This window comes from Balaenoptera physalus (assembly GCF_965194825.1).
Source record: "Balaenoptera physalus genome assembly, chromosome: 9".
Classification (NCBI taxonomy): domain Eukaryota; kingdom Metazoa; phylum Chordata; class Mammalia; order Artiodactyla; family Balaenopteridae; genus Balaenoptera; species Balaenoptera physalus.
In genome coordinates this window covers 40315238-40387326 of record NC_138888.1, presented here as the reverse complement: position 1 = coordinate 40387326, position 72089 = coordinate 40315238, and the positions used below count along the sequence as shown (strand labels likewise).

General features: G+C 36.7%; 1 protein-coding gene and 1 long non-coding RNA gene across 2 annotated transcripts; one reads left to right on the top strand and one right to left on the bottom strand.

Annotated features, from left to right (window-relative positions):
- Positions 1 to 12693: 12693 nt before the first annotated feature.
- LOC309666944 lies at positions 12694 to 19889 on the bottom strand. Its single transcript, XR_014267395.1, has 3 exons — positions 19778 to 19889; positions 14548 to 17920; positions 12694 to 14511 (listed from the first exon to the last, which is right to left on the bottom strand). It is a non-coding gene; the product is annotated as an uncharacterized lncRNA (long non-coding RNA).
- A 116-nt stretch (positions 19890 to 20005) lies between these two features.
- Positions 20006 to 32877, top strand: GJA1 (gap junction protein alpha 1). Its single transcript, XM_082474863.1, has 2 exons — positions 20006 to 20189; positions 29960 to 32877. The coding sequence occupies exon 2, from the start codon at positions 29976 to 29978 to the stop codon at positions 31122 to 31124; it is 1149 nt and encodes a 382-aa protein (XP_082330989.1). The 5' UTR covers positions 20006 to 20189; positions 29960 to 29975; the 3' UTR covers positions 31125 to 32877.
- The last annotated feature ends 39212 nt before the right edge of the window (positions 32878 to 72089 follow it).

The following is a 72089-nucleotide window of genomic DNA, read 5'->3' as shown; positions in this document are numbered from 1 at the left end:
CAACAATATTCTGAATAAAAATTCCTGCCATAAAATAAGCATTCCAAAAATATTTTTATGAATAAGTGAATTCCAACAGTTCTTAGAACTAATTATTATTTTAATAGGGTTTTCCTCATTTTTTCTGCACATTTTTTATAGAGGTGAGATCATACTCTATAAATTATCTCATATTCTGCTATTATGGTTTTCTATTTTAAAATGTTCTTTCCTCATAAGCACTAAAAACCATTTGAAAATATTATTTTAATGACTCCCTAAAATACTTTATATTCCTTAATTTACAATTTCCCTGTTGTTGGACAATAAGATTGTTTACGTTTTCTTGTTTTCTGTTTTTTAGCATTAAAACTAAAGCTGTAATAAACACTGATGTAAATCTGCATCTATTATTTCTTAACATTGATTCATAGGAGTGTTATTAAAGGGTGAAATTATGTAGTAAGTATCTATTGATTTTTCCTGACTGGCCTTTTTTCCCCTTCTTTTGGTGGCAGCACCTCACTTTGTATCCCAAGATGTTTGAGTAAAGTCATCTCTATCCCTCCTGGCTGCAGTTACTCATTCAGGACTGAATGGGAGACCCAACACAGGCACCGAGATTCAGCCCTGGTTTTTCTAAGAACTACTGTGGAAGAGTCATTCCCTTTCATTAGGGATTGCTAATGTGATCTGATACAAGCCCAATTTTCTAGTGCCACTGGAGAGAGCCTGCCTTGGTATGAAGCTAACACAGAAGAAAGGCAGAAGCTAGAGATTTAAAAAGACAGATTCCTAATAACAGAATTTCAGTAACAGATTCCATCCTAAAACTAGGATATAATAATTTCTTTTCTGACATAAGCAGGTGTAAGGTGAGAGTTTCTACAACTTGCAATCCTTAGAGACCAGACTAGTTAAAAGAGTGTAGCATGTTTAAGATTGATGCTTTATTGCTACTTTCAAGAAATTGTAATTTATATACACAGTACCATTTAATGAGGGTATCATCATATCTTATCAGTGTTTCATATTGCTATTTTTAAATCTCTACTAATTTTATAGGGGAAATGCTATTTTATTTTAATCTATATTTCTTAAACTAGTGGTGGTAATTTTTTAAATGTGTTAACCATTTTGATTTGTTTGTTAATCTACTTTTCCCATTTATATATGATGATTATTGATGGGGTTTTATGCAACCTCTATTAGTTTTATACAAAGTTTTCTAGCTTTTCTTTTCCATATGTGTTACATTTTTAAAAATCTATTGCTTAACTTTTAGATATGTAATATCTATTTTTTCCCCTAGTGAAATTTCTCCAGTTCAAACTTGAGAAAGAGAGAGATTGGGTCAAGATTGCAGAGTAGAAGGACATGCACACATTCCCTCTTGCGAGAACACCAGATTCACAACTAACTGCTAAAGAATCATCGACAGGGAGACACTGGAACTCACCAAAAAAGATAACCCACATCCAAAGACAAAGGAGAAGCTGCAATGAGATGTTAAGGGGGGCTCAATCACAGTAAAATCAAATCCCATAACTGCTGGGTGGGTGACTCATAAAGTGGGGAACACTTATACGACAGAGGTCCACCCACTGGAGTGAAGGTTCTGAGCCCCACGACAGACTCCCCAACCTAGGGGTCTGGCAATGGGAGGAGGAATTCCCAGATAATCAGACTTTGAAGGCTAGTGGGATTGATTGCAGGACTTTGACAGCACTGGGGGAAAAAGAAACTCCAATTTTGAAGGGCACACACAGGGTACTGTGCGCATCGGGATCTGGGGGAAGGAGCAGTGACCCCGTAGGAGACTGAACCAGACCTACCTGCTAGTGTTGGAGGGTCTCCTGCAGAGGTGGGGGGTGGCTGTGGCTCACCACAGGGACAAGGACATTGGCAGTAGAAGTTCTGAGAAGTACTCCTTGGTGTGACCGCTCCCAGAGTCCACCATTAGCCCCACCAAAGAGACTGCAGGCTCCAGTGCTGGGTCACCTCACAGACAACCAACAGGGAGGGAACTCAGCCCCACCCATCAGCAGACAAGAGGATTAAAATTTTACTGAGCTCTGCCCACCAGAGCAATACCCAGCTCTACCCACCACCAGTCCCTCCCATCAGGAAACCTGCACAAGCCCCTTAGATAGCCTCATCCACCAGAGGGCAGACAGCAGAAGGAAGAAGAACTACAATCCTGCAGCCTGTGGAACAAAAACCACATTCACAGAAAGATAGACAAGATGAAAAGGCAGAGGGCTATGTACCAGATGAAGCAACAAGATAAAACCCCAGAAAAGCAACTAAATGAAGTGGAGATAGGCAACCTTCCAGAAAAAGAATTCAGAATAATGATAGTGAAGATGATCCAGGACCTCGGAAAAAGAAAGGAGGCAAAGACCGAGAAGATGCAAGAAATGTTTAACAAAGCGCTAGAAGAATTAAAGAACAAACAAACAGAGATGAACAATACAATAACTGAAATGAAAACTACACTAGAAGGAATCAATAGCAGAATAAATGAGGCAGTAAAACGGATAAGTGACCTGGAAGACAGAATGGTGGAATTCACTGCTGCAGAACAGAATAAAGAAAAAAGAATGAAAAGAAAAGAAGACAGCCTAAGAGACCTCTGGGACAACATTAAATGCAACAACATTCATTATTATAGGGGTCCCAGAAGGAGAAGAGAGAGAAAAAAGACCAGAGAAAATATTTGAAGAGATTATAGTCGAAAACTTCCCTAAAATGGGAAAGGAAATAGCCACCAGAGTCCAGGAACCACAGAGAGTCCCAGGCAGGATAAACCCAAGGAGCACCACGCCGAGACACATAGTAATCAAATTGACAAAAATTAAAGACAAAGAAAAATTATTGAAAACAACAAGGGAAAAACAGCAAATAACATACAGGGGAACTCCCATAAGGTTAACAGCTAATTTCTGAGCAGAAACTACAAGCCAGAAGGGAGTGCTGTGATTTAACCCATTTAAAGTGATGAAAAGGAAGAACCTATAGCCAAGATTACTCTGCCAGGCAAGGATCTCATTCAGATTTGATGGAGAAATCAAAAGCTTTACAGACAAGCAAAAGCTAAGAGAATTCAGCCCCACCAAACCAGCTCTACAACAAATGCTAAAGAAACTTCTCTAAGTGGGAAACACAAGAGAAGGAAAGGACCTACAAAAACAAACCCAAAACAGTTAAGAAAATGGTCATAGGAACATACATAGCGATAATTACCTAAAATGTGAATGTATTAAAGACTCCAACCAAAAGACACAGGCTCACTGAATGGATACAAAAACAAGACCCATATATATGCTGTCTACAAGACACCCACTTCAGACCTAGGGACACATACAGACTGAAAGTGAGGGGATGGAAAAAGATATTCCATGCAAATTGAAATCAAAAGAAAGCTGGAGTAGCAATACTCATATCAGGTAAAATAGACGTTAAAATAAAGAATGTTACAAGAGACAAGGAAGGACACTACATAATGATCAAGACATCAATCCAAGAAGAAGCTATAACAATTATAAATATATACGCATGCAACATAGGAGCACCTCAATACATAAGGCAACTGCTAACAGCTATAAAAGAGGAAATCGACAGTAACACAATAATAGTGGGGGACTTTAACACCTCACTTACACCAATGGAAGGTCATCCAAAATGGAAATAAATAAGAAAACAGAAGCATTAAATGACACAATAGACCAGATAGATTTAATTGATATTTATAGGACATTCCATCCAAAAACAGCAGATTACACTTTCTTCTCAAGTGTGCATGGAACATTCTCCAGGATAGATCACATCTTGGGTCACAAATCAAGCCTCAGTAAATTTAAGAAAATTGAAATCATATCAAGCATCTTTTCTGACCACAACGCTATGAGATTAGAAATGAATTACAGAGGAAAAAACGTAAAAAACACAAACACATGGAAGGTAAACACTACGTTACTAAATAACCAAGAGATCACTGAAGAAATTAAAGAGGAAATCAAAAAATACCTGGAGAAAAATGACAATGAAAACACGACAATCCAAAACCTACGGGATACAGCAAAAGCAGTTCTAAGAGGGAAGTTTATAGCTATACAAGCCTACCTCAAGAAACAAGAAAAATCTCAAATAAATAATCTAACCTTACACCTAAAGGAACTAGAGAAAGAAGAACAAACAAAACCCAAAGTTAGCAGAAGGAAAGAAATCATAAAGATCAGAGCAGAAATAACTGAAATAGAAACAAAGAAAACAATAGCAAAGATCAATAAAACTAAATGCTGGTTCTTTCAGAAGATAAGCAAAATTGATAAACCATTAGCCAGACTCATCAAGAAAAATAGGGAGAGGACTCAAATCAATAAAATTAGAAATGAAAAAGGAGAAGTTACAACAGACACCTCAGAAATACAAAGCATCCTAAGAGAATATTACAAGCAACTCTATGCCAATAAAATGGACAACCTGGAAGAAATGAACAAATTCTTAGAAAGGTATAACCTTCCAAGACTGAACCAGGAAGAAACAGAAAATTTGAACAGACCAATCACAAGTAATGAAATTGAAACTGTGATTAAGAATCTTCCAACAAATAAAAGTCCAGGACCAGATGGCTTCACAGGTGAATTCTATCAAACATTTAGAGAAGAGCTAACAGCCATTCTTCCCAAACTCTTCCAAAAATTGCAGAGGAAGGAATACTCCCAAACTCATTCCATGAGGCCACCATCACCCTGATACCAAAACCAGACAAAGATACTACAAATAAAGAAAATTACAGACCAATATCACTGATGAATATAGATGCAAAAATCTTCAACAAAATACTAGCAAACAGAATCCAACAACACATTAAAAGGATCACACACCATGACCAAGCAGGATTTATCCCAGGGATGCAAGAGTTCTTCAATATATGCAAATCAATCAATGTGATACACCATATTAACAAATTGAAGAATAAAAACCATATGATCATCTCAATCAATGCAGAAAAAGCTTTTGACAAAATTCAACACCCATTTATGATGAAAACTCTCCAGAAAGTGGGCATAGAGGGAACCTACCTCAACATAATAAAGGCCATATACAACAAACCCACAGCAAGCATCATTCTCAATGGTGAAAAACTGAAAGCATTTCCTCTAAGATCAGGAACAAGACAAGGATGTCCACTCTCACCACTATTGTTCAACATAGTTTTGGAAGTCCTACCTTCGGCAATCAGAGAAGAAAAAGAAATAAAAGGAATACAAATTGGAAAAGAAGAAGTAAAACTCTCACTCTCACTGTTTGCAGATGACATGATACTATACATAGAGAATCCTAAAGATGCCACCAGAAAACTGCTAGAGCTAATCAATGAATTTGGTAAAGTTGCAGGATACAAAATTAATGCACAGAAATCTCTTGCATTCCTCTACACTAATGATGAAATATCTGAAAGAGAAATTAAGGAAACAATCCCATTTACCATTGCAACAAAAAGAATAAAATACCTAGGAATAAACCTACCTAGGGAGACAAAAGACCTGTATGCAGAAAACTATAAGACACTGATGAAAGAAATTAAAGATGATACCAACAGATGGAGAGATATACCATGCTCTTGGATTGGAAGAATCAATATTGTGAAAATGACTATACTACCCAAAGCAATCTACAGATTCAATGCAATCCCTATCAAATTACCAATGGCATTTTTTACAGAACTAGAACAAAAAATCTTAAAATTTGTATGGAGACACAAAAGACCCCGAATAGCCAAAGCAGTCTTGAGGGGAAAAAATGGAGCTGGAGGGATCAGGCTTCCTGACTTCAGCCTATACTACAAAGCTACAGTAATCAAGACAATATGGTACTGGCACAAAAACAGAAACATAGATCAATGGAACAGGATAGAAAGACCAGAAATACACCCATGCACCTATGGTCAACTAATCTATGACAACGGAGGCAAGGATATACAATGGAGAAAAGACAATCTCTTCAATAAGTGGTGCTGGGAAAACTGGACAGCTACATGTAAAAGAATGAAATTAGAACACTCCCTAACACCATACACAAAAATAAACTCAAAATGGATTAGAGACCTAAATGTAAGACCGGACACTATAAAACTCTTAGAGGAAAACATAGGAACAACACACTTTGACATAAATCACAGCAAGATCTTTTTTGATCCACCTCCTAGAGTAATGGAAATAAAAACAAAAATAAACAACTGGGACCTAATGAAACTTAAAAGCTTTTGCACAGCAAAGGAAACCATAAACAAGATGAAAAGACAACCCTCAGAATGGGAGAAAATATTTGCAAACGAATCAACGGACAAAGGATTAATCTCCAAAATGTATAAACAGCTCATGCAGCTCAATATTAAAAAAACAAACAACCCAATCCAAAAATGGGCAGAAGACCTAAATAGACATTTCTCCAAAGAAGACATACAGATGGCCAAGAAGCACATGAAAAGCTGCTCATCATACTAATTATTAGAGAAATGCAAATCAAAACTACAGTGAGGTATCACCTCACACCAGTTAGAATGGGCATCATCAGATAATCTGCAAACAACAAATGCCGGAGAGGGTGTGGAGAAAAGGGAACCCTGTTGCACTGTTTGTGGGAATGTAAATTGATACAGCCACTATGGAGAACAGTATGGAGGTTCCTTAAAAAACTAAAAATAGAACTACCATATGATGCAGCAATCCCACTACTGGGCATATACCCAGAGAAAACCACACTTCAAAAAGACACATGCATCCCAATGTTCATTGCAGCACTATTTACAATAGCCAGGTCATGGAAGCTACCTAAATGCCCATCGATGGATAAATGGATAAAGAAGATGTGGCACATATATACAATGGAATATTACTCTGCTATACAAAGGAATGAAATTGGGTCATTTGTTGAGACATGGTTGGATCTAGAGACTGTCATACAGAGTGAAGTAAGTCAGAAAGAGAAAAACAAATATCGTATATTAACGCATATATGTTGAACCTAGAAAAATGGTACAGATGATCCGGTTTGCAGGGCAGAAATTGAGACACATATGTAGAGAACAAATGTATGGACACCAAGGGCGGAATGCTGCGGGGGGATGGTGGTGGTGGTGTGATGAATTGGGAGATTGGGATTGACATGTACACACTGATGTGTATAAAATTGATGACTAATAAGAACCTGCTGTATAAAAAAAAATGTGATAAAATGTATTCTATTGGAAAGAAGCAAAAATAAACCATGTTTACTGTCTAAATTATATAATAATTTAATGATATTTAGATCTGTTGCAGATGTATTTATTATTACAGATTGTATTTGCTTTATCAATGTCTTTGCTTTGGTAATCAAAATAAAATAAAATATAATAAAATAAAGTAAAATCTGGGAAAAAGAAAATGGAACGCTTCATGAATTTGTGTGTCATCCTTGTGCAGGGGCCATACTAATCTTCTCTGTATCATTCCAATTTTAATATATGTGCTGCCGAAGTGAGCACTAGACTTGGTTTTATCATTTAGTACTGTGACTTCCGGCAAGATACTTAACTTCCCAGAATATCTGTTTGATCGTCTGTTAAATAGATATATAATGCTTACCTAATTTAAGTAGTATGAGGATTAAATGAGATAGCATATTGACATGGTAAAAAGGAAGACGGGATTATGTTCCTGTGTTACATAGCAATCTTTCTTTCTAGATTTCATTGACATCTACTTGTCATTGTTCAATAATGCCAGGACTGTAGTGAGAGAGTCAAACACATTACCAAACCAGTCAGTTATAACTAGCAGTCAACTGATTAAGCTTTTTGGGGGGTGAGAGGAAAATTTTATTTATTTTTTTCAGTAAAAATAATTTTTCTGACCATCCTGGTCTTAAAAAAAAATGGATTCATGATTATTCTTCAGAGGAGCCTCTCCTTTAAATGCTCTGGTTCTAAACATTCCATTAGCTCAAGATTGGTAATAGATTTTGTGTGCCAAGCAAATTAAAATGCAGCTTTTTTTTTTTTTTTTTTTTTTTTTAGTTTTAAGACACCTTTTATAGAAAAAGGCAATTTTAAAAATCTTATGGGAGCAGTTCCACTTCTAATGATGATGGAATAAGATCAAACCAGACTGAATCCTCCACAGAAAACAACCATAAAATCTGGACCTAATACAAATAGCAGCTATGTGTAGCACTGGAAAGTAAACAGAAAAAGATCGACTATAGTGGATTATACTGGTCTAGAAAAGTGGAGTTCCCATTTTTTGAAACTTTCAGCCTGAGACCAAGTGCGAATGGTGCTGAAGGCAGTGGGGACATGATGGAAAATGGCCTGGTAAACCAGAATACTGAAGCCAGAAAACTGTGAGAATAGGTAAACTCTGGAAGAAAAAAAATCACAAAGAGGGTTATCAAATTCTTCCTACCCATATCTTTGACTGACCCATTAACCACACATGCATGAAACATAGAAAGCATCTTGGCCAGTAGTAATCGAACTGAACGGAGACTAAAGCTGCCACCCAAGAAACAAAGTTTGCATTTTCAATTTTGCATAGATTGATAATTGAAAGGATTTATCAGACTCCACAGAGCACACAGTTGGCCCTCTCTATCTGTGGTCTCCACATCTGTGGAATCAACCAGTCATGGATTGAAAATATTCAGAAAAAAAGAAATTCCAGCAAGTTCCAAAGAGCAAAACTTGAATTTGTCTTGTACAGGCAACTAGTTGCATAGCATTTACATTGTATTTATAACTATTTACATAGCATTTGCATTGTATCAGGTATTAGAAGTAAATGTACAGATGATTTAAAGTATACCAGAGGATATGGGTAGGTTATATGCAAATACTATGTCATTTTATATAAGGTACTTGAGTATCATTGAATTTTGGTATCTGCTGGGTATCCTGGAACCAATCCCCCGTGCACACCGAGGGATGACGGTACTCATGTAAGACTTTTATTAAAGGCAGAGGATATGGTACGGCAAGAGGAAAAAAAGTTAAAAAAAAAAGCACTGAGGGTGCTTGAAACCTCCAGGCACGGCTCCCCAGGGTCTGTTATGTTCACAAAATGAATATGTATTTCACCTTGGGATTGAATTGCCAATATTTCTCTGATAAATCTTGGTTTCAGGAGAGCTGCCCAAAAGTTTCCAGCAGGCTCTTTTATGCTCTTCTGGGTATAAAAGCCAAGCCCAAAAGTTTAAACGGTCATGCCAGGTGTAATTCATCAATAAACAAGCTGATCTTGGGTGCCTCCAGGGAAGTTTTGAACTTAAAACAGGATATTATAAATCATTAGTTAGCTGACTGATCTTTTCTTGGCCAGGATAAGGTGCCAAACTTCCAGATGTCCCTGGAGATAAACATAGAGCTGTTCTAGTCCAGATCTAAAATAATTTTATCCTACACAAATTCCAATAAGATAATTGCCTGCTAAAACAAAAGAAATGACACACATCAGGGGAAAATAATAGAATCCAGAATCTCAACAACTTAACGTTTATAATTCCTAGGGTATAATGAAAAATTGCCTGACATATGAGAAACCAGATAAATGGAACATATTGCCAATAGAAAAGAAAACCAATTAAGAGCAACTCTGAGATGACACAAGTGTCGGTAGTAGAAATTAAAGGTTTTAAAGTGGCTATTTTAACTTACCTCAATGAAGTAAAACAAAATATATTCACAATTGAATAAAAAGGTAGGAAATCTCAGCAGAGAAATAAAAATGGTAAAAGAAAAACCAAATGGAAATTTTAGAACCAAAAAATATAATATGTTAAAAAAAAATCACCAATGGTTGGACTTAGAGGAATGGAGATGACAGTAGAATGAATTTGAAGATAGATCAAAAGAAATTAGCCAATATGAAGAGGAAAAAAAATAGAGAGCCTCAGAGATCTGTCAGATGATAGCAAATGGTTCTATATGCATAATGGTTCAAAAAGGATATGAGAATGAAACTATAATAGAAAAAAAATTAATTGAAGATATTAATGGCCAAAATTTCCCAAATTTGATGAAAGACAGAAATTTTCAGTTACAGTACTTGCACTATTGAAAATGAAAGATAAAGAGCAAATTGTGGAGAAGCAAGAGAAAAATGACATTTTACATATAAGAGAATAATAATCCAATTAATCAGCTCATTTCTCATAAATTATGAGGCCAGAAAAGAATGGAACATTATGCATGAAAATACTTAAAGAAAAAACTGTCAACCCCAGATTCTATAACCAGTAAAAATATCCTTGAAAATAAAGGCAAAATAAAGAATAAAGAATAAAAATCTATAGAACCATCTTAATGCCATCTCAGTCAAAATCCCAACAGTTCAATTTTCTTGTTTATCTTTTAAATACCTTGTGTGTATGTGAAAACTGAGAAGATGATTTTAAAAAATCATATGGAAATGCAGAGCCAAGTACAGCCAAGACAATCTTGAAGAAGAACAAAGCTAGAGTACTTATACTATCATATATCAGGACCTATCATAAAAGTATAGTAATTAAGGGAACATGTTATTGGTGCAAAGATAAACAAACTGACCAATGGAACAAAATACAGAGTTCAGAAGTAGACCCAGACATGTATGGTCACCTGATTCATAACCAAGATAATACTGGGAAAAGGATGATCTTTTTAATAAATGATGCTGAGTAGACTGAATTTCTATAGCAACAAAAATGTATTCTGACCCCTCATTTATACCATACACAAAATCAATTTCACAGGTATTGTAGATCTAAATGTGAAAGATAAAACAGTAAAACTTTTAGAAGGAAACATGAGAGAATATCTTTTTTTTAAAAATATTTATTTATTTATTTGGCTGTGCCATGTCTTAGTTGTGGCACAGGGGATCTTCGTTGCCTTGTGCAGGATCTTTAGCTGTGGCATGTGGGATCTAGTTCCCTGGCCAGGGATGGAACCCAGGCCCCCTGCACTGGGAGTGCAGAGTCACTGGACCACCAGGGGAGTTCCGAGAGAATATCTTCTTGATTTTAGTTGGAGGAGGCAAACATTTCTTTAAAAGATTCTAAAAAGTACTAACTGTAGAGAGAAAATTTGATAATTTAGACTATATTACATCTACAATTCTTTTTTTAATCAAAAGAAACCATTAAGCAAGTAAAAAGGCAACCCAGAGAAAGAAAAGCTATTCACAATACACTTACCTGACAAAGGACTCATAGACAGAATAAATAAAGAACTCCTACAAGATGACAGACAACTCAAAAGACCTGCACTAGAATGTTCAGAGGATTTTTATTTATAAAATCCTCAAATTGGAAATTACCCAAAAGCCCATTAACAGTAGAAAAGTTAAATAAATTGTGATATAGTCATACAAGGGGATATTACACATCAATAATAATGAATGATCTATGACGGCCTGCAGGAATATGAATGAAAATGAAAGAAGCCAGACACACAAATAAGTTAACACACTAGCATTATTTTAATAATCATAATAAAGTTTTTAATAATCCAAAAAAAAAAAGCCAGACACACAAAATAGTACATTCTTTAAGATTCAACTTAATTATTAAAGAGAAAGGGAAAAATAGGAAAGAATTAATAGTGATTATGCTTATGGAGGAAGTATTAATGAGAGGAAGGGCCTTCAAGGAAAGCTACAGGGATGCTACTGATGTAATTTCCACTTCTTGATATGACTGCTGGTTAAACAGGTGTATCTGATTTGCAAAAGTACTCCAAACTTTACATTCAGGATGTGTTCCCTCTTCTTTAAGTATGTTATACATCAAAAAGTTCGTATGAAACAAAAGAGAGGCAGAGGGAATTAACCAAAGCAAAATTAACTAGCAAGTCAGTGGCAAAAGAGGAGTTCTAACTTCCAGCCTGGAATGCAGAATCTTTCACTCAGAGGCTGGGGACAGAGCAGGGGCTGGACAAAAAGGCCATTATCAGAAGGACCATTTGGCCTGGGCCTCCTATTCAGGAAGGGCCCCCAATGTGAAGTTTTTACATCACTTCCAAATAAGATTATACATATAGCTAGGAGATAAACTGACATTTTGAAGAGCATGTTCATCAAACATCTTTAAACATTACCAGCTCACCCTACCTTATGATAAACTATTAAGCAACTGTATACTGTTTTAGTAGATCCTGTAATTTATGATATGAATAGCAAAGCTATACATCTTTATGGGGGCTTATATTAAAGTTATTAATTAGTTAATTTAAATTTCAAAGTATATCAAGCATTTTATAATATGGCTTTGGCATGTCTTCTTTTTTTTTAATACATTTATTTATTTTTATTGATTGATTGATTGATTGATTGATTGCTGCGTTGGGTCCTCGTTGCTGCCCGCGGGCTTTCTCCAGTTGCGGAGAGCGGGAGCTACTCTTCGCTGCGGTGCACTGCGGTGCACTCCTTTTTGTTGCGGAGCACGGGCTCTAGGCGCACGCTTCAGTAGTTGTGGCTCTCGGGCTCTAGAGGGCAGGCTCAGTAGCTGTGGCTCACGGGCTTAGTTGCTCTGTGGCATGTGGGATCGTCCCAGACCAGGGCTCGAACCCGTGTCCCCTGCATTGGCAGGCCGACTCCCAACCACTGCGCCACCAGGGAAGTCCCATGTCGTCATTTTTAAGGATATCGGAAGCCCCTCCAAATGAATCTGACTTATTAGAATTGCCTGTACGTAAAACCACAAAAATATTAAAGAAATAATAGGGTTTCCATAAATGTTTCTTGAATCTGAATCCAAAATTGCAGTTTTCATTGCCTAATTAAGGTCTAAAATAAGATTGATTCTATGTCCTATCTGGTTTAGTGGTCAATTAATTACAAATTTCTGTTAAAGCTGGCTATATTTTAGAATTTAGTCTAAACACACAATATGCTATCTTTTTATGGATGAGTGTAATCGAAAAGTCTGATTCACAAACCTGTAGTCTTTTCCCCCAATGGATAAACTGTTTCATAAAAAGCCAAGAAAGTTACTGAAACTCTTTATATAGAAATCCATAAAAGGACAATCATATCACTGAGCTATATCCATTGCCTCTATTAATGCTTTGGAATTTAAAACAAAAACGAAGAAAAACTTCTATTATCTATTATCTATAATAATCAAAGCTTGATTTCTTTCACTTTCCACATGTTAATATTTTGAACTTTAATATTTAAAATCCATTCATACTTTATTCAGGAATGAAAATAAAAGAACTACTAAAATTATTGAGGGGAAATCAGTTATTGGAATGAATCCCATCCAATAGATTTAAAAAGTCACCTGAATCTTCCAAACACATCAAGTTTGCTGTTTTGACTGGAAATTTTATAAAACAGGATTGCCAGGAGAATACTGAACACCAACTGTTGCTGATGCTTGCAAGATCAGAAGTTAGGTGATAACAACCTCCTATCGGTATTTCAACATGAGTGGCCCAAGGCCAGGAAAATGACAGGGGTGCAGGGGTGGGCTGAAGAGGGTCAGCATGAAACATAAAGGAAAGCCCACTGAATATGAATCAATCTGAACTTCACATGATGTAGGATTCAAGTTACTTATGAAGCAAATATTTAGAAAGCATTGTGAAGCATTAAGAACACATATTAACTTCAAACAAAAAGCATTGAAAATAGCCATGCTATTTTTAGGGGTAGATATATAACGTCTTGAGATGGGGCCACTCAAATGTAAAACTGTTAAAATATCCCTATATGTTCTTAAGATGCTCCAATTCTTCTGGTATCTCCTTTCAACTCATGGCTTTTGCTTCCATCTCTTAACACCAGGAAGCCAGGAGCTAATTCCATTTTCCAGTGTACTAAGTTGCACTATATAAGCAATACACAGTTTCCCTGTTTTATGATGTCTGTAATTTACTTTTAAAAACTTCAGCAAAGATGCAGTACTATAAACGTGTGTGTTGGTTGGTTGCATACAGAGTTAGTTACATGTAGAGTATGGGTACTTAATCAAGAATTCATGGCTTGGCATGGGTGGCAAACATACATCAAAAAGGCCACCTCAGAGAGGGCTACAAGTGCGTCCGTATTCGTGTCTTTGAAACACACCAGATATTTGCTAATTAGCATCCTGAATGTCAGATATGGATTTTTACCGATGAAATTAGTGATTTGTTAATTAGCATAATGAACGGTAGAAACAGGCTCTCCTTGGTGAAATGAGTGGTATTCAATTTACGTAGATTGGCTATAATCTAGAGATCTTTGTGTGAACAGAATTTAAGAAACTATTTACTTGACCCCCAAATGGTCATGTATCCAGTCATTGGTTGGGAGGATATCCGGTGGCTGAGTCTTTCTATTACGATCAGGTGCTGTTTCTGGAATATTGTCACTTCTGCTTTAAAAGAACTTTTCGGGCTTCCCTGGTAGTGCAGTGGTTAAGAATCCGCCTGCCAATGCAGGGGACACGGGTTCGATCCCTGGTCTGGGAAAATCCCACATGCCACGGAGCAACTAAGCCTGTGAACCACAACTACTGAGCCTGCTCTCTAGAGCCCGCGAGCCACAACTACTGAGCCCACGTGCCACAACTACTGAAGACCGGGCGCCTAGAGCCCGTGCTCTGCAACAAGAGAAGCCACCACAATGAGAAGCCCGCGCACTGCAACAAGTAGCCCCCACTCGCCACAACCAGAGAAAGCCCACACGCAGCAACGAAGACCCAATGCAGCCAAAAATAAATAAATAAATAAATGTATTTAAAAAAAAAAGAACTTTTCATGCAAGGTGGTAGTCTCAGCACCTAAAAAGAACAGAGAGTTGGGACTTTCTAGAGAATACAAAGCAAGTTGTATGAAATGTTTAGAGTCTGCTTACTAATAGGTGTTTATTAAATAAGTATCTAAACGTGAAGCCAAACTTGGTCTAAGGCTTGTTTTATTTTGAGCCGGTACTGGTGTCATGAGGGAGTAGCTTTAATATACCTCAGTCTTTTGTGATGTGCACTAATAGGTGCCAAAAAGAACTAAAGGTCAGTTCTATCAAATTTAGGTGAGTTCACAGGCCCCTTGATTCATTTCTGCTCATTCCCGTAAGAATTTATATCCTCAGTCTTTTCAAACTGTCTTTGTTAAGACACAATGATAAACTAATTTTTGTTAATTTTTCTTTTACCCTTTCCAAGAATATACTTTCATCTCCATTTTCACCTTCTTAAAAACTCAAGTGTCTTAATCCAAAGGTGGAACTTAATGATGGAAAACCTAGCCTCTACAGGGAATGAGTAGGTTGATGGTTTCGGTCTGAAAGAGCTTTGCATGTCCTTAAGGTGTACTTCACTGGGTGATAATATTCTGACTTTATATTGAGCTGACCTTGGCCTCTAGCGTTTTGTTGTAGGTAACAACATGAATCTCCAAGAATTTAAAAAGTCACCTAAAACTTCCAACAGATTGGACCTTGTTTTTATATCAGTAACTACTTTCCTGCATAACTAACAAACCCTCACTAGCATAGTTCCTGAGACATAAATATTTGCTAAATGAATTAATGTAAACATTCACAAATGATCCAAAAAATTAACCATGCTTAATAAAAAAGGTGAAAATATTTAAAGTATTAAATAAATGGTTTACCAGTTACTTCTTCTGATGCTGATTTTCACTCTGTACAGAAGGTGGAGCCAAAGACATATTTATCTACTGGCTGGGAGTCTCCCATTAAACAAAACAAAACAAAAAATTCTTCCCTTGACAAATACTTTGTGTGTGTAGCCTCACAGAAAAATTCACTTGGAAATAGGTGTAGGCCAGAGAATAAGTTCAGATTTTACCCAGGTTGAGACAACCTTTTATCCTCAAACCCCTCTCAAGGATGACAGAATGATAATAAATGGCAAGCAAGTTTCAGTTAAGTGAATACTCTATAGAGTTCCAAAGTAAATTGTCAGACCCCAGAAATATATCTATTGAAAAAGGATTCTAGCACAAGTGGGTAATATGTTGGGAAATCTACACTATTCCAAAGGAAATATGATTGATCAACAGTCACTTTAAGAACCCATTTCCTGGCTGGTTTTACCAGTTTGGGTAGAGTATTTCTGAATTTGCATACTTTTGGGGTTGCAAATTAACTTTTTCTCCTTCCTTACAGTCCAATAAACATTAGATAAAATGGAAATTTGGTACCTGGTTAGAATTATTCTGATGTTAATGAAAGGAAATCCATAAGGCAATGCCATCTTAATCCAATACAAAATCATCCTAGACCCTCCCAGTCTTTGATAATCCTTTTATTCTTCTACAGCTGCCTTTGGATTCCCACAGAGGTATTGCAAATTTCAACTCTGATCAACTTGTTCTAATCTGAGAGTCAGCTGATAACCTCATCTTTATTTGAGAAGTTACTTTTAAACCCTAGCTTTCTAAAGCACATACTCTCTACTTTAAAGCATATTTTTTCCTTTATGGTCTTCATTCACTCGTTTGAAAGGAGTAACTGCCCTTTTTTCCAAAGTTAAGACTCCCCCAAGTACCAGGGTGATATTTTCCTTACAAATAAACCCACTTTCCTTTACCTGATTCTACCTTGCCTCTTTCTTCATTCTTTTTCTTTGCCTGTATTAAATAAGGAAATCCACTGAGGCTGTGTGAGTGCTGTCTTTTTGGCACACTACCTACATACTATCTCAGTTATATTACCTGTACCTGTGGTTTCAAATAGCAATTCTATGAGTAAAACCCCAAATCTTATAGCAATTTTAAACTGAACTCCACAGCCCATGTTTGAAACTGCCAGCCAGATATCTTCACCAAGATGTTTCAGTTCTTCATACCAAATTTTCCAAGGTTGAAATCATTAAATATCTTTCAGCAAATCAGTTCCTCCTCCGGACTTCCTTTTTGTGTGTGTGTTAGTAACATTTTCCCAATCAAAACTCCAAAATCAGTTTCCGCACTCCTCTCTTGTCCTCCCCATTCAATCTGTCATCAAGTTCTGGTAAATCTACCTTCTTGTCCTTTCTTACTCCTAGTACCCTAGTTCAGGTTCTTATAACTAACTCACTCCTCTACCATTACAATATTCTCCTTACTAATCTTCAATCTTTATCCATCAATTATTTTTTAACATCCATGCTACGCATTGAAGTGGGAGTAATCCATCAGATTCTGTGTGAGATAAGCACTCAAAATCCTTAAAAATTAATCCATTCATCTCTTAAAATTTCAAAAATTGCTATTTTGAAACAAAGGTAAAAATCAAAAAATGCAGTTGGTTTTCATATTAAGAAATACTTCGCACGATTCTGAAAAATAGTCTACTCTTCACTGTGCCAATAATGTGTGTTTCTCAATACACAAAGCAACATGGATAAAACGGAGTCCAAGGCCTGGCTCATGGTGGCACCTAAAGAAATTCTGCAGAGGACAGAACTCTAAGGGACTGTCCCTCATCTCTCAAAGAGCAGTGTTGCCTAGCACATCAGGCCGCATCCATTTCTTCTGCATAGACAGGGCCTGGCAGTCAGAGAATACACAGTTCTGAAAAGTCAGTGTTTATATTAATGAAATGGCATTGGCATTTTTGAGAATATGAGAAAAACATTTAAAAAAACCTATCCCACAATTTTTGCAAAAGATTCCAATGGAGATAAGCTTCTAAGGTCAGATAAATGGGATGCTTTAAAAAATTGTATATTATTGGTCAAAATACAACTCACCAGCACTGCTACAGTATGAAGTATAATAGGAGTTGCTGCTAGACATTTGGAGAAGCTTCGAGGGGTCCATGAAAGGTAACTGTTGTCAATGTGCCAACAAGGAAGCCATTCAGTGGCCCAGCTCTTCTTGAGCACTCTTACTCATAGGATCAAATCTTGGTGGCATTATTCCAAAGGAAGAGAAGATCACATAGAATGTCTTCATCTTTTATGAAAGACTTTGTGGAAGTCACTTTAGAAATAAAAGATATAGTACAGTCCATGTTAGGAGAACTTATTATTTAATTGCTGGCTAATGCTATGACTAATCTCTTTGGCTTAGAAAATGGTTTAAGCAATTTCCATGAGTAACTTATTTTGGTATAAAGAAGTTCTTTCTTTCTCTTTCCAGTTGGTCACATAAGCAATAGACTAAAAAGAAAAGGTTCCAGAATACTTAAATAACAATTTCATTTTATACACCTAACAAAACAGAATTGGAAATAAACACAATTTTTCATTAAAAAAAAAAACCCTGTTATAGAATAGCCAATTGCAACTTTTCTTTCATGTAACTAATTCTGAATTAGCATTTTAGGAAATTTTAAAAAATAAAATGGATGATTTCAGTAATAATTGTACTTGATAAATCCTTTTACAAAAGTAAACCAAATATTTACGTAAATTTAATGAAGCATAGACTTTTTTTTTTAAGGGGGAGGGAAAGCAGATTTTCTTAAAATAAAAAGAATAAATTACATTTTCGTGAATGTGTTCTGAATCATGGGAAGTAATTTTTAGTTAGGACAAAACAATAAACTCATTTGAAGGAAAGGACAATATAAATACAAGACCAAAACAATATTTATGGATTGCTGAGCTTGAAGACTTGAAAGTCAGATTATAATTTCTGGTTTTTTTCCCCTTCTTTAACATAAAGAAAAATGCACCCTTAGAAATAGCATAGCCAGCACATAAGAGAGCAAAACTGTGTCTTAACACTACAACATTTCAAAAGGTGCTTTATTAACCATTTCAATGAAATGAAATTTAGGGAGAGGTATCTATCAGAAAACATTTGCCATCCTCTTCTTTTCTGATATCTGTACTACTGAGAAGAGTAAAGAGTATTAAGGCTGGATGAGTTTGCTTTGTTTCCAGAGAATAATGGCCAAGAGATTTCCCTGCCCAACCTCAGGAGAATCACTGAAGCCAGTTTATGGGAATTGTCCTACCACAGCCCTCTAGTATGGCATCTGGAGTGTCCTCAAAGGATCTACCCACTCTAAGATTGAGGCCACATGACTCAGGCTATTATAAACCCTAATGCAGAGGGTTGAAGAGGGAGGACCATGGAAGTGGTGTAAAAGCACATAAAAATTATATGCAGACCTCTGCTCTCATCAGGCAGAAAACTATCCAGTGGGTTTTAGAGAGGGAGATGGTCTCAAGGAAGGTTGATAGTTTCGGGACCCACCTAATGCCAACTTAACATATGAGTATTTCATAAAAATATCTTGACATTTCACTACAAAAGAGATTTCATTTTTAGTGAGTTGGCATGAATGGGGCTGAGATATAAATGTTCAGTTCCCTGGAGATCTGGCAGAGGTCAGATATCAAGATTTTCACAGTCAAAATGTATAATATACAGCTGTCACTATTGTTATATGAAACTACATTGTTTTTGCTAAACTGCAGTAAAGAATAAAATTCAAAGCAGTCAAGGGGATGGAAGGTGGATTTGGGATGGGCATACCACCATAAAATGTTCATTTTTGAAATTTCTCTCTCCCATCTCCATTTCCTTTGTTCACTGTCCCTACTTAAACTAAGAGGAGAGGAATTAGCTCAGATAACTCACTCACACCCACCTTTAACTTCACCTTTAACTTCACACACCTTGGCCAACAGGAAACAAGTATGCCTTGGCTATACTCTTTTCCACCACATTAATTTACTGTAATATTACAGTAAGTAAAAGTTTAGAAAAGGTAGTAATATTCTAAAATACACTGCTTTTTATCATCCCTGGACTTTTGGTGAAAAAAGCACTAACTAAAACCCATAATTGTTGTTGTAAGGAGCAACTACAAGTAGTGGAACTCACGTCTCTAATGCTATTTCATTTCTCTCGTCAGCAGATTTAGAGCACAGCTTTATCCGGGCTGGCTACTCCTCTTTGCCTCTTCTCCCTCACCCGTCCACATTCGCCGGCTTCCTCTCCACTCTCCTGCCCGCCTTTCCTCTTCCCCGCCCCTTTCTTCTAGGCCCTCCTCCTTGTTGAGTCAGTGGCTTGAAACTTTTAAAAGCTCTGTGCTCCAAGTAAGAAAAAAGCTTTTATGAGGTATCAGCACTTTTCGTTCATTAGGGGGAAGGAGCGAGGAAAGTACCAAATAGCTGAAGACTTTTAAACTTTAAATAGACAGGTCTGAGGGCCTGGACTTGCTTTTGCATTTGACTTCATCCTCTGAGGAGTTCAATCACTTGGCGTGCCTACTTCACTTCTTTCAAGAAAAAGAGTAAGTTTTTTAAAAGACCTTTACCTATTCCTTTCTTTTTCTACAAGAAAAACTTTTCTAAAGTTTTAAAATTTGTTAAATGTAGCTTTCATATGATATTGTAAAGGGAATGATGAACTTGAAAGTGTCTATAGTTTTAAACTTAAAATTGAACTTACGGTATTTACTTTTTGACTGTTAAAAAGTTTTCTTTTAATAATGCAACAGGTAAATAAGATTCAGATCTTTCTGATTAGGATTAGAATATTAGAATAAAGTTACTGGATATTTGGTTCTCCATTTTAGAGGATAATTTTACTTTTTTGGGTAATCAGTAATAGTCTAGGTGCTTTGTAACTTTGAGGGGGGCGGGGTTAGGGGGCCTAGTTTGGGGGTTTGAATGACAACAGCAGAAAAATCAAAGTGCAAATTTGCTTAGTGTGCTTGCTATAGAATTCTACTCTTTGTACTTTTTCATATGGAAATCTTGATTGATGTTCTATAGCCTTGCAAAGCAAACTTCTTAACAAAGTGCTTTGTTAAGACCTTGCTGCTTGACTTCCACGTGGTCCCTTCCTAGAATTTTACCCGGTAAACAAAAAGGTATAAAAATCAGAGCTGTAATATTGAGGTTCTTAAAGCAACAGTAAAGGGTTACTTTGTATTAGCAACCACTATGCAAAAATCTTGAGAACCTCAGGAGAGCCACCACTGAGTCGACCACGCTGGCAGTTCAGGAGGTGAAATCCCTTGAATGGGTGGTGGTTACTTAACAAAGCATTAACAGAGAGAGAACGGACGTTTAGAAGAGAGTATATGCCAGGGTGCATTTCCAAAACGGTCTCCGAAGACAGGGGCTCCTAGAAAGAATAGGAAACGAAATTTCTTAAATCGGAGCCTTAGAGGGAGCTACCTCCCCCCAGCCCCACGCCCCCGCAGCCTTCCGCTTGTCGGAACCTGTAGCAGACTTCAGAGCTCTTGGGCAACTTTTTTGAGTTTGAGCCGCAGGGTGCGGTGCTGCCAGTAGGCAAAGATAACACTGATTTGTTATTTAAAAGGACTCAATTTCTTACATGTTCTTATGGGTAACACACATTCTGTTAGCCAGAAATGCAACCGTGCGTTTTCGTGTCCGGTAGGGATTTTGTCTGTTCTAACTCCACAGACTAATTAGTTTAAATTCTTGGTGTGACCCTGCAGTTTGAAGTATTTGCACCAGAGAATGCTGAAAAGCAAATAAAAATGAAAGCTTTGCGGAACGAGGACGGGGGCCTGGGGCCGGGAGGGCTCGGGCCGCCTCCTGCCATCTTATCATCTGCCCGGCTCGCCCGGGGCTCCTGCACTGCCGAGCCTCCGCGCTTTGGGAACGTTTGCTGAGAAGTTTCCCTCAAATCCTCACAGTCAAACCCAGCGCAGGTCCGAGTTCCGCCACTGGAAAGGAAGGGGGAGGGGGAGAGAGGTGGGGGGGAGATGGACTGTGGCCAAATGGTAAAAGAAGAGCAAGTGATTAATTGAATTAAATGTGTCAATCTAATTTCCCTTCCAAAACCCGCACCCGCAGTGTCCTTTTTTTTTTGAACTTGTTGAATCCTACTGTATCAACCATAAAGAAATCTGAGTACCTTGGGAATTACCGTGCCTAAATGGCACTTGTAACTCTTCTAAGTTCTCAAAACTTCCCAAGAATAAGGATGGGGTGGGGAGAGCAGAGGAAGCCCCATAATGAAATGAGTAAAGAGCTAATGACGTGTCCAGAGGCAGATCAGTACAGAATTCGGAAACTCAAATCTTGAGTTCCCAGCAGCGGCTCGCCCACCCTATCCTCTTGGCTGGCCATCCAGATGTTTACAGAGCATCTCTGATAAAGCTTATCAAAAGCTCTCCTTGACCAACCTCATCCTCACCCTAGGGCGTGCCTGTGTTTCTCTCCAGGAGTACAAAGTGGGGGTGGGAAGAGGAGAGCTATAAACTGTTGGAAAAATAGACGTGGCTTTATTTGGAGGTGGGTTTAATTTCTTCTGCTTCCCAAACCAAGCTGGTAATGAAAAGATGCTTAATCTCACGCTCTGATAATTGGGCACACTTGAACTCAGTCTAAAATGCCTCAGGCAGTTTGAAGAGTAGATTATGAAAATTTTTTTAAAAGCCTAACTTATACAAGGATTGCCAAGAATAAAATCTTGCAGTAATGCAGTGACCTCATTAAATTAACTCTGTCTCAAAGAATGAAAAAAAGCCAGGTAGAAAACCCTTCAGGAGAAAGGGTAATTCTTCTATGTAGGCCAGATTGCCAGAAGGTTATTCTGTCCTAGCAGTGTGTCTGTCTGGTGCTTTGTAGTTTCCAAAGTCAGTATCGTTATCACCTGTCCTTTGCCTGGAAAATGCAGTGGTAATGCTTTAATCCTACTCTCTTCACTGTTTAAATATGTTCCACATTTTTCTACTACCTTTTATAATTTATCACTGCCGCCCCATCCACTCAATTCCTGGCCCTTTACAGTGTAATTCTTACATTGCTGACCCTGGGAAACACGGTTCCAAGCAAGCGTCTGAAAGGGTGTGTTTTCAGATACTGAGAGTTGTTTTGTTACTTACATGTTTCCAATTCCTGCATAGAGAAGAATGGAAACCTCACATTACAGTGCATTCCTTCATTTCTCTGATGATATCCAGAGGGGTAGCTTGGTATGAGCCTCAGAGCCTCTACGTATGATACCGAGGGAAGGGAATGATAGGAAAGTCACCAGTGATTAATACCTTCTACTCCACCTTTCCTGTTCTGATCTGACTTCCCTTCAAGATTCTCAATTGTCTGAATAGATTGTTGGAGCGTATTCACACACGTTAGTTAGTTCAGCTCTGGGGAGACAAGTTATTAATTATTAATTATCTAGTGTTTACCACTAATGTCAATATTCAGTATAGATAAGTCAAGTTTAAAAAATATCCCCAGAGTTTCTCCTCAATGGGAGTTCCCCCCAACCTCCTTCGGGTAACTACCTAAATTCTCCACTTTGTCTCCACTTTGCCTGTCTAGATTCACCATTTGGCTATGTATGTACATACTGTCTTTTGCCAAAGTTAAAACACAAATCAGGGTGAGATATATGTAAAATTTTTTCTTTAAGAATTTCTTAACTTTCAATAACCTTCACATCCAAGTTTTCCTAGCTTTCTAGGCAGATACATTCTATAGTATATGACTTTTTCCATGATTTAGAGGAGATGCCTCCAAATAGCAACACAAAGACCCTCTTCATGGTCTTTTCTCCCTATTAATTGATAAAGGGTAAATTCCTCCTTCTCATAAATCTCTTTGAAGTTGCTAAAATAGCAATATTGTACTCATTACAGGGGCATCTAGAAAACTAATTTTGATTACCATTAGGAAAACGTTAATCACTTCTTAGTTGCTATTTTGCTAAAGAAAGGATGCCAAAGTTAGAAAATAAGTGGGCTATATCTATATCTAAAAATCATTTAAAGAGTAATAGCTAAATTTTACTGAGCTTTTATTAAGAGCTTCATGTGCATGAGTTACTCATTCAATGCTCACTAAGGAAAATAGACTGTTCTTAATCAATACACTTGTGAGGGCTCTAAGAGTGTGTTTATATGATGACAAAATAACTAGGCTGTTCAATAAAAATAGTAAATTTGGAGGTGACATTTGGGGGAAGCACCAAAACTGATAGAAATAGCGTTATTTTAAAGTCCATCCGATCACAATCTAAGAAGATGGCTTTTAGCCTGCAGCTTCTGACTTAGGCTCTTTCCTCTAGCACCCCTCAAGTGACCATTAGAAACTTCCGTTAGTAGGGGAGTTGAGTGATAGCTATTGGACTACGGAGGGGATTGTCTCTTTGGATGGAGTCCCTCACTCCTCGACTCCCATCTCATCTCATCATTCTGTGGAGGCTGATGTATGCCGACTGGGTGATGAAAAAGGGTGAGGGCCAAGGAAAGAAGGCTTGTTAGTGTGTACCCCACCCCACCTCCCTCAAAAAAGCAATGCCACACATCAGATACCTGCAGAAATGTAGCAGTATTTCAGTCTTTACAAAGGAATCTAAGGCTAATCAGGGAGCCATGAGACAGAATTTTAAATAGAACAGAGGTTTACACGGAATAGGTTTGATACATCACAGAGTTAGGCTAACTACCCAGGTATAAGGAAACAAAGGTTGTATATTACCTGATGAACTGGGAATATACATTTTCTATGGTACCTGATTCACATCACTTAACTGCCTAACATACACTCAAACTATATAGAGATGTTATATTAACCAGGGTTGGTATCAGCTGTTACTCTTCCCTTCAGAGCCCCAATCTTACCCCAAGATTTATCATTCTTGAAATAAACACAAGTTTTAACAGGTTATTTCTTCTATTGCAAGACACTGTGGGGTCTCTTTCAGCGACAATTGAATTGTGTAGTCCAGTCAGAATTAGAATACTGCAGAATTGGACAAGTTTTCTTTTTTGGTGGTGTTGTTTTAAAATCTTAACCTGTGAAACAGCATAATAGTGAAACTGCATATATATCTATGATACCTGGTGCAGTTCTGCAAGAATCCCAAATCACTATGCCCTTGTGTAATAAATTCAAGACCTTGTTTAAGAAATTCTTTGTTAAAGAGCCTGTTTTCTTAATTCAGTCATATTGCCTGTTCAGGAATCATTTAAAGTATGCTGTTTCAGACAGTTCTCTGTTACAGCAATTATCACTTGAGAATTTAAATGTCCGTGTAATATGAGATGCTGACAATACCACTTTTTTTGTTTTTTTTTTTTACTGTGGAAGTCTCTTTTTAATTAATTTGAAACCTCAGAAGTTTGGGATATGTAACTATAATTAAGAGAGTCCCAAGGAGATAGTAAACAAACAAACAAAACTGGTGAAACCTGGTACCTTTCTGTGTACAAGCCGCTTTTAATTCATTCAATAGATATTCAATATCTCTTAACTCTTTTAAGCACTGGAGATACAGCAGTGGACAAAGGAAACTCCCTAATGGAGCTCACATTCTAGCTGAGGAAAGCAGATAGTGATAAGTCCTTGTCATGGAGGCAGACAAACAGTAAACAAGTAAATACATAATATATCAAGTAGAGCTAAGGGCCATTGAAAAACAAAAACAGAACAAGGGGAGTAGCAAGTGACAGGCCTAGAGTGCTGGCTGATGAGGTGATACCAGAACAAGCCATGGGCATGGAACCGAGCTGATCAAGGCAGATCAGCTTGTTAGTTTTTCAAGACTGACTGAGGAGAGTAGATTGGCGAGCAGGGTAACTAGGCTCTTGTCATATAACCTGAAGAAAGGTGGCATGTAACCTGATGATGGCTGAGATCAGGCTAAGAGCAGGGGTGGTGGTGAGACTCATAGTCTGTTTTCAGGGGAAGATAAAGCCTATAGAATTTGCTGACAGATTGTATGTGGATTATGTTAATTATGTGTGGCTATGAATATTACCAAAAGCACATCTGGCTGTTGTAACTATAGAGGAATGGTCACAACTGAGCCCACTCAAAGACACTGCAAGGGAGAGGGGTTCTTACAAAAATTAAAGAAAAACATTAGGAGAGTTTACAGTTTAGTTTTGGGGCTTATAGTTTTTTTTTTTTTTTGGCTGCACCCTAGGGCATGCCGGCTCCTAGTTCCCCAACCAGGGATTGAACCTGCGCCCCCTGCAGTGGAAGCTCGGAGTCTTAACCACTGTACTGCCAGGGAAGTCCCAAGGGGCTTATAATGTTTTGGTTTAGGATATTAGAAACACACACAGTACTTCCGCCCCTCCCCCCCAAAAAAAATCCATTAAGTGGATTTTTATCAGGAAGCAATCCTATTTACCTTTATTTTATTTTAATTCCCCACTCTCAACTCATTACAGTGTCTCTTCTTGGGAAAATCTTTAAAATTGGAAGTAAAATATATTCTAATTCTCCTAATAATTATTAGAACATTAATGACACAGCAACGTGACTGTAGCTTTGGCACAGTGATTTGTTTATATGGCTCTGGAAAAGGGGACGGTCAAAAGTAACTTAAAATAGAAGGTTTTTTTTTCATTTTGAATAAAGCATTTGAGTCCCTGTGCTCCTGGGGAGCAGCCGATGGAGGTGGAGGGACAGGGGGCTGTACAGTAAAGTGTAAGCTCAGTTCCCAGTTGCCCAGAGACCTCTGCTTCTCATACTAACCCTGCCCACACATCCCCTTGGCCTTTTTAGACACTCAATCCCTTTCTGCTCTCCTGACATTTCCCCACTCCTAAATATTTTGAACGAGAGACGAGACAGAGCACCAAAAAATGTCAAGAAACATTTGCCTCTTGGCCTGAAAACTTACTTCAGAATCACCTGGTGCATTTGTTTAGAAAAAGAAAAAGAAACAAAAGAATGATTCACAGCCACCCCCCACCCTCACCCCATGATATTCATTCAAACTGGTGACTGTCAGGAATGTATGTTTTTAACACATGCTGCTAAGTGATTCTGATGCCCTTCAGGAACCGCTGCAAAGGGCCCAGAGGGTCCTTGGGCGGGTCACACCTGGCGTGACTGGTTTTTGGCTTCTAGTCTAGAGGGCCATGAAGAGCAATGGAAAATGTGATCTAACATGGTACATAGAGGACACAAGAAGGACGGCCCAGCTACTGTCAAGCATTTGCTCCTAATGAGAACTTTGTACAACTCCTTAACCTAGACCTTAATCTACATATAAATTTCCACCCTGGGAACCTAGAGGTGAAGGCATGAATATACAGGATATATGCTCAACTGCCATGATTTTATCATATATCAAATAAGGAATATACCTCTCTCATACTAGTGAATGTGAATGGGGTATATAGTCTGTAAATCAATGCCAGGGATTCTATAAACATAATTATGACCTCTTCTTATAAAAGGGCATTACTTTTTCAACTAGGACTTGGAAAAATGAAAATAATGGGACAACCAGTTGATAGAACTTTTAATTCACAGCAAAGTGAATGACTACCAAAAAGATAACTATTTTTGTTATCTTTTTTTTGTTGTTGTTAACTATTTTTGTTATAGTGCTAATAACAGGTATCTACATGTTACAGGATACTAGGTGTCCAGTTGGATAATTCATCTCATTCAGATGAAAGAGTATAACTCAGTTAATGCAAATGACAACTGGGTGGCTGCTTAAAGAAAAGACAACTTGGCTACTACCTAGAGAGCTGCCCAGTGACCCAGTTCACATACTGTGGCACTGTAGGGTATTTTTGTGGACTCTCAGAATTATATGAAAGTCAAGTTTTATTTTTCCATAGAGTGTAAAGAAACTTAGTAATTAATTGCCACAAGCATCTACATATTTTACTTTGAATAATAATGAAACACTGACTAAAATGACAACTTCTCAGTGTACCTGAAGCATGTTAAGTTTTTCTTGAGCTCAATCATTGCGTGAATGTGATGAGATGTGTGCAGTTTATCATTTTATACTTGAATGTTTCTGTCATTCGTCCCCCCCACCCCCACCCCCCCCAAATTGGAGTATTGAGCAAAAGCAGATGACACTGGCAAAATATTGTAATTCTCTACACAGAATCGGGACCAATTTACACATCATCACATCGAAACTGTCTCTTGATAGAGCTTCAAAAATTCTGTTCTATTTGTTTGACCCTCACGGACTGTGCTTCTTCATTCCCAGTGTAGTGTCTTCTGCTAAATTGTAGTTTCTTTCTTTTACATTCTCTCATATCAAACTGTCCGTCAAAGCTAAATTTCTCCCTCTCTTCAAGCTTTTCCAGCTTTTCCAGCTTTTCCCTGGCTATTTAACTCTCTTTGTCAGTCCTACAAGCCTTTGTTCTTGTTTGACTGCTCTTTCCATACATCAATTTCACTGTCGCTTCACAATCTAAAATGGCCCTTCCTAGAGGGGAAGCTCCCTTTTTTATGACCACTGGCAGGGGGGCATTATTTCCTGTAACTTGCCCACCCACCTCCAGCCTTTACCATGCACCTCCAACCTTTACCCGTCACCCACCCCCCTTTCTTTGGCACCAGTCTCTGGGCCAGCTCAGACTGCTAATTTAGATAGCTGCTACAGTTTCAGTTTATGGATCAGCCATCTCTTCTTTGTTCCATCCAGGAAATCCCAGGCCAGGTTTCCAATTTATTTTTTTCTGGCCTCTATAGCCAGGAGGTACAGGCATTAGACAGAAATGTAATATTGCTTGGTGGGGAAGAAGATTCCCATGGACCTCATTTACTTCCCACAAGGAGAAGATGGCTTATAGTTTAATACCAGGTGAAAAATTCTTTATATCCAGACACAAACATATTTCTAAGAAGCCTATATAATCCTACTTTTAGTTATACTATTTAAAATTCAATAAGCTCCTGAAAAGTCTTTGCTTTGCTTGTTTTTAAGTATTAAATAATCTTTGACTACTTCATCCCATTCTGAACCCTCCAATTACTCTCTGCTGAAAATTAGACTATATTCTCTCTGGCTGCCACGTGCAGTGTTATTCATTTCTTACCAGATTTCAGCCCCCGCTAAGATTGTATATATTAAAGCACGGAAACATTTCTAACGTTAACCCAGCTTTTCTATAATTTTAAGACCAGTGTCGTGCATTGGGAGGCCTTGGTCTTGGGATTGAAAGTCTTTTTCTGGCTCTACGGATAGCTGAATATTTCCTATATACTTAAGACCTCAATTTTCATCAGTTAAAAGGACTATTGGCATTAGAAGAATAAATTGAACTAAATAACTTTTGGGATTCCTGTCATATCTGTAGACGAGGCTATTTCTCATCCCCAATAATGGGGAAGTCCTAGGCTTAAGATATCCAGGTATTGATAGGAAGTTAAATAGAGTACGTGGGCTGAGGGCCCAAAGCCCAGTAAAGGAACTTACTTGTACAGCAATCCAAAGATTAAAACCAATCATTTTTACTAGAGATAACACTAAAGTTGTCTTTTTATTTCTCAGGCTATAATTAGTATCGAGGTCAATTGAACTCTTACTTGAAATGTGATGTGCATTTAGTCTTGTTTTTTGAAAGTAGGTTCCTGCATCTAGTGACACAGTGTGTCAAAATGGTGTGTTTCAGTACAACGTATTTTCCTCTGGGCAGAAGACAGACTTCTGAACCACATAAGTCACTGCTTAAGAAGAAACAGAGAAGTATAAATGACTACACTGTAGAGTATGCACAAATGACACTTGAATTACCAAGGAGAAACATTTCAGGATACAATTAGGAATAAAGTACTATATGTAATAGGAATGAGGTTTGAAAACAGGTTGCATACGTGTGCATGGGTATCGGCATTCTTACCTCAATTCTTAGGTACCCATGCTTTTTGCATACCACATATCAGCATTTTGCTTGGGTGTGCATGCAGACACAGGCCTATCAGGTAAGAACAGTCCTCTAATTGGACCGTTCAGAGGGATAAAATAAGCAGACACTTAGCGCAGACAACTTCTCAAGTCACGTGGTAAGACAGTGGTTGAGCAAGTAATACATCTTCGCAAGGTTAAGATCGCAATTTACTCTGCACATGGGCGCTGCTGTTTCTAAGATTTAGCGTATCTCAAGAAAATTTGAGAGCTCTTTTCAGGGGAAAATGGAAGAGTTTGCACTTGTGGTTTTTGTGTTTGTTTATTTGTTTGTTTTTGAAGAGTGCTAGAAAGATAGGAGACCTTTTACAGTACTTTGACTGCTGGCTGAAAGAAACTGTATATTAAACTAACAATCTGTAGTCTATGATCATTTAGTTGTCTTTTTCTTTTCAGGTGGTGCCCAGGCAACATGGGTGACTGGAGTGCCTTAGGCAAACTCCTTGACAAGGTTCAAGCCTATTCTACCGCTGGAGGGAAGGTGTGGCTGTCAGTCCTTTTCATTTTCCGAATCCTGCTACTGGGGACAGCAGTTGAGTCAGCCTGGGGTGATGAGCAGTCTGCCTTTCGCTGTAACACTCAACAACCTGGTTGTGAAAACGTCTGCTATGACAAATCTTTCCCAATCTCTCATGTGCGTTTCTGGGTCCTGCAGATCATATTTGTGTCTGTTCCCACTCTCTTGTACCTGGCTCATGTGTTCTATGTGATGCGAAAGGAAGAGAAACTGAACAAGAAAGAGGAGGAACTCAAAGTTGCCCAAACTGATGGTGTCAATGTGGATATGCACTTGAAGCAGATTGAAATAAAGAAGTTCAAGTATGGCATTGAAGAGCACGGCAAGGTGAAAATGCGAGGGGGCTTGCTGCGAACCTACATCATCAGTATCCTCTTCAAGTCTGTCTTTGAGGTAGCCTTCTTGCTGATCCAGTGGTACATCTATGGATTCAGTTTGAGTGCTGTTTACACTTGCAAAAGAGATCCCTGCCCGCATCAGGTGGACTGCTTCCTTTCTCGTCCCACAGAGAAAACCATCTTCATCATCTTCATGCTGGTCGTGTCCTTGGTGTCTCTTGGCTTGAACATCATCGAACTCTTCTATGTCTTCTTCAAGGGTGTTAAGGATCGCGTGAAGGGAAAGAGCGATCCTTACCACACTACCACCAGCACACTGAGCCCCTCCAAAGACTGTGGATCTCCAAAATATGCTTATTTCAATGGCTGCTCCTCCCCAACCGCTCCCCTCTCACCCATGTCTCCTCCCGGGTACAAGCTGGTTACCGGAGACAGAAACAATTCTTCCTGCCGCAATTACAACAAACAAGCAAGTGAGCAAAACTGGGCTAATTACAGTGCAGAACAAAATCGAATGGGGCAGGCAGGAAGCACCATCTCTAACTCCCACGCACAGCCTTTTGATTTTCCTGATGACCCCCAGAATTCTAAAAAGCTCGATGCTGGCCATGAACTACAGCCTCTAGCCATTGTGGACCAGCGGCCTTCCAGCAGAGCCAGCAGTCGTGCCAGCAGCCGACCTCGGCCTGATGACCTAGAGATCTAGGTCCAGTCTTGAGAGCATAAAGATTCCACTCAATTGTGGAGAAGAAAAAGGTGCTATAGAAAGTGCACCTTAGGTGTTCAATTTTTTCCATTGGAGGTGGTACTCAACAGCCTTGTCACGAGGCTTAGAAAACACAAAGACATTAGAATACCTGGTTCACTGGGGGTGTTAGGGATAGGCAGGTGGAGAGGGAAGGGATGAGGGAGGTACATGTTGGTATTTAATGTAGTTGATTCAAAGAACTTAAATTTTAAATAAAAGTTACATTAGGTGATCCATAGTTAAGGGTTTTTTCTTCCTCACACACCCCTAAGAATACTTCTGTGTATGTGAAAGAGTGGGTGGGTGATATTTTTAGTTAAATACTTTTTTGTTTTACCAAGAAACTGAAATAACTTTGGCCAGGAGAAAATACTTCCTGAACATCCTACTTCTTCTCTTTATCATGAAGAAGACAAAGGATTGTCCTTATGTCCCTGCTAAAACATTCCATTGTTAAAATTTGCACTTTGAAGGTAAGCTTTCTAGGCCTGACCCTCCAGGTGTCAATGGACTTGTGCTACTATATTTTTTATTCTTGGTATCAGTTAAAAGTTCAGACACGGCCCACAGAAGAAGACTTTCCATGCATTTGCAAATCTCAGCCAGTTATACATACATTCTTTTTTACATCCACGTTATTATTACCATCACTTTGCATCATTCCTCAACTACTATTCACATTCATTTAATGATTTCTGTAGACATTTAAAAAACAGTTGGGATATCACTTAACATTTTTTGAGTTAAAGTCAGGGAAGCAAGCCATGCTCAATATTTAACAATCACTTGTATGTGAATGTGTGTGGAACAGTGTGTTTTATTTGTCATGTATTGGTACAAGCAGATGCAGTATAAACTCACAAACACAGATTTGAAAATAATGCACACATGGTGTTCAAATTTGAACCTTTCTCATGGATTTTGTGGTGTGGGCCAATATGGTGTTTACATTATATAATTCCTGCTGTGCAAGTAAAGCACATTTTTTTTTCCCCCTAAAATGTTTTTTCCCCATGTATCCTATTATGGATACTGGTTTTGTTAATTATGATTCTTTTTTTTTTTTCCTTTTTTCTTTTTTTAGAATATAGCAGTAATGCTATTGCTGAAATGAATGATTTTCTTTTCCTGAAATGTAATCATTGATGCTTGAATGATAGAATTTTAGTACTGTAAACAGGCTTTAGTACTTAATGTGACAGACTTAGAAAAAATGCTTAGAGTGGACTATTAAGTGTGCCTAAATGAATTTTGCAGTAACTGGTATTCTTGGTTTTGTCCTACTTATGCACATTAATTCAGAACTTGTATTCTGTTATGAGTTTGACAGTCTTTTGGAGTAACCAGCAACTTTGATGTTTGCACTAAGATTTTATTTGGAATGCAAGAGAGGTTGAAAGAAGTTTCAACAATTGTACACATGTAACTAATTTATTTGAAATCTATCCTAAAGAAATCTACCAGTTTCTTCAAATGTCTTTTTAAAATTCATCACGGATGATTAGTGAAAATGCAGAGTATCATACTTTTCTTCTTGCATGTCAACTACATAAGCAGTTTTGTACAATGAGAAATACTAATTTGTTTGACATTCCATGTTAAACTACTGTCATGTTCAGCTTCATTGCATGTAATGTAGACCTAGTCCATCTGATCATGTGTTCTGGAGAGTGTTCTTTATTCAATAAAGTTTTAATTTAGTATAAAGATAGCCTTTATATCCTGTGTGATTTTTTAAAACTTTTATTGCATCAATTCACAATTATCAAAGACATTTCCATTGGTTATGAGGATATGGGCAAATAAGATTCACAAGATTCCAGAATCTTTAAAAGGACAGTATTTGTTATTAGCTAGATTCAGTGCAACATTGATTAACATATTTGGATATTTATTCAACAGAGAAGATAAAGTATTAGAGTGTTGAATTTGGAATATAAAATTAATGAGATGTGTGATAGAGTCTAAAGTGAGTAATTTAGTAGATCCACACATGACAGAAGTAAGCATAAAAAGATGAGGATGCTAAAATTTTAAAGCTATAGGGCCTCCCAGATATAAAAGAATAAGAGCAGGGTTGGTTTGAGTATGGTTATGCTGTGTGACAAAAGAATGAAATAGATCTATGATTCTATTATTCCAAGACATTGTGAAAACACAGAAAATACGATTTTTAAAATTCTTAACACCCAAGGAAAATTGAACCATTCATAGGGGCAAGAACAATTCTGGGCAACTGATAGTATTGCTGTAATTTAAAATATAAAATGTATTAGCACTTTTAAGTCACATTTCAACAAAGTTTTTTTTTTTTTCCACACCATGTGGCATTTGGGATCTTAGTTCCCAGACCAGGGATCAAACCCATGCCCCCTGCAGTGGAAGTGTGGAGTCTTAACCACTGGACTGAGGGAAGTCCCAAAAGCTTTTTAACTTACTAAAATTGTTTACATGAACACATCACAAAGCAAACTAGTAAATGCCTGGAACATAAAAATATTACTAGTTTAGAAATAACCTAGTTCAGTTCGGTGGCTTCTTTTTTTTTTTTTTAATTAATGAACAAATGTTACGGGATGTGCCTAAAGTCAAAGGATTGTCTACTAACCAGTTTCTGAGTCAATATAATTGGTAGTATCAACATTTCTTCAAGTATTACCATTTGCCTGGCTGAGAATCTGAAGGGAGAGGCAAGTTTTCTCTGTGCATGTATGTGTTTGCATTTACAATGGGGAATAGAGAAACGTGGTTTATTTGAATGTGTGTTCACAAACAGTTCATAGGGTACAGATGGACAAATAATTAGACTACTGAATGTAGGTTTCTGATGTATGTGTATGGAGGTGGGAGGGCAAGTTACATCTTTAAAAAATAGTCCATCTTAAACATTTCCCAAACTTTAAAGCTTGTCACTATTTAAAAAAAAAAAAATCTAAGTATATTATAAATATACAGTTTTAAACTACAGTTTTAGTATACGAAATTGAAAATCAAACCTCAGGTCTCCCCATTCTCCAACAGAGACATCAGAGAAGTTCTAATTCCAGAGGAAATCACTGTTAAAAATTTGAGACACCAGCCATATATCAGACACTTTGTTAAGTAGTGGTGATTATTAGAATGACACCATAGTCCCCTGCTCCATGAAGCTTACAATGTGAAGCCTTCCAGAAGTTTTAAAAATGATGTTCCACTCTGTTTTGCTTACCTTAATTGGCTGCCTATTTTCCACAACTAAAAATTGAATTGAGCTGTGTTTTAAAATTATGAGAAAACTATGCAGTTTTATTCCACAAGTATTTATTAGATACTCATTTTTGGCATAAAATTTCAGGTTTAAAAAATGGAAAAGTTTTGAATCTTCTAGAAGTAGGAGAACTTTCTGTTGTGGAAATGTTCTATTCTGTGCACTATGGTAGCCACTAGCTACATGTGGCTATTGAAGCACATGAAATATGGCTAGTGAGTCTGAAGAAAAGGATTATTATTTTTTTAAATTTAATTTAATTAATTTCTTTTTTATACAGCAGGTTCTGATTAGTCAGTTATTTTATACATATCAGTGTGTACATGTCAATCCCAATCTCCCAGTTCATCACACCACCACCACCCCCTCCCCTGCTTTCCCCCCTTGGTGTCCATATGTTTGTTCTCTACATCTGTGTCTCTATTTCTGCCTTGCAAACAGGTTCATCTGTACCATTTTTCTAGATTCCACATATATGGGTTAATATATGATATTTGTTTTTCTCTTTCTGACTTCACTCTGTATGACAGTCTCTAGGTCCATCCACATCTCTACAAATGACCCAGTTTTGTTCCTTTTTATGACTGAGTAATATTCCATTGTATATATGTACCACATCTTCTTTATCCATTTGTCTGTCGATGGGCATTTAGGTTTCTTCCATGACCTGGCTGTTGTAAATAGTGCTACAGTGAACATTGGGGTACATGTGTCTTTTTGAATTATGGTTTTCTCTGGATATATGCCCAGTAGTGGGATTGCTGGATCATATGGTGATTCTATTTTTAGTTTTTTAAGGACCCTCCATACTGTTCTCCATAGTGGCTGTATCAATTTACATTCCCACCAACAGTGCAACAGGGTTCCCTTTTCCCTACACCATCTCCAGCATTTGTTGTTTGTAAATTTTCTGATGATGCCCATTCTAACTGGTGTGAGGTGATACCTCACTGTAGTTTTGATTTGCATTTCTCTAATAATTAGTGATGTTGAGCAGCTTTTCATGTGCCTCTTGGCCATCTATATGTCTTTGGAGAAATGTCTATTTAGGCCTTCTGCCCGTTTTTTTTTTTTTTTTTAATTATTTATTTATTTATTTATTTATGGCTGTGTTTGGTCTTCGTTTCTGTGCGAGGGCTTTCTCTAGTTGCGGCAAGCGGGGGTCACTCTTCATCGCGGTGCGTGGGCCTCTCACTGTCGCGGCCTCTCTTGTTGCGAGGCACAGGCTCCAGACGCGCAGGCTCAGTAGCTGCGGCTCACAGGTCTAGTTGCTCCGTGGCATGTGGGATCTTCCCAGACCAGGGCTCGAACCCGTGTCCCCTGCATTGGCAGGCAGACTCTCAACCACTGCACCACCAGGGAAGCCCTGCCCGTTTTTTGATTGGTTTGTTTTTTTAATATTGAGCTGCATGAGCTGTTTATATATTTTGGAGATTAATCTTTTGTCCGTTGATTCATTTGCAAATATTTTCTCCTATTCTGAGGGTTGTTTAGAAAAGGATTATTTTAATTTTAATTTAAATAGCTGTATGTGGCTAATGGCTATTGAATTGGGAAGTGCAGTTCTAGAATCTGCTGGGGAAAAATAATTAATATTGGGTGGAAATGGGGGAGAGGATGGTCATGTTAGAAACAGGAAGGAGAAACTTCAGGGTCATTTTTATAGTCTTATAATAGTGTTTCTTACTCTGTAAACAATAGGAAACTTATTTAAGCAAAGCCTCTGCTTTTACATGAAATTACCTAGTCTTGTTAGATAATCATATATTTTATATTACCATCGTTTTACTTCAGAATTTCATGCACAAACTTATGCTACCTATTATTAAAAGCGGTAGGATTGTCTAAAGTCCTTAAATATTGGGAAGAAGTCTAGTGAACTCTTTTGGTTCAGTGCATTATCATCCTAGCCCCTGTGGGTCCTAAAGAAGCTTCTAGGCCATGGGCTGTTCTTTCACCTTATTTTGAGAAACTTGCTGAACCTCTACCTGCCCAGGGTGCTAGGTCCTTGCCCACACACTGCCTCTCCTAAAAATTCCAAAGTTCAAATTCCAACATGCCAAAACATGCTTTGTACTTGGAGGGAGAGCAAAATAATGAAGTTTGGGGGCTTATTAAAGTCTTAAAGTGGGTTCTTTTTATAAACAGCACACCAAAAGTATAGAAACATGTTTATAATCTTTACTGGCTCCAAGATTCTGTTTTTACCTTTTCTTGGTTGGGCAAATATAGCTGAGCCCTTGGCATGTCAGAATTTGCAGCTGGCAATTTTCAGAACTCAAGAGCAGACGTGGAACTTTGCTTCAAGGACAGTAGAGTAACAAGAATACTACATAAAGAAGAAAGCAAATTTGGAGGAAAATTTTTGCATTTGTTTCCTGGTCTTCAAAGTGTTGAAATTTTAAGTCAGATTTTTTCTTCTGGTCTCCAGATGTTTCTCTCAAATGACCCAATGCTTATTTGGGCTGTGACGTGTAGAGTAATTTGAATGCCCACACACTTTCCTGTTGAATATAAAAACTGTCTCAAGAGGCACCCACTTTAGAAAGCCAACCCTGGTCTCAGGTCTTATTTAATGTAATGAGCCATCTGTTCCTACAAGACATGGAATGAAATGGAGCCTGGGGGGGTATTTGTGCTGGAATCTCTTAGTCAGTTACTTTTTACAAAACTGGTCATCAGAATTAGTATAGACAATAAGAGAACTTTTAGTTGCTATGGTAGCAGAAACCATGAGGGTTATTTTATTTTAAAAGTAAATGGAGAGAAATGTAAGACTGCCTTCTGCTTTGAAAAGCTTGGGTCAGAGTTATATATTTCATATATTCAGGTATATTTATTAATTCTGAACACAGTTAACTAATTTAGGAACCCTTCCCTGAAAAAATTTAAACTAACCTTAAGCCTGTGAGAAAACAACTTCAATTGAGGTTAACTCAAAGAACTCTGGAGGGTAAAGGGTAAAAGTTTGAGATTCTTTAAAACACTACTTGAAGCCTCAACTCCACCCAGAGTCCTAGAGTATAAATTGGCCGTTGCTTTTGAAGACTTTGATGTGATTGCGGCTCACGTTCAAGTTTTTCTCAACTTAGAGCAACTGGAATTAAATTGACCTTTATAATTTGCTAACATATTAATTTCTAATCATTCAAGCTACTCCCTATATAAAGACATTTTCAAAGATAGACACAACCAGAGAGCTAGTTAAAGAAAATGTTTATTCTGAGACAATTTTTCATATTTTAGCCAAGCTTGTCAATGACTGCCTTTCCTTGGGCAGGTTAATTCAAAAATATTTGGGGGAACCATGAGTTTCAAATTTCAGTGAAACTGAGTAATTTGGAAGTTAAATGTAACTATATCCAGCATCCTGTCATTTGTAATTAAAGGTAAATATAAAACTATAATAGAGATTTTCCTGTTATATTATTTCTGTATACTTGAAATATCATATAATTTATAATTTTATAATTCATAATTTGTAAAATAAAAATGACAGCAGATGCAATAAATTATAATGTTATTGAAGTTATTTCTTTCAGTTTAGAACCTTCAATCATATTTCTTCTCCATTTTCACATTCTTTATTTCTTCAGTCTAATCTCTCACTAGAATTTTCTGACTTTTGATAGCTTAAAATATAATATATACATTCTATTCCTCTCAGGTCTTGTTCATAGCTGGAGTTTCAATTATGGAATTTGTTTCCCACCATGAATCTACAGTAGAAGTTAAAACAATTTCAGTGATATAAAGCTTCCATCAAATTCCTTTCTTTCTTTTTCTTACACACATTTAGAACAATTTTGTTGTTGGGTTTTGTTTGTTGATTTTTTGTATCAAATACTTCCTTTTGCCATATATACCTTATACCTTGTTCCCTTAAATATTTACCTTTTAATAAACTAGTGCAAGTTAAACATTTAGATAGTAATTCTGGAATAATCTAGCAGAATTTTAACATTTGTAATTAAAGAGTATCATCGGAAACCATCAAAAAATTTGTTTAATTTTCATTTTTACTCTCGTCCTCACTTGTCTGGAGGACTTGCAACACTTTATGATTAAAGAGTGTAAGAGCTGTAGGTGATGGTTATCCAAAATTCCAAATGTGGCAAATGTGGGAACCAGGCTACCATTTGGCATTTGACCAGTCTTTTTAGTCAGCATTATAGCCAAACTCTGCCTCTAAACTGATGATTCTACATGATAAATAGCTATTATGTGTGAGAGAAAAAGAGCTAAAGAAGCTATAATGTGTTATAAGTAACATCAAATTAGAGAAAGATTTCTGTGTGGGCACATGTTCATATAAAAGTATTCTAATCTTGTAAGATAAAGAAGAGTAGTTCTAAGAGAAAAAAAGTGTAGTTAGCTAGTTAACTAAGGAATTTACTGCTTTTTTCTTTGTTTACAGCAGCATTTTAGCTTTGGAAATAAATTATTAAAACAAAATTTCACTCTTTAAATTTGTTATAAATCAGTCTACCATAGTGTTAACCCCATAGTTTGTGATGACAAAAATAATCTGATTGGTTCAGGTATTTAGACAGGGTTTTGTTTTTCATTCAAAAAATATTTCGAACAATCCTCTCAATTTGTGGTTAGATGCAAGATGACCTTTAAAAAGCAGGCACTGTTGTTAAAAGCCACATTACATTAAAGCTGCAAATGTCTTCAAGAATTATAAACATGAATGTCTTAAGATTTCCCAAAATTCCCAGGACTTCTGGGGAATTTCCAATATTTGTGAGACATAAACTCTGTTGTCTCTTAAAAAGTATTCACAAAACTTGGATAATCAATAAAAATGTGCTCTGTGGTGAAATGATATGTCAAGCAAAAATGATGTAAGTGGAACTAGATGAGAAATTTATAAGAAAAGGGTGTCTGAAAAAATTCTTGCCACATTAAATAAGATTTGGTCTTGTGTTCATCCTTGCACGCTACACATTTTTAAAAGATGCTGCTTTAAACAAGACTTCTGCCCTTTCTTGTTATTTTTAGTATCTCCTCAAACCATAAATACAACCATGTGTCAGGGCAAAGCTGTATTGATGGTTTGGATGTGGAGTACTCACTTTTATTCTTACCATTCAGTTCCATTTATAGCAAGTAATGTGTATTTTTCATCAATGATCAGATTTTGCATATTTTTAGGTGTTTGTGGGCCAGAGGTTTGAGGAGTAGAATACTATTCCTCTCACCTTCTTCAGTGCCTATAATTTCAGACATGAATTTTTTGAGAGTCTATCTAGGAATACATTTTTTAAAAAATTTACATTTATGGTTCTAGGAACTTTTGAAGTTGGCAGAAGCACAGGTAAACTGAAACTGCCTATTTGGGGAAGTGTTTGTCATTTATTTACCCTGTGACCTTGAACAAGATATATAACCTCTGAGCCTCAGTCCCCCAACCCTAAAGAAAATAGAAATTCATTCCTGCAACGTTATTGTGATGATTAAATGAGATGTGAGTGACGTGTATAGGACAGTCCTTGATAAATGGGTGGCATTAACTAATGGCTACAATTTCTTTCAAAGGAAATGAACAAAAGGAAAAGTAGTATGGCTAGGGAAAAAAAAATCCAGTGTGGTCAAATTCTGAGTGTCAAAATATTACCTCTGTGTTTTCTACTTCTGTAAAAAACTGTAATAAGTAAAACACTGATAGGACAATTTGTGTAATCAGAAAGCCATTGAAAAACAAACCTTAGTGTCTGACACCACATTTGGTGATATACATGAGATCTAGAAAATTAAGACCACTACAAATATGAAAAGAACACAAGGTGAGAATACTTTAAATAAATTCAGTTCTTACAGTAGATAGGGACACATAGTCACTTTCAGAACTCTGAGAATTTGATGAATAAATATTAACCTTACAAAGAATAAGGGTCAGAATGTGTCCCCACCATAAGACAGCTAAAAAGAGTATTATTAACATAAAGGAAAAGAATGGAGAAGGGAGACAGCATGAATTTCCAGTTTAGAAATCTTTAATGACTCGTTTTGTCTTTGCGGAAATAATGACTGCAATCCTTCAGTCTGCCTCTAAGCAGACTGGATCTGCTGGATCTGACTTTTTTGCAGTCTCATTGCTCTTCATAGCCCTCTGTCACAGCTGTTCTCGACTTCTCGTAGTACCTCCAAATCTCTCAGTTTCTTCCCACCTGTGGTCCTTGCACAAACAGTTCCTTCTGCCTGAGTCACACTCCTCCTCCTCTTTGTTTACCTAAAACAAATAGACTGCCAGTTATTTCTCCAGCAAAAATGGGTTTATTTGGGATCAGCAGAGAATTGCAATTCGGGGTCTGCAACCACAGTGAGACACAGGCAAGGCCCACACAGCAAGGGAAGGAGGATGCTTTTATAGAGGGGAAAAGGAAGTTGGGAGGGCTGTAGTAAACGAAATGTCCATGGCTTTTCCTTGGCTGAGTTGTTGTCAGGAAAGAAGAGGAGCCTTTCTTCTTCCTGTTGGGCTCTGCTATTGGAGCTGGGTGTGAGAGTCTTCTGACTTTATTTAATTGAGGTTTCTGCTTATTCATTTCTTACATCTTTCACTTAGCTAACTCCTACTCACCCTTCAATTCTCAGCTGAAATGTTGCTTCCTCCTGGGACCTTTCTCTGATTTCCTGGGGCTGCCCATTTTACAGTCCCATGGCACCTTGCTCTCTTCTTTACAATGTGGGCTGAATGGTTTAGTGTTTGACTTCCCTAATACAGATCTTCCTTGGCTTAAGATGGGGTTACGTCTTGATAAACTCATTGTAAGTAAAAGTGTATTTAATATACTTAACCTACTGAAAATCATAGCTCAACCTAGCCAAACTTAAACATGCTCAGAACAACCTAGCCTAACTTAGACATGCTCAAAACACTTACTTTAGCTTAGAGTTGGGCAAAGTCATCTTTACACAAAGCCAATTAAAGATAAAGTGTTGAATACCTCACATAATTTATTGAATACTGTAATGAAAGTGAAAAACAGAATGTCTGTATGTATGGGTACAGAATTGCTGTAAATGTATTGGGTGTTTACTCTCGTGATTGCATGGCTGACTGCAGCTGCCCAGCATCATGAGGGAGCATCGTACTGCTATCGCTCACTTGGAAAAGACCAAAATTCAGATTCTGAAGTATGGTTTCTACTGAATGCGTATCACGAAGTAAAAAAATCATAACTCCAACCATAGTAAGTCAGGGAATCACTATGAAAACAGGAGCCTTTTTTTTTCTTTTTCTCTGCAGTATTGTTAGTGCCTAGTGTTTTGTCTGGCAAAGTAATAATATATTGACTGCTAATTAATGAATGCAATTGTAGCAGATACAATTCTCTGGCTCTAAGTCAGGTATACCTCCATTAGGGAAATAGACATATAGGTTGAAACTAGCCATCCACATCAAATTCTTCCCCCATTTTCTATGCTCATCAAACTACCTGCTCTGTATATTCATATACCATTTTCTGCACAACAAACCTGAGAGATAATTATTATCTTCTTCTTACAGATGTGTAAACTGAGGTTAAGAAACTTGACCAAAGTCAGTAGCAGTAAGTGGCCCAGTTAAGTTCTACAACCATATCTGCACCCTTGCCCACTCTGCTCTCCCAAATGTCCTTGTTGGTGAGGGAATGAGGTTGATCAGAGAATGTGAGGCTCTGGGTCAATATTTGCATCTATTTCTAATAATAAATGTATGCAGTGGTTTCCTAGTTTTTACATCTGCCTCATATTTGGAAAAAACATCAGGCCTCAATTTCAGAAATAGATCAGCTCTTGGTAAACTGATATTTGAGCTATAAAAATTTAGAACCATATGGTGGCCTACAGTGATTTCACTAAGACATTGCTGTTGTGTGACACCCTCTGTGGATAGTCAAGACCAACTCTAGAGAATGGCTCTATATCCATCTGGTGGCGTCAGTTGCAAATTCTCCTTCCTTTTTTCCTTTCTTCTTTTCTTCCTTCTTTCCTTCCTTCCTTGCTCTGTTGCTGCTCCTGTTACTGTTGATTCTTCCTCCTCCTCTTCCTCTTCCTCCTCTTCTTCTCCCTCTCCTTCTTCTTTAGTTATAAAAGCAACATCTTCTCATCCCAAAAATGCAAAGGCAGAAGGATGTAAAAAAGTGAAGGCCCCTTCCAACCCACTCCCTAAATAGAATCAAATTATACACAGATATACATATAGCTTGTCAATTATTTTATTTATTCTTTACAAGAAACTTCCATGTCAAAGTATGTGGACCTACCTCATTTTTTAATGGTTATATAATATTCCACAAGGATGAATAGTCAGTACTGTATTTAATTATGCCTCTATTGTTGGGCATTTCAGTTTTTTCCCAATTTGCCATTATTATAAATAATACTGCAATACTTGTACGCATATTTTAGCCATGTTTTTAAAATTAAAAGAAGAAACTTTAGTAGGCAGAATGCTCTTTTTCCCCTAAATAACATATCTCAAATATTTCACTATGTTCCATGATCAGCATGCGGTTATTAACATTATTGACATTGTGTTAGGCTCATGATAGAAAATGTCTTGATCATGATGGCAATTTTTGGTTCAGTATAATATGAGGCATTACTTTCGGAATCTCCAAGAATTTTGCTAAGGGAAGATCAGTAGCTCTGCCAGAGACCTTTATTTCATCTTCACCCAGCCATTCCTTTTCACTTTCTGCCTAGCTAGCTGCTTGATACAAAGATCTATAACTAAGGGAAAAGATAAATTTCAATATGACATACTATAACACTATGAAGATCAAGGAACAGCTCAGACTGCCAAACTTCTATGTCATTCTTTCCTAATAAACACACAGTGTAAAGTTGTTTACACTGCGAGTAGAGTACACACTTTTTCCAAATTATATTTAACAAAATCATAAAAGTAGTGAGTATTTATTAGAGGAAATTTGAGAGAAATTTAAAAGTTAACAAAAAACAGGGAAGAACAAAATCATTTAATCTCAACATCCAAAGGAAAGAATGACTAAATCGATTTTATTTTGAATCTATGAAAAAGTTAGCCTTTAATTTGAAAATATTAGTGACCATTTTTATATTAAAATCTACATCCTTTAATTTTTTTAGACTTAACCTTAAAACGTAAACATTTTTGCATTAACAGAATCTTTTAAAATGTTATTAAGCATTTGAATCATTATTTATCTAATCATCTCCTACTGTTGAACATTTGACTTGTTTTCACCTTTTTACTGTGATAAGCAACATTTAATGAGCAATTTATTTTTATTTATTTATTTTTTTTAATAAATTTATTTATTTATTTTTGGCTGCATTGGGTCTTCGTTGCTGCGTGTGGGCTTTCTCTAGTTGCGGCGAGTGGGGGCTACTCTTTGTTGCGGTGCATGGGCTTCTCGTTGCGGTGGCTTCTCTTGTTGCGGAGCACGGGCTCTAGGCGTGCAGGCTTCAGTAGTTGTGGCACACAGGCTCAGTAGTTGCGGCTCACGGGCTCTAGAGCGCAGGCTCAGTAGTTGTGGCGCACGGGCTTAGTTGCTCCGTGGCATGTGGGATCTTCCTGGACCAGGGCTCGAACCCGTGTCCCCTGCATTGGCAGGCAGGTTCTTAACCACTGCGCCACCAGGGAAGTCCCAATTTATTTTTTTAATAAGATTTGTTTCTTTAGGATAAATTCTAAGAATTAGAGTCAAAGATTTGAATATGTTAAAGACATTTTTGGACTGAGTGAGAACTATATTTGATACATTTTTATTGCTGTTTTGGTAGGTAAAAACTCTCATTTACCTACCAATTACATTAATTAATAGTGACAAGAATAATATAGATATTTATATAGATATGCCTATGGTATTTTTCTCATACGAAATGACTATTTATGACCTTAGCCTTTTGCTCTTCTGTGATCTTATTATGTTTAAGAGCTTTTTTAAATAATAAAATGTTTGACCACTTGTCTTTTTTTGCTATGGCTCTTTTTCTAGCTTATTATGTGATTTTAACCCTTAAAACATTTGTATGTTTTGGGGATGAAATTTTTTAGACTTTGTATAGTAAAAATTTTGATTTTTACTTTCAAGATTAGAAAACCCTATCTTTTACCTACGTATGTTTTACCTTGATATTTAACCACAATTTTATTTTAGCTGTTCATTTTATGCTTTTTATTTTACATTTGACTTTTTACTACTCTTGTATTTTTGGAGTAGAACCTATGTTAAGGCATCTATTGATTTTTTGTCTGAGTAGTTGACCTATTGCCTCTACACCATTTTCTTTTTAAAAAGCATCCTTTATTAAGATGAAAACTATGGTTAGTCCCATGATAAAATATTCTGCATATAAGGACAACAAATCAAAAGATGAATAACATATTTACCAAATTCTCAGGCACCAAGAGCAAGGGAAGGGGTGAAGTCAGAATGTATACAGGGAGATCCCTACCTGGGCAGGTGAAGAGGGGTTTGTGCAGGAAGGTGAGTACTCCTATAAAAAGATCAGCTATGGGATGGGAAGAGTCAACTCGGACACCGTGGTGCTTGGAGAGAGCTCTGCTGTCTATCAGCTGAGGGAATTGAACCAGATGCTGCCGTTCTCACACCATGTTCCACAGAGACATTTCAGGGACTCTCCTGGGAAAGGGTCAAGAGCTAGGAGTTTGTAGCTCTCTTCTCTCTCTTCCTTCAGCAAAACACTCTGCTTTGTTTCAATGTGAGATTTATTTGAAGAAATGATTCCAGTGTTTTTTTAGAAAAACTTTTTTACAAAAATTTTCAAAACAACTTGAAAGTAACAAAAATCGTGTAATGAATCCCCATACTTTCCCAATGATTATTTTGTCTTTCTTATTTCATTTCTCCTTCACTTTTTTTTTCTTTTTTAATCTTGAATATTTTAAAACAAATCCCAGGTATCTGGTCATTTCACCTGTAAATAATCGAGTATGCTTTTCTACCTGAGAAAGACACCTCCTTTTTTCAAAATATAATTACCATGCCTTTATCACATGTAACAAAATTTAAAATAATTTCTTAATATTGACTAGTACCCAGTCCATAGCTCATGGTTGTCTTTTTACAATTGATTTCTTTGCATTTGAGACAAAACAAAGTCCACATGTTGCATTTTGTTGTGTCTCTTCAGTCTCTAACCGTCTCTTCCCAACTTTCTATGACATTGAATATTTTGGCCAACACAGTTTTTTAAACTGCCCATCTGTTTCTAATTGATTTGATGCTTCCCATATTATATTATAATTTACATATAATAGAGTCAGTTCTGGTCCATCAAATCTGTTTTACTGAACTGTGTCTAGTGTTGTGTTATAATGGCGTTATAAAAGTTATTTTAATTTCAAAATAGGTTTTATTATCTAGGACCTTTTAGGGCTCAGTCTACTATTTCACAATCTATTTTTATTAAATGTTCTTACCTACTTATTCTTCTAGATGTTACCTTAGATCCTTAAACTTTCTGAAAACAAAAAAGGTGTTTTTAAATCCAAAGGTTTGGGGCAGAGGCTCTTAACAGACATAAAAGACTTGACATAAATGAATAAATTCTGGAGTTATCTATTATTTTCAACTTTTCTCCACATAAATATTTTCTGGAACCAAATCTAGAAACCACATCTACTCAATACCTTTATTTAGTTCAAAGGGTAATGTTGAGGAAAGAAATTATTTCCTAGTAAACCAACTGAACTTAATGCAAAAGAAAAGAAATGCCATGAAGGAGAATTGGGGTTGCTGTGGTTTAAGCAACAGATGAAGACACTTTTCTCTGCTGGATTGAATCCAGGGGAAAAGTGAGATGGGAAGCTAGAGATAATAATGTTTATGAAATCAAGGTAAGAGTTTTAAAAAACTTTATTGATTTAATAATCTTGATCAAGAAGGAGCAGAATAGGAATGAAAGGTAAGGAATGAAGCATAAGCATTTTCACTCAGGTTTTAAAAAATTATCTTCTTTGAGATCCAGCCCCCCATTGCAGAGAGAACTTTAGATGACCAATTATTTTCATTTTATCCTCTGTCTTGGCATGCTAAGTCCACAATTTATTGCTACGTTTACATACTGTGAGGATGAAATCTCAAGCTTTTGCAACTTGTTTAACTTGTTTGTAGGATGAGATCTGATTGATTTTGACATCTATGGTTGCTTAGGGATGACTGGCTGATTTCTCAACTTAAGGTAGGACACTGTATTAAGGTGAAAAGGCAATTAAAGATAAATTAGCTAGATTTTCTGAGGATACCAAAATGCGGGACCCCAAAGTATGGGCCTCAAAAACACAACTGACCCTCTTCTTCCTGGCAAACGTCCTGCATGTTAGGCCAGCAGAATGACCAAGACTAACACGGGACATCAGATAATTTCTGCAGTTGTTTTTGCAGCAAAGAATGAGAATTCACTGGATTGGGTCATATTAGGAAAGCTAGCACCTGTCATTTTAGTCAGTTGCTGACAAAGGCTTGTGTTTTCTCATATTTTAATTTGACAGGTATTGGCATCTCTCACAAATCACAAATATGTTAGTACAAATTTCTTCTTGGCTTGATGGATTGAATACCATCTCCCCACTCTACTTATTGGCCCAGAACCAACAAAATACCTGGAATATGGTACCTCCTGACATTTTGTGGGGGAAGGAAGTTAGGTTTTATCTCTTTTCTTCTCCTTCTTTTACCTTTCACATTCTCTTTTTAACAATGTCATTGAGTTTTACTCAGACACGATTCCATCTTGCACTTTAACTATTAATCCTCAGTTTAAGAAAAGTCCCTGGATGTCTGGTGAATTGAGGTGCAGGCCCAGACAGAGGTCATATTGTAAAATGAAGCAAGGAGGCTTCTGGAAAAGAAATTATCCTGAGTGCCAGCACAACCCTGAAAATGTCAGGCTCTCTTCCAACTCCCTGTTTCTGCATATGTGATTCACATTGTCTGCAGCGTATTTCCTCACCTAACTCACCCTTTCCCATCTTTCACAACCTATCTTGGTCATCATATCTTTTCTCATTAGCCCTTCCAGTCTAGGTTAAGTACTTTTACCCTGTGCTTCTATAGTCATATACTCCTCTCTGTCATAGCATTTATTATACTATGTTGTAATTGTCTATTTTTGTCCCCTACCTTTTCTACGAGAATGTCAACTTATTGATGGCAGGAACTGGGTTTATATTCACTGTTGTTCACCAGTCTTCCCCATCGTGTGCTGCAGGCATAATAACTTCTCAGAATAAATGAATAGAGTTCTATTTAAGGATATTATCTCAGGAAGAGAAAAAAGGGACAGTGATTCTGAGTGAAAGAATGTGTCTGTCATTGAGATAATCTTTTGGCCCAGTTTCCATGGCTTCATTACTTTGTCCTGAGAGAAGTGTTGGGGAATAAAAACTGAGAGATGTGTTTTATTAAAGCTCCTGTAAGATGCAAGGAGCTCATGGCAGCATTGCTTTAAGATACACATAACTGAATATAATACATTCTTTTCACTCTCCTGATCACCAGTAGGAGCAGGGACAGCATCTAAGTATCAGAATCCTTAGCATCTGGTGACCAAAGTGATCCAAATAGAAAAGGTGGCAAATCTTCCACCACCATAGTACCAGATAGTTCTGTTTCTGAGCACATGGGAGACAAATTGGTAACTTTCTATTCATCGCCCTTGTTCTTTGTTTCTTTTCTGCTTCCCATTTTTCTGTCTTCTCTAGTATTAACTGAGCCTTTTATGATTCCATTTTCTCCCTTCTCTTAACATAACAATTATACTTCTTAAAAAATGTTTAGTGGTTACCCTAGAGTTTGCAATATACATTTACAACAAATCTAAGAGCATCTTCAAGTAACACTAATGCTTCATGGACAGTGCAGGTACCTTATAACAGAGTGTTCTCAAGTCGCCTCTCCCACTCTTATAACATTGATGTCATTCATCTTATTTAAAAACTATAATTGCCCAATACAGTGTTGCTATTATTACTTTAAAATAGTTGTCTATTAGCTTGATTAAGAATAAGAAAAATAAAATATTTTTATTTTACTTTCATTTATTCCTTCTCTGACACTTCTTTTTACGTAGTGCCTGGTATTAGGTCTGTGCTGAATGATAATAACCCAAGATTATAACATAGTTTTGAAGGTAGAGAGGGAGAAGAAAGGTAAGTGGTGGTTTAAGCGCACTAATTCCCTCACTTTTCACAGCTGGGAATAAATACATAAAGAAACAGGGCTCTATGGTTTAAAGTTATAATGGGGAATTCCCTCGCAGTCCAGTGGTTAGGACTCTGCGCTCTCACTGCTGAGGCCCCAGGTTGAATCCCTGGTCGGGGAACTAAGATCCCACAAGCCAGGTGGTGTGGTCACAAAATTTTAAAAATATTAAAAAAAAGTTATAATGGAACCACTGGAAGAACTAAAAACAGAATATATGTATGATCATGACATCCACAGAATGGACTTAAGGTGTTGGAGTCTTTCTATACTCTAGGTTTTGTTGGAATACTTTTCTATGTATATATATGACAATAATAATTATACTTACTATTATTTAATAAAATGGATAGCTGCTAGAAAATTATATTCAGAAAATATTTATGCATGTGGGAAAAGATTTAGCTACAAATATGTTTCATGTCAGTGTTGGTTATTATACTGAAATATCAATAACCTGAATATGATTAGAGAATTGGTTAAATAACTCTACAATGAAATCCCACTCAGCCATTAAAATGGTATAACTATAATGATATGACAAAATGTTTACAATATACCAAGGGAAAAAAGCAGGTTAAAATATCAATTTGTCTAGTATGGTTCCTTTAAAAAATATACATGGTTTTAAAAACATAAAATATTCATAACCTATTGGTGGGATTATTGTGTGTGTGTGTGTTTTTTAAGGAGTAACTGTACCAAGTACAGTATGTATTTATTTACTTAATATTTATGTATTTATTTATTTGGTTGCTCCTGGTCTTAGTCGCTGCACTTGGGATCTTTGTTGCTGCGTGCGGGATCTTCAGTTGCGTCATGCCAGTTCTTAGTTGCGGCATGCATGTGGGATCTAGTTCCCTGACCAGGGATCGAACCCGGGCTCCCCTGCATTGGGAGAGCAGAGTCTTAGCCACTGGACCACCATGGAAGTCCCAGGGATTGTTGTGTTTTTAAATATTAGGTCTTTTTTTCTCAAACATTATTTTACAGTGACAATATATTAATCCTGTAATAAGAAATATTGTTAATTTTATATTGTAACTTTTTATTTTGAAATAATTAAAACTTCAGAAAAGTTGCAAGAATAGTACAATGAATTTCAATAGCTCTCTCATCCTAATTCACCAATTGTTTAACACTTGCCATGTTTACCATTTTCTCTGTGTGTATATATACACACACAAACACATTTATATGGTGTGTTTGTGTATTTTTTCTGAACCATGTAATAGTAGATTAACATCATGCCCCCTTACCACTGAATTATCAGTTGTGCATTGCCTAAAAACAAGAATATTTCTTACATAGCAACAGTATCACATTATGTCAGGGAATATATGCTATCAGCATAATTTATCACTGATAATGTTAACCTTGAATCACTTGGTTAATATTGTGTCAACCAGGTCTCTGCACTGTAAAGTTACTATATTTCCCTTTCCATACTCTGTTGCTTGGAGGTGAGTCATTAAATGCAGCCCACACTCAAGGAGAGAGGAGATTAACCTCCATCTCCTAGAGGAGAATATCTACATATTATTTGTAATTCTTCTATGAAGGGGAATTCTTCTATTCCCTCTTTTATTTATTCATTCAATTATTTATATGTATCAGTATGAACTCCTGTAAGTTTATTTATTTATTTATTTATTTTTTTTAAATGTATATTTTTCTTTTTTTTGTTTTTTTTTGAAGGCATCAGGCCTTATGACTCCTTTGTTTGTTTGTTTGTTTATTTATTTATTTATTTATTTATTTATGGCTGTGTTGGGTCTTCGTTTCTGTGCGAGGGCTTTCTCCAGTTGTGGCAATTGGGGGCCACTCTTCATCGCAGTGCGCGGGCCTCTCACTATTGCAGCCTCTCTTGTTGTGGGGCACAGGCTCCAGATGCGCAGGCTCAGCAGCTGTGGCTCATGGGCCTAGTCGCTCCATGGCATGTGGGATCTTCCGGGACCAGGGCTCGAACCCGTGTCCCCTGCATTGGCAGGCGGATTCTTAACCACTGCGCCACCAGGGAAGCCCCTGTAAGTTTATTTTATACTTTGGATTATGATCCAATAGTATGGTATTTATTGTGTTGCCCAAATTGTTCTAGCTTTGGTTAATGGGAGATTTTTCAGATAGGCTCCCATGTACTTTTCACATCTTCTATCGTCTTGTTTTTTGAGCATTTATTTACTCTCTTATGTTAAAGATGCTCCATGCTCATCTTGTATTTCCTCTGCCCCAGTCCTAGAAAAGCCATTTCTCTTTTTATTGAGTATGATATTAGAAACCAAGAACCGGGTGCAGGTGTCTAGGGTGCTGTTGGTGTAACCTTGCTTCTAGTGAGCAGTGCTGGGGAATATATGAATGTATATTAATCAGTGTATTCACATAGTCTATAATCATCTGTTTATTATCTATTTATCTGTAAAACTAAACATGGGTTCATATTGATGTCTGAACTCTAACCTGCTATCCCGTGGTTCATTCTAGACTTTTCCAGTTGATTGTAATTTCTTTCTCTGACAGTGAGAAAAAATCTAGCTCTCATAATCTAACATTAATTTACCTATTTGTTCATCCCTAGTATAGACCTACTTTCAGAATTGTTAAACTATACTCCAATGAGAAACAAATTTGCGAACTAGAGTACAATGTTTATGCACAGTTCTTTTGTCTTTAGCCTTACAGTTTCTGGTCAAAATATTGTTTTCCAAAGTTATTTAGGTAGCTCCTTTTACTGTACCTAATTCAGAGAGGTTATGTCCTACATTTGTATTACAGTTAAATTCATTTGTCACAGTCTGAATTTGATAATCAAATTGTCCTGAATTTGGCCCGTGGTTCCCCTTCAAGCTGACTTCTGTGTCCTTATATATCTCTATAATTTTCTGAGCACTTCTTTACTTTCTGGCACCAAAAGGTGTTCAAGGCTCATATTTAACTCTGCCTATACCAGCCCCAGAATCAGTCATTACTTCAAGTAGTCCTGGGGATATCATTGCTTTAGACTCTTTTAGTGGATAGATTTAAGAAGGATGTATGTATCTACTAATGTACATGGGCCATGTGTATATGTGTGTGTGTATCTAATAGTCATTTTGAATTTAAAATCATAAAGGGAGAACCACAGAAATTAGCTGTTAATGTGCTTGGAAATGTAACACCATCTCCTTCACAAACATCTTCTTTATCATTTTCTAGTTAAACATGTTTTCCCTCCAGAACTACTATTCAGCATAAACTATTATAGTTTTCTTTCCAATCCTTTTGATTATTTTTTGTTGACATTTCTGAGACAGTTTTGCTATCTACCTTTTTTTTCTTCCTTAAAAATAAGTTCTTACAACTTGTATGGAAAAATACATTCAATTATTTAAAAATCTACTTAAAAACAAAATTTTGGAGCATGTATAATTTAGGGAATTTTATACTTTATAATCATAAATTGTGATACTTTATACCTGCTGAAAATTTTAACTTGAGGGAAGAATATTACCCAGAATATATATTCAAATTTTATAACTGGGGTTTTTTAGACAATTTTGGTACTGTACGTCAAGTTCAAATGACCACATCAATGATCTTCTTCCGAAATAGATACATTATTTGCAAATGACAAATGAAAGATTTGGGAGAGGGGAGAAAAATATTCTCACTCTCAGTTGTTATCTCACAGCCATTTGAACTAGGCAGCTGTTTATGCTGACCTTGAAAACCCAGTAAAATTCTGGAACTGTTGTCTAGGGGTAAACTTTTCCACTATCAATTTGAAAACTCAAGACATGTTTTAATATCATTACTCTATCATCTCACTGTAGAGTAAATATTTAAATCTTGCTTCTGTTTAATAACTTATATAATTAGATTCTTGTGGAAATATCATTATATTTCAACCATACCTTGTAACATGAAATTAATCACTGAAAAACTTACAGTACTTTTTTCTGTCATAAAAATTTAGGTTGGACCCTAAACATAATATAGAAATTTGTACAAGTATCCAGTGCCTCTTTAATTTCTCAGGTAATCTGAATAAGGTGAAAATTTGGGATATTAATATTGGTTTGTGATGATTAAAGATTTAATAATAGAACAACATTGCAACTGGATATACATAGACCATTTTATGAGACATGAGTTAAGAGATAAGTTTTGTGTTTTTAAAATATTTAAAATATTTTTACTGTAATTATAATATATTTTATTTATATTATAAATATAAATAGAGGGGAAGATCTCTTAGGTCATTTAGAGCAGAGGTCCCCAATATTTTTTGGCACCAGGGACCAGTTTTGTGGAAGACAATTTTTCCACGGAGCTGGAGGTGTGCAGATGGTTCAGGCGGTAATGCAAGCGATGGGGAGCGGCAGATGGAGCTTTGACGGCTTTCCTGCCGCTCACCTCCTGCTGTGTGGTCCTGTTCCTAACAGGTACTAGTCCGCAGCCTGGGGGTTGGGGACCCCTGATTTAGAAATTTGCAATTGCTCTTTAAACATGTCTTTTCCTTGATAGGTAATCTTATCTAAGAACCATAACTAATTTTCTGTAAGAAACATGCATCATCTCTGACTTGTCAATCAACCAATAAGCAAAAAGTACCCTATAGGAATTAAGACAGTATATGTAAGCTATCTAAGATATATTAGGTATATTGTTTTTCTATCAAATTGTTCCATTAAGCTTAAAGAGGAATGGATCAGTGGTATCCTAAGAATGTTCTCAGGTTTATCTCTTTTTGTTTCAAGCAAAGTTTGCAATTTTCACATAAATTTTTATTTTTACTTTAGGAAAAAGAAAAGACAATGAGAAAAAAGTTTGTAGATGTCTAAGTTCCTTTTATGAAGTGTTGCAACAGAAACCAGCAATCACATGTACAACCATCAACTCTGAATATAATATGAATTATATGTAAGAGGTAGAATTTACCTAGATTAGTCTGCCTGTGTTTTTTAAAATTATACAATCATATTATAGAACACCATGGCTTCTACAATTTGAGTCAATTTAGGAACACAAATTCCTGCTTCCATAATATAAGGAAATAAGAATAATTTTTCTAGGTAAGTCATCTAGTATAAACAAAGTTCACAGTCTGATTTACTTTTATCAAAAGGTAAAATGATTCACTGTTATATTCGATCCTAAGTAGTTCTGAAACACAAAATAAATTTAGCATGTACTTATACTATTTGGGTTTCCCAAAACAAGATTTTGATACAAAATGTGTTAAAATGGCTGAAGTTTATGGCTAAAGAAAAGGGAATTGAATAATTAAATATAAAAATTTACCAACTTTATTATTTCTAATTTTACAACAGATTCAGGTGTTGAAACCTGATTGGTTTCTTGATCCTGCCCACTATGAACATTACTCAGTCTTACATTTTAACACCCCCAGTGTCACCTTTTCTTTGGTGTTTCATTTTGCAATTTATATGATCATTGCATCCAACTGCAATTATTCTTCCGAAGGTTTCATTCCACTATCATAATGAATTATATTATCTTTAGTAAGTTGAATATATACTTATTTTGGGGACTGGGCAGATTTTTTCAGTTTTCACTTACAGTCATCAGCTTTGCCTATGATGAACCATCCTTAGCCTTTTGAAAGCTTTCAAACATAAAAATGTTATAAGCTGAGCAAGGTTTTCCATACATTGTTATCTCTCTCCCTCTCTCTTCTCTCTTTTATTAATTCTTTCTTTTTTCTTAATTTTTTATTTTATTTATTTATTTATTTTTGGCCTTATTGGTCTTCGTTGCTGTGCGCGGGCTTTCTCTAGATGCAACGACAGGTGGCTACTCTTCATTGTGGTGTGCGGGCTTCTCACTGTGGTGGCTTCTCTTGTTGGGGAGCACAGGATCTAGGCGTGTGGGCTCAGTAGTTGTGGCTCGTGGGATCTAGAGGACAGGCTCAATAGTTGTGGCACATGGGCTTAGTTGCTCCGCGGCATGAGGGATCCTCCCGGACCAGGGCTCAAACCCGTGCGCCCTTCATTGGCAAGAGGATTCTTAACCACTGAGCGACCAGGGAAGCCCCTAATGCTTTCTTTTTAAAGTTTCTGCATGATTTCTTTTCCCAAAGCTATAATATGACTTGGAGTTAGCTGTTCTTGAATTCTGCTGCCTTTTACATCTTCATATACCTGAGTTCCAAACTTTAAACATAAGTAGCTGTTCCTTGGAAAATTGAAGGCATGAAGTCAAAGTCAAAGGTTTCTTTGTTTCTGTTTTTGTTTTTTTTCTGTCACTTATTCTCTTTAACTTTTTTTTCTTCTGTTTTATTAAGATATAATTAACAGGACTTCCCTGGTGGTCCAGTGGTTAAGACTCAGTGCTCCCAATGCAGGGGGCCTGGGTTCGATCCCTGGTCAGGGAACTAGATCCCACATGCTCCAACTAAGAGTTCACATGCTGCAACTAAGAGTTCACATGCTGCAGCTAAGGATTCTGCATGCTGCAACTAAGACCCGATGCAGCCAAATAAATAAATAAATAAATATTTTAAAAATTGACACAGCACCGTGTAAGTTTAAGGTGTTCAGCATAATGGTTTGAACTTACGTACATCATGAAATGATGACCACAGTAAGTTCAGTGAACATCTGTCATCTCACCTCACAACATTAAAGAAACAGAAAAAAATTTTTTTCTTTGTGATGAGAACTCTTAGGATTTACTTTCTTAACATCTTTCGTATATAATATACAGCAGTGTTGATTGTCAAAGGCTTCTTTGGATGACTACACAAGGTGGATGAAAATCATCTGGGTACATAGACCAAACTGACGTGTAGTCCACTTCCACAGCCAGTGCAGAGCTCTGCTCCTGACTTCCTGGACGCTCAGCGAGCCCCACATACCCAGCGAAGCACCATCGTGTGTGGGAATGGTGCAGAGAGCCGCCCTGACACAATGAAACAACCCCAACCATGACACCTGGAGTCCATGTGCCCCTCCTGAGTTTATCACGCTTGCTGCTTTGGTTTGGTTTGGTTTTGTCTTTTTTGTTTTTTTTAAAAAAACCCCTCTTAGAAAACATCACATGATTTTGTTTTAGATTTGGGTAATGCATAAAATGACATCAATTTGTTTAGTCTCTGTGCAAATATTTGTAATGTTAATATTTTAAGATACAGTCTGCAGTATCTTCAGTATGTTTTCTTTAGGCTTTCATTCAGCATTCAAACATGCCCAAGTCTCTCCCATAAAGAACACAAAACAAAGAAAACAAAAAATAACCTTTCTCACCTCAGCCTCTGTCTCTTTTTTCCTCCCCTTCACAGCCAAACTTCTTAAAAGAATCTCCTCTATACTCCATTTAAACATGTCCCATTTACTCTTCCACCCACTGAAATCCACTGCATGTTCAAGAAAAACCATTCTCATGTGATCATCGATGACATAAATTGTCATAACGAAGGAACAGTTTTCTATCCTTGCTTGGTCCTTGGGAAGCATATGTCACTATCAACAGTTCCCTCCTTGGGGCTCAGAACGGTCTTCTGGAAAATACTTGGATGTCTCAAAGGAATGCAAAACACAACACATTCAGGATAGGATTAATGACATTCCCCAAAACTGTTCCTTAGTTGGAGTTCTGTAGGTCATGAATGGCACCACTATCTACTCCATGGATGGATATAATTTTAGTCAGTAATATTTACATTTTTACTACTTCACAGTATGTACGTACATTGATTTGGGAGACAGAAGGATATTTTTTGGAGTAGAATGCAAAACATAGCATAATTTCATTAACTAAATAAGAAAAAATGTATACTTTTTTTTCCCAATCAAATTGAGAACTTGTTTTGCAACCAAAAATAAAGTTTGTAAGTAGAACCTAGAATGTGTGCTACTCAAGCACTTGGAAATTAGGGAAGAAGATGACTTCTGAGAGTTAAACTAGTAAAATCTATAATTCTTCAGTAAGATTAGTTATCTATGAGAGTAACCAAAAGTTGCTTTAAATTTTTAACTAAAGACTTTGGAAACACCCAATATATTAACATAGCATTCTGGGTGTAATCTCACTGGAATGTTTAGTAAACTCAAATATAATCAATTGTAAAATGTATGGAAAGCTCAAACTGAAAAGATATTTAACTAGAAAACAGAAAATAAAATTGCAGCGAGTCAGACATTGACATGTATCTAGTGAAAGTCTTGAGGCAGGTATCCCATCCATTTGGTGAAGATGTAGGCCTCAGACTCTTGGAACTTACTGACACTAGATGTTTCAGTTACATAACCAATTCCCCCTTCATGTTCGACTATCTAATCATAAACTGACTTTCCGTGGAGACCAGTCTACGTGAAAAGAATATAGCTATGCCACACATATTTACAGGTTCCAAAATATAAATAATACAAAAATATATTAGCCCTGAAGCTATACCTCAGTCTCTTTTGAGTTAGCTAATCCAGTCATCTTTGACTTCTCAATTTTAAATTCATCCATGATTTCTAGGCTCAGACTCTAGAATATGAAGGTCTAATTAAAGTAATACAACCCCCTTGAAGGGAGACAACCTTTACAGTAGTCCCTCCTCTGCAGTTTCACTTTCCTTGGTTTCAGTTTGGGACCCTAGGTCAGTCTTGGTCCCAAAATATTAAATAGAAAATTCCAGAAGTAAACAATTCATGGGTTTTAAATTGTTCTGAGTAGCACAATGAAATCTTTCGCCCTCCTGCTCTGTCCTTCCCAGGATTCCCAGGCACCACATCATCTGCTCCTGATGTTCAACCATTGACATCATCAAGGCTTAATGATCCGGGAATCACCTGAAGCTAATGATCCTCCTGACATATTGCCAGAAGGTCAGTATGTCCAGTGCTACATCATGATGTCTACGTCATTCACCTCACCTCATTTCATCAGGTAGGCATTTTATCATCTCACATCATCACAAGAAGAAGGGTTAGTACAGTACAATCAGATGTTTTGAGAGAGAGAAAGGCCATATTCACATAACTTTTATTACAGTACGGTGTTATAGTTATCTATTTTATTATAACTTGTTAATCTCTTATTGTACCTAATTTTTTAAAATAAATTTGTTTATTTTATCTATTTATTTTTGGCTGTGTTGGGTGTCTGTTGCTGCACATGGGCTTTCTCTAGTTGCAGTGAGTGGGGGCTACTCTTCTTGGTGGTGCGCAGGCTTCTTATTGCAGTGGTTTCTTTTATTGTGGAACACGGGCTCTAGGCGCACGGGCTTCAGTAGTTGTGGCACATGGGCTCAGTAGTTGTGGCTTGTGGGCTCAGTAGTTGTGGTTTGTGGGCTCTAGAGTGCAGGCTCAGTAGCTGTGGCGCACGGGTTTAGTTGCTCGGCGACATGTGGGATCTTCCTGGACCAGGGCTCCAACCCGTGTCCCCTGCATTGGCAGGCGGATTCTTAACCACTGTGCCACCAGGAACCCTGTGCCTAACTTATAAATTAAACTTTATCATAGATATGTGTGTATAGGAAAAAAAAGTAGTATATATAGGGTTTGGGACTATCCTCAGTTTCAGACATCCACTGGGGGGTCTTGGAACATATCCCCCATGGATAAGGGGAGAAGACTACTGTACTAGCGAAATCCTTATACATTTGCATAACTGATCAAATCTTTAACCAGTGTTTTGCTGTTGAAACTCTAGAAACAAATATATACAATTAAATGTTACTTAATTGACTTCCTCCTTTGCCATTTCTACAAGAACAGCACCTTTAATGTGTAACTTCTATTAGTTTTAAACTTTACAATTTTCTTATTATATCACAGACTGGTAACTATATCACACACTTAGCATTTGTTACTCATATAGGAACTATGCCTATTCTTCCTGCCCCACCATTGTTAATTACCAAGATGATCTCATTTCATTCTACTGTTCAACATGAATTACTGGGTGAAGCTTAGTATGCTATTTCAGAACACATCCTTTGGTCTGATTCTAATCTCTTTTTTTTTTTTTTTTTGATTCTAATCTCTTGACTTCTCTGGACATTTCATATCGTATTTCTCATCATTTATTTTCCAAAGTTAGGAAACTGAGATTTTAATTTTTCTTTTTAAACATTAATGTTTAATAAGCATCATGATCAAAAACATAATTGTTTTCTCTTTTATATTTCCAACTCTCAATATACCTGTCAGCTTGGATTCCTTTTTTTTTTTTTTTCTTAACTATTTTCCCTCTCCTAGTAAACTATAGTTTTATTTTATTTCTTTTTTTTTTTTTTTGCCTTTTCTTCTGAGCCATCTCCAATATTCAACATAAAGAATGTCATTCTGGTTGCTGAAGATGCAATTTACTGTTCTTTGATACATAAAGACAGGTTAGCTCTCTATAAATTAAGGGATTTAATTGAGGATAAGCACTCTCCTTGTATCTTTGAATTTTCAGTTCTTTGCACACTCTTTAAAACAAGGTGGCACCCAATGGTAAATATTTTCACTCATGAATAAAACCCTTCATTGTCTCACATCAATGTAATAAAGAAAAATTGACAAAGCTATATATTTTACTTCCTAGCCATATCTGAAATGTGTAATTATGTGGCTTGAAAGGTGTTAAAAAGTAGACAATTACATATGAATGAGCCCCACAGCTAAATATGTCTATATTTAAAATTTTTTTCTACTCTTATATTTAACAAAAAATAATATGGGTGTATAGTCCTGTGACGATGAAGTCTATAAAACCCCATTGAAAGACTGAAAATTTTGCCATTTTATATTTCTCATTGTGTTTGTGCGTTCACCTTTGTATTCTTTTAATGCCTCATCTCATTTTCTCTATCAAACTTAAAAAAGGTCAGAATCATCACTTGCCATTGAGGTGGTCTGAAAGACAATATTATTTCCATATAACGTAGAACATAGTGTGCTATGAAAGAGATTTTCATGGAAAAAGAATTTTTTCTCATCTGCCTTTTCCTTCTGCCATTATCTTCCCATAAACCAAAATTGTAATAGTTACTGGTAGTATTTTTTAATTTTTTGCTCTGTGCCAAGTACTGTTCTGAGAATGTGTATATATTTAATTTCAAAACAACCACAATTTTTATTCTCATTTTTTTTTCCAGAATAAAAGAGGTCAAAAAGGTTCTTTGTTAAGCATCATACAAAGGCTTTTTATTTATTTATTATTTTTTTTAAGTACTGCCCTTTGTATGCTAGAGGCTCTATACCTCCATAGCATATAAGGTGTATAGAACTTCTAGCATCCTTGTTAAATTATCCTCTTACTTGGGTTGCTCTAACCTGTTCCAACATTTTTTTTTCCTAACTTTTATTAGTTAGTATTTTTGCTATCTTTGTAAGGCATTTCTGAGCCTACTACCAGATATAAAAACACAACGTAAAGTATTGTTAACATTTACTTACTTGTTGATACACTAACCATGAAATGGCAGTGCATTGACATGGCATCTTTATTCTACTGAGATGATAAATTTTTTATTTGCTTATTATGTTTCGTCGGTGAGTGGTCAAACATATATTAAATAGAGATGAAGTAATTAAGCTTAAGTTTAGAATGCTCTTTTGTTTCTGAATAATTTTACATTATTTCCAGTAGATACCTGCATTAATGCCTTTTTAAAAATTAGTTTCAAAATAACATCATAACTAAAATTTTATCTATGCAGCTTTGTAGAGATACGGGTAATATTTAAAGTTGCTCATATAATCTATTTTAAGAACCTAATAACCTGGATATTTTGTTTTCTGCTACATTTTTTAAACTAAATAATAGGCAGAATGAGTAGAGTCACTGCCAAATCTGAATTTTTTGCAAATTTTTATCACATCTTCCTATTGTGCTCTTTCATTTCACTTTAATTCCTTTGGTTCATTTTAATTCTATGTAATTACTAAATATAACAATGGATTATTATAATTTTTTAAAGATAACAATTTAATAACCTTTAGAAGAATTTTCCTGGTCCCATGGCTAACCAATTCTCTCTCCAGGATACCATTTGTCTGGCTCGTTCTTCAGTTTTTACAACAGAATAATTTAAATTTGGAAGTTAATTGTGGGAATAAGGGTAGGAATGATGTTTACCTTTTTGCAAAGCAATGACCTATGATTACAGGAACCTAGAAAAAGCTGTTGGGGGAGATAAATGCATCTATTGAGAAAGTGTTAATTGCACTCATTTACGGTTGAGGCAATCTGGTTAGTTTGCATAAAGGCAGGTTTTTATGATGAAGTAGGTACTTAATTCTTTCATAGAGATTGGGTGTATTCAGGTGTGGTCTTGTCTCTACAACCTGGAAGACAGTTTCACCTCCCTGTTTTTTAAAGTCCAGTGTGTCCGGTAGATCTACATCAACCAAAGCTCTGCTAGGAATAGCTCTTCAAGGCCATTATTGAAATTTGAGATTTGTTTATACTGTCCCCTCCCTCCGTGGATTAAATGGTAATAAGCAGTTTTTTCTTTTCTTCAACTTAGATCTTTAAAGGCTATATCTGTTACTCTGAGTCAATAGAAGGAGTATGTTTGGACCAGTAGCTGTGCAAACTTTTTTTGCAGTAGATAGCAGTAGGAAAAAGTGAAGGCTTTATGCTTGTAAAAACATTTACGGTTTCCTAGCAATCTGCAGTGATGCTATGCAAGTCTGACAATAGATAAATGTTTTCTAATGTCATAAAACTTTACAGTAATACGAGAAACTTACTTAACTGTTTGCCTCAGGAGTTGATGTTCTGATTCTAGAGTTTCAGAAAGCCTTGACTATAAACTAACTTCATAGAGTCATCAATTATTAACAGTAATATATACTTAAAGCAATAGTCATTTTGTCCAACCTCTATATTTATTTCAGATGGGAAAATTGATATGTTGAAAGATTACATAAACTTTTAAAGTCATATGATTATTTTAGGTATTGAACAGGGATTAAAATACTCACTGTTCTCATTTAAAATCACTGCTTTTCCACTGTAGCTTTGTATGTCACCTAAAATGCTTAGGGCTGAGGCTGAACTGACTGGTGGGCTGGAAAAGAAAGCAATAACCGTAGAGTATCTGAAAAATAACTTGTATATTTGAGGCACGTGTGATAGGATACAACAATGCATAATCAGTACAAATGTGTGCAATTCTATGAAAATTACGTGCTTCTCAGCTGGAATTTGGGCACAGTCTGGGTGCAGCTGGTAGGTATATGCAACTACACGGTTTGTAAACATAGAGAGTGGATTGGACCAGTGTCAAAAACTAATGCCTGTAGGATCCAGGGATCAGGAGTGGGCCAGGTGGTGACTGCATCGAGCTAGAGAGCAAAGGATCACCTCTAGAATGGGCAATGCATACTCAGCTCCAGCTGATCTAATGCAAAAATGTGAGCCCAATGTTGCCAAATCTTCCTATTAAAAAAGAAAAGATAACTGGATTTTTAAAAACAGTGTATTTACTAAATAAAACCAGCCTACATTTAGAGTTGCCAGGTCCAGCAAGTAAAAATACAGGACTTCCCATTAAATTTGAATTTGTTTATCTGTTTACCTGTATTTTATCTGGTACACCCAACTGAGTCACCCGCCTCTTTGCAAACTCTTGTTTAAGGAAACAGTAGGTATGTTGACGCTTGTGATGTGTATCCACCACTGAAGGTCAATGGTGTTCACTTAGTTATCACATATTATTTTCAAGATTTTTGGTTCAGAGATGGTTAAAGCCTTCCACACAACAGTAAATTGTTCAAATATTATATTTTTAAGGTAGCAAATTTCACATTAAATATGTCAGAACAAAATATCTGAGTTTTAAAAAATTACCTAAAGAATATAGCAAAAGTGAATAAAGAGACACTTTTATTGTTAGCTTCTAGGTAAGATTAATGCTTTCAATATAAGAAATAATTATGTGAAGATTTTCTGGGAAGAAAAAATTCCTATATATTATTACAAGCAAACACGATAATAATAGAGGCAGAATGCTCAGTCTCCTTGAAGCTTTGCCCTTGTCTGCTCATAAAACCAGATAGGCTGAGAACAAGCTACAACGCATCCACTAAAGTTATAATTAACATTAGCTTGAGAAAGAGTCATGGATCCACTTCATGTCGAATTCCGTTTGATCTGAATTGAAAGGAGGCGCGGAGTTACAGGAAACAGACCCTCGCATTGAAAAGGCCATGGTAATATGTTTAGAATTTCCCAAGAAGCAGAAAAAGGTCTTGAGAGCACTGACGTTTGGAAGCGGAGAAGTTAAGCCTGGAAGCGGAGAAGTTAAGCCTTTAACACCTCACAGCAGCAAAACTCATCTGTCAGGCTTTGAAGGCCTTGGCTCTGGGATTTATTTTCTTCTCATCTAAGATAGGCTTAGAAACTTAATTTTGCTTTTGAAGCGAGTAATTCTCCCCAACACTTCGTCAGTTTGTTTTTGATTACCTTCTAATGCTTAGCTACCTCTCACAGGGTACCCATCTAGGACCTTTTCTGAATAGAATAGATTTTCCAGAGAAAGTGCTAAAATAGAAACAGACTGAATAAAGCAATTTTTTTAAAAGTAATTAATTAATTAAATTACGGCTGCGTTGGGTCTTCATTGCTGCAGCCGGCTCTCTCTAGTTGAGGCGAGCGGGGGCTACTCTTCGTTGTGGTGCACAGGCTTCTCATTGCGGTGGTTTCTCTTGTTGCAGAGCACAGGCTCTAGGCCCGCGGGTTTCAGTAGTTGTGGCTTGTGGGCTCTAGAGCACAGGCTCAGTAGCTGTGGCGCACGGGCTTAGTTGCTCTGCAGCATGTGGGATCTTCCCGGACCAGGGCTCGAACAAGTGTCCCCTGCATTGGCAGGCAGATTCTCAACCACTGCGCCCCCAGGGAAGTCCCTGAATAAAGCAGTTTTAAAGACAATCAACTCATCAAATGTTTATGTTTCCCAAGCAAGAGGCATCCTTCTAGGCCTGGGTTCCTGCTTTCAAGGAACATAAAATTTGAAGGAAGAGATGGAGACACAATAAAAGACCGGAGTACAGTAGACACGCAGAAAGGAACACAGGACGAACCTCTTCATTCTTTCAGAGGAGAGGGGTGGTATTCACTGAAGTTGATTTTTGACTGGGTTTTTAGTGGGATCTCAGTTTCCCAACCATGGATTGAACCTGGGTTACAGCAGTGAGAGCTCCGAATCCTAACCACTAGACCACCAGGGAACTCCCCTTGACGGGGGTTTTGAATGCTGGATAGGAATTTGCTAGACCTATAAGGGAAGGAAAGTCCTTGTAGCAGAGTGACACACTTGAGCAAGAGAATAAAGTTGTGTGGTGTGCGAGGTGTGTGAGGACTAGTAAGCAGTTTTGAATCGTGCATAGACAATATTATTGAAAAGAGAGGGGAAGAGGCATGCAGTCTGGAGACAGGCGGCGAAGGTCATTTCATTTGATTGCAAGTACGTTTAGACTTTCTTCTGAGCACTGGAGAGCAAGAGATGATTAGATAGATTGTGTTTTAGAAAAAGACTTGGCCATGGAGCATAGATTAGCAGGAGAGAGGGGAGGCAGAGGGGCTGTGGTTATAAAGCAAGTTAGAAATTTAAGGTGTGAACTGGGGCTGGGAAGTGGGAATTAAAAAGTTGGGAGCAGTGAGCTGGTGACAGAGAAATTTCAGCATGAGAATGAGCCTGGAAATAAAAGGAGAAAGAGGAAGGGATCCTTCTAAACCAACTGCAGACTAGGGCTGGTCTATAGGCTAAATCTGCCTCAGTCAGAGGTTTATAAATTAGGAGCATTTCTTTGGAGGAGGGAGTGTGGTTCAACAAAGTGTTTTTCTTTTATTCTTCTGATTCTGGGTAACTTTTATTTAGAAAAAATATTGTACAAAGACACAATTGCTTAAGGATACCCATACATATGCCATATTGCTGTCAATTGATAATTAACAATTATCAATTGTTAATTTTGCTACATTTATTTTTCACTTTTTTTCTTTCTCCCCCCCTTTTTTTTTCCTGAGTCAACTGAAAGCAAGTTTCAAGCATCAGATCACTTCACTCCTAAATACTCAAGCATATATGTCCTAAGAAAAAGGATATTCTCCTAGAAAAATCTCCATATCATTATCAAACTCCAGAAGTTCAATATGATACAATAACATTAGCTTCTCTACCATCCATATTCACATTTCCCAGTTGCTCCAACAATGTTGTATGTGTGTGTGTGTGTGTGTATGTTTTAAATCCAAGATCCATTTAGTAATCACATATTGCATTTAGTTGTCATGTCTCTTTAGTCTTCTTTTCTGTAAAACAGGGTCCCACCTTTGTTTGTCTTTTGTGACATTTTGTGGCATTTATGATGAGTTCAGTTGAGTTGTTTTGGAGAGTGTCCCCTAATTTTGATTTGCCTGATTGTTTCCTCATGATTACATTCAGGTTAAAACTTTTGGGGACTGTAGTGTACAGACTTCCCACTGGATTTTAGCAGGGGCACATAAGTCAGTTTCTCTTATTGTTATTGGTGCTGTGAAGTTTGGGAACTTGCTCAAAGTGGTCTGCACTTCTCCGTTGTGAAGATGTCTTCTCCCTTTTGTAATTAGTAAGTTCTCTGTGGGGCGATGCTTTTTAAAAAAAAATATGTATTTATATATTTATTTATTTGGCTGCTTTGGGTCTTAGTTGTGGCACGTGGGATCTTTAGTTGCTGCATGCGAACCCTCAGTTGTGGCATGTGGGATCTAGTTCCCTGACCAGGGATCGAACCCAGGCCCCATGCACTGGGAGTGTGGAGTTTTAGCCACTGGACCACCAGGAAAGTCCTGGGTGATGCTTTAACATGCTATGTCTACACTGCTCCTTAACAACCTTTCACCTAATGCTTTTCGCATATACTGGTGATCCTTAACTGGCTGCAAATTAGGAAATTGCTCACAAAAATCTGGATTCCCAGGTTCTTGTTAAAAATTGCAAGATGTGGTACCACACTTTCTACCTTTCCCAGTTGTTTACCCCTGTCCTATTTCACTCAGTTAGGGATTCTATTTCTCCTCTATAACCATTTGAGATTTCTGTCCTTGTGCTATGGTTTCTAATTTAGGGATCTGCACGGTTGGTGATGATGAGGGATGTGGAAACCTGGAGAAGGAGCCTAGGGAAAAATATTGACAGCTTTGGTTTTAGATGTTTCTTGAGATGGTAATCATTTCAGAAAGGCAGAAGAGACATCTGAACTGGAGGTAAGATCTTGAATTCTAAGGTGCTAGTTGAATGCATGGATGCAATCACTCCTTCAACATATTGTATATTAGTGTAATAATGTTACCATATGATATGATCATTTACTACAATCCATGTTCCTTACTAGTCAATCATTCATCTTTTACCCTCTGCACTTGGTGCATATTAAACACTCAATAAACTTTACTGAATGAATGAATAAATGAATGATTCATATGAATGAAGCCACTTATCGTCAAGAGATATTTAAAGAGGGACCGATTCATAAGCCAGATAACATGAACCTCAAAGGATTGAGAAGTGAGGGGAAGGTTGACATGATCTGTAGATTCTGTGGGAAGTGTGATATTGTGGAATGAGCTGCCTCTGCTCCAGGTAGGCCATGGTGAGAGAGATGTCATCAGGGGAGAAACATTTCAGTGAAGGCGGGAAGGTGGCCAGAAGGATCTATGAATGAGACACCAGTGAATGGACATTAGCAGTGAGGTGAGGGGGCAAGAAATGATATCGTGATGTCAGGTTGCTTTGGTGACAGGGAAAAACAGAACATTTGGATTTAGCAAACTCTTATAGGACCTGAGATCGATAGACCCTTTCAGTTCATTTCAGCTGTCACTGAGTACCTGCTTCAAGAGGGACAAGGCTGTGAGTGGTACTGGGGCTATGGAGATAAATAAGATGTAGAGTTGCCCTTAGGGAATTCAGAGTCTAAAAGAGATCAAGAGGTAAATAATGATGAACAATTTAGTGCCAAAATGTGCAATAAGAAATATATGTACAACATGTAGTCCAGTAATTAACTTCATACCACCTCGGGAAGGGGCTGGTTGTAGAGAGGATAAGAGCATCCTTTGGAGTCAGATAGCAGTAGGCTCAAATCTTAAATATCACCTCTTACTGGCTGCATGTGTGACCTCCCTAAGCCTTAGTTTCTTGATCTATAAAGTGGGAATGATGCTTGGGCACTGTTGTAATCTTTAAATGAAATAATATTCATATGGCATTTAGTCTGTTGGTGTTTGGATTTCAGTAAGGACATGATATCTTTATCAGAGATGCCCTCTTGTTCACATTCTAGAGCAGAGCTATGGGGCATGGTGTACTGTGGCGTGATATTTTTAAGAGCTTGTTTTACTTTTGAAGCCCTGCATAACTTATCATGTCTTAGCATACACAAAACATTTCTTTTTGTCTTTTAAATGGCCACTCGTACATTGTACTTTTTGAGGGTTTTTTAAACTCAAGTATTTTAATGAGAACATTTATAATTTATGTAAGAGAATTTACCTTTTTGGATATAAAAAGCATTTTCTACCTAGAAGAAACAGAGTCTCTTGAGCTTTTGCTTGTTCTGGTATAGGACATTAACCAGCAGTGTTTATTTAAAATACCTGGCAAATTTCCTTGACCTTCTCATTTTGAATAGACACAGGAGACATAACACAAATGGTTTGTTTTTATATCCTGGCTGTCAACATCTTTAAAATACAGGCTCTGTATAGAAAAAGTCTCCAGTTCCTTTTTATGACTGCCACATGAGTGTTCTGTTTGAGAACTATTGCTCTCTGTAATGTGCTATAGCATGATCATTTTTGCAGATTTCCCCTAAAGACTGGTCTGTGTAACTAAAGGTCATGTTGATTTCCACGTAGCATCCTTATAAATATAATATTTGTTTGCAAAGTGTTGAGCATAACAGAGGCCAGGCAAAATTGCAATACTGACAATGGGAGATTCATGAAAGCTCCTGAAGTTAAGGTCTGTTTTCATTTTTACAAACAATGTATCCTCAAATTGTGGATATGAGATACTTGATGAGCTCAAAATGACCAAGTCACTCCCTGGTTGGACATTCTGTGCTTCACAAAATGTAATCCCTCTTTTAGAACTTTAGAAATAATGCAACATTTTAGAAGGATGAGTTTATTCCCTCCAGTGCCTGAAGGTAGTTAACCAGGATTAAGCAATAGATGGGACAGGACCCCCTAGACAGTTGGCGATGACTGATGAGTGACTTGTATGTGAGAGAGTTTGGAAAGTATAAAGTCAAGATAAGTACCAGAGAAGAGAAACTAAACTTTAGAAGTTGTTTCTATTATTCTCTATGTGTCTTATTAATCAGGTTAGAAATTTTTCTGAGTAAACAGTCTAATATCACTGATAACATTGAGGATCTCTTACATGCCTAGCAACAGGTTATGTAATTTGAGAATTTAGTAACTTTAATAAGAACAAACATGCCAGTGGATCCACAAAGCTGCCTGAAATCCTTTCAAAACATGTGGTGGGTAGAAACAAATAAAGAATATAGTATAACAAATAAGGACCCCTGTCCATTATGACCTATAATATCTTCCAAAAGGATTTGGTCATCAAGGGTCTCTAGGATGAGTCAGTAACATTAAACTAAAACCAAACATAGACTAATCCATTTCTTCAAAGTAGGTTTTAAGACCATTATCAAAATATTAGGAAATTATTTTTTATTATGATAAACTGATTCTAATTCAAATGGAGGTTAAACAAGAGAAAATAATTTTAAGCTGTAGCAAAGAAGGAATTTAAGCTGGAATTTAAGTGCATTTTTGGATTTGTTGGTTGAGCAAATATTTATGCTTGGCAATCTGAAATGTATTCGGGGGAAAAGGTGTTGAACAAAATAGGAAAGGACACTATGCTCATGGAGTTTACATTCTAGAGGGAGGAAGATAAAGAGATAAACAGATTGATGAACAAGAGTGCTTCAATACTGAGCACACTGTGGGCATCTGAAGTCACACTGCAAATCTTCTTCTTTGGTTCATTGTTATTTTTCCCTGGACTGTTTTCCATTTTAATTTGTTGGCTAGATAAACTTGCTTCTAAAACTGTAGGTAGGAGAAAAAAGAGACAATGTAAAAATTAAAATGTCATTCATCTGGCTTTAAGAGCGGAAGGAAATGGATACTTGGCTGAAGATTAAGTAAAGAAACAGTGGAGAAATCTTCAACAGTTACAGATTTAGCCAGCAGTTATGCCTGGGCCAGGACTGCAAACAATTTGTACTTTTAAGTTCTCCAAATTCTGTCATATTCATTAATCATATTTTACAATTAAAGCATTGCCAAATTCATGCCCTTGAAAGTTTTTCTAAACCTTTCCCCCCCTTTCAACTCCTATCTCATAATTATTTAAATTTTATATTTCTACTTTTTGAAGTTTCTATTTTATATTTCTTTTCCCCTATTAGTCTAATTTGAACCATCGTTCAAGCTAAGAAAATCATGTTTCACCAGATCATTTAATCTATTTCTTAACCAAGGAAGGATTCTCAGCAAACATTTTCATGCACATTTTTTATTACATTCTTAGAGATATATGTTAGGCTAGAATTCTGGCAAGTTGTTAATATACCTCAAAGGATCAGAAATGAAATAGATTGTACTTTGTAGGCTGTTTCCAATTGAGTGATTTATTTTACTAACATCATAACTAATGAGCTCATTTGGGATACATAGAAAAGTTGTTTGAAAATTAGTTCAGTAAGCCTTAGGAACACAAGAATAAATATAGAATGCTTTGCTTTGTTAATTATTAACTATGAGGCCCATCTTTCTTGTCTCTATTTCTTTTATAGTCCTTAATTTTTGTTTTCATATTTTTTAATCTGTCTGGTGCCACAAGAATGTAAACTTCCTGAGAGCAGGACATTTCTCTTTCCTATTCAATGCTGTCTCTCCATAGCCTAGAAAACAAAGTCTGCCATAGTAAGCCCTCAACAAATATTTGCTTATAATTTGATTAACTTTATCAATCAGTTTTCTAACAAGGCACACTAATTGATTTCTTTTGGAACTAAAGTAAAAGTAAGGATGGCAATGTTAAACACACTCAGTAACTTTCAGCAAGTTTAAATTTATAAGAGCATTGATTCAACCACAGAAATGAACTACCATGAACATGCCATGGATTAGTGAGGAAAACAACCTCAATTCTCCTTAATCTTCCTCTTTGGCTCTTTCTTTCAGCTACCCTTTGCCTATTCTCCCCAACTCCACACTGTCTTACGCTTTTTTTCAGTAGCCCTGCAAATTCACTGCCAGTCAGAAAAGTTGAAAATGTCCTTCGACACTCAACAGTGGCAGAATGATCTCCTTAGAACTTTGCAAATCCCCTATCTTCATCTAACTCATAGAATAACAACCTTGTTTCAGGCCCCAGAGTTCATGGGCATCCCCTATATTTATTATGATTTGAGGCAAAAGAATACTCAAAAACAAAGAAAATACAATTCCTGATAGTTTTGAGAGAAAGTAGACGATTGTAAGCAATATTTCTAGCAAATAAAGAAAACATACTGAAGCATTATTATTTGGTAGAAGAAAGAAAATTAGGGAGAGTCATTTTAAAGAATATTTTCAGTATTATAGATTCTCTGATTAGAAAAATTAATCAGGTAGATTTCTATGAATTTATCAACTTAATTTTTATCATGTATGATAGAAATAATGCCATGACAGAGAAAATGACCATTTCCTGAGATCTCTTCAACTAATAAAAGGTAAATCATAACGGTAAACACTGTATATCTTGATAAAGTTTTTCTAAAATATGGACACTGTAAAAACAGTCATACTATGAACAAACAGAAAAAGAAATAAAAATGCTTCTTCTGCTAAGAAAAGATGCTCAAACTCAGTCACAATAAGATAAATGTAGATAAAATTATACTGAGATACATTTTTTTACCAATCAGATTTAGAGACAACAAATTAGAGGACATAGTTGGCCGGGTTGGTTGATGAATAAATTGCTTAGATCTATTAAAGTTACAAATATACATATTTCTTTTTTTTTTTAAAGAATTTTTTTTTTGATGTGGACCATTTTTAAAGTCTTTATTGAATTTGTTACAATATTGCTTCTGTTTTATGTTTTGGTTTTTTGGCCACGAGGCACGTGGCATCTTAGCTCCCCGACCAGGGATCGAACCTGCAGCCCCTGCATTGGAAGGCAAAGTCTTAACTACTGGACCACCAGGAAAGTCCTGACAAATACACATATTTCTTGTTCTAACAATTAAAATTCTAGTAGTTCATCCTACAGATATACTTGTACATCTGCAAAATGATAAAGGTACAAGGTTAGCAATTGTAGCATTTCATACGATTCAACATAGTAGCAAAAGATAGGAAAAAATCTAAATATTCAAAACAGAGAATTGATTAAATATATTGTATTTTCCTGCAGTGTAATGCTATGCAGCCATAAAAAATAATGAAGAAGCTCTCTATGAACTTATATTAAAATATCTCTCATCTAATATATTAAGGTGAAAAAAGCAAGGGACAGAATAGTTTATATAAGGTGCCACCATTTGTTCGAAGAGAAGGAAGAAAGTGATACATGTGTGAATTTGCATCAAAGACATAGGAAAGGACAGGCAAGAATGGGACAGCACTGGTTGTTGTTGGGAGAAGGGGGTGTGTGGGTGGAGAACAAGGTGGATAGGGTATAAGTGAGGGAGGAAAACCTTACTTTTATCTTCTTTGCCTATTGAATTTTGAATCATAGGAATATATTAGCTTTAAAAAATAAATATATAGATTATGAAAACATAAAGTCAATTTTACTAGCTATAAAGTAAATTGTTAGTGTATACTTACGATTTATTGTACACTAACTGATATTTAAAACACAGACCTTAAAACATAATTTTATAGTAGGTGACAGAACCACTAAGATATTAATCTTGACTCTGATATTTCCTCAGATTCTCGAAAAGTGCCTCTCATCCTGTGTGCTTGACCTTAGAGCTGTTTACTTGCCTCTCCTTTAGGACTTAATGCAAAACAATGGAATTTGTATAACTGTAAATGTAAGAAACACTCCATATTCCAAATAAGTTCTAGAATTTGGCTTTTACCAAGATTATTCCCAGCTCAAGTAGAAAATTTCTGATTCACAATCAGTAACCTCTCTTGCCATGAGTTAACAATGGCTCTTAAGTATATTCAGTTCCACCTAGGCAACTGTCAACTAAGGACATCCAAAGGTCAGCTGTGTCTGGATGTGTGCAGAAGTCAGGTACTTTGCCTGCTCTTAATCATGACCCTACACTCAGATAGAAGACCAACTTTCTATGCCTGCATAATGCTACACCCCCAGATTAGGGTTGCATGCATACTTTAGAGAGAAGCAAAGGAGTTAATATCATGGGAATGAGTCTAGTAGTGGGGGAATGAGTAGGCAGTAGAGAAAATTGATGGTTGGTACTTGGTTTTCCTCAAAGCCTGGAAGATCAGGCTGAATGAAAAATATGT

Excerpts from the sequence above, each read along its gene's own strand:
- GJA1 (XM_082474863.1), top strand. The coding sequence starts at position 29,976 with ATGGGTGACTGGAGTGCCTTAGGCAAACTCCTTGACAAGGTTCAAGCC.